The sequence below is a fragment of the Artemia sp. Qi Xiang Cuo genome, chromosome 10 (assembly GCF_049724085.1).
Source record: "Artemia sp. Qi Xiang Cuo chromosome 10, ASM4972408v1, whole genome shotgun sequence".
In the NCBI taxonomy this organism is placed as follows: Eukaryota; Metazoa; Arthropoda; class Branchiopoda; order Anostraca; family Artemiidae; genus Artemia; species Artemia sp. Qi Xiang Cuo.
The window spans coordinates 20,220,982-20,285,309 of NC_142803.1; the positions used below are offsets into that span (position 1 = coordinate 20,220,982).

Sequence of the window (64,328 nt, forward strand, 5' to 3'; positions counted from 1 at the left end):
AATAAAAAAATAGGAAGTTAACCCAATAAGTTTTATCAAACAGTTCATAATGTTAAACTGTAAGTAAGGAGCGACTCAGCTCAATAATAACCGAAACTCAAAATGAAATTTTGATGAAAATTGATAAGAATTGGGTTTTTATGCAGATTCCAAATATACACATTTCATTACGTTTAATATCTACTCAACAAAAGCTACAAGCCCCAGAAGAAAAGGGATTTTCATGGATTAAGGGATTTTGAAAACAGGGAGCCTGATTTTCAAAAAAGGGAGAAACACCCCCCCCCCCAACCGTCAATGAATCTTAATGTAAATCAGACCTTCATCTGAGTAGTCTTTGCTCAAAGTGCGAAAAAGGAAAGAAAAGAGAAAAAACCGTCCGAGTTTTTCTTTTTCTTTTGAGAAAACGGAAAAAAGGGACAGCAATACTCGTCTATATTGAGAGTTGTTCATCCAGTTTTTCCACAAAATGGACTATCTGGATTATTACAGTAAGTTTGGGTACTTGCAACTTTTCTCTGAAAATACCAAAGTTCATATAATTATCCAGTATGATCATTCCCTATCTCACCCATTATAAAAACCCGGACCGGGGTGCGAGTGCTCCGGAGAACGTTTTTGCAGATATAAACATAAGCGAAGTCAGATCTTTTCATGGGTAGACAAGTCAGAATATGATCTAATCGGAAACAAGTGGAAACCCGCTATTACGAATAATGCACTTTGTTGGAAACAATCGGAAACAGACTAACCCGCATTCCCGCTAATGCAGAAATAAGTGGGAGGAGCTTTTTGTTCGCACCGAGAACGAGGACCAGAAATGATCTGCGATAAGCTTACTGGATAATTATATGAACTGTGGAAAATACTGAACAGAATGCCGCGAACATAGATTGCAGCTATTGATAACCCTATGATAAATATTAATTAAAAAAACTTTTTCCACAAAATAAGTTTTTCAAAGAAAAGTAAAGAACTCCATTAAACAAAAATGAGCAAAAATAAAATCAAATAATCTACAAAGTGTAAAACTGGCATAAATCACCGTCTATAAATAAATGAAACACAAAAGGAACAGAAATTACAATAAATAACCGAGTCAAACTCGAAACGAGCAGAAATTAACATAAGTTGGGCTCAAAACCCCTACGCCTTCCCACGGCCAGAATGTAATTTGCACTTTACTGAAAAAAAAATACAAATGAATGTGCATTGTCAGTTTAATAAACATATACTGATATTTAGCAATCACAATCTTAATATTATTTGATTTATTAAAGTTATAAAAGTATAAACCATTTATATTTTTTTCAGTAAAGTGCAAATTATGTTCTGGCCTTGGGAAGGCATAGGGGCTTTGAGCCCAACTTGTGTTAATTTCCGCTCGTTTTGAGTTTGACTCGGTTATTTATTGTAATTTCTGGTCGTTTTGGGTTTCATTTATTTATTGAGGGTCATTTTTGGTAGTTTCACGCTTGGTAGATTATTTGATTTTATTTTTGCTCATTTTTGTTTAATGGAGTTCTTTACTTTTCTTTGTAAAACTTATTTTGTGGAAATAGTTTTTTTAATTGATTTCTGTTTGTTTTACATTGACATAGTCTTTTCAGGGGAAAAAAATAATACTTTAAATCTTTTCTTTTTCTTAAGAATTTATAGTGTGGCCTGGCATTTTTTTGCCGGAGAAAATTTTCTAGCAATTTTTAACAGCATACACTCTCTTAATAATCTGAAAACAAATTGTAGTGTTTATTTTAGGTTCATACCTCCTCTAGTTGATCTGAAATGGAAAATTTGATACCATTCGCAAAAAGATCTGTTTATTTCTTTGATAGCTTGGATACACTTACGCTATTTTGATTTGGTTAAATTTTAAGAGCAGAAGCAGCCCCAAAAGTTTGAACATAATACCCTCAGTCGTTCTTGGGATACTGTTGAGATGATTTATTGGGAATTAGCATTAACACAGTGCATTTTGATTTAATCTTATGGCAACATTTAGTTTTTAAACATAAAGTCAAATGGGACGGTGGGTGTCGGAGGGGGATTAATTTCCCTCCAATCAATTTCGACTATTAAAAAGGGCATCAGCCCTTTCTATTTTCAATCGAATGAGCCCTTTCCGAAGTTTCTACGACAACTCATTTGATATAAATTGCCCTGGTCTAAACAACAGCAACAACAACAAAAAAATATATTATATCCACATCGATCTTTACTATAAAAATGTCAAGCCTTCCAATTACTTTCGACTATTAAAAAGGGCACTAGGCCTTTCAAATTCCAATCGAATGAGCCTTTTTCGAGTTTCTACCACACCACTTCCTATAAAAACCTTATATGGCCATAGGGCATAAATTACAACTCTTACCCTAAGGGCTGTGAGGGTGGTTGTCATCCTCTAAGACCTAGTTCCCAGAACTGTCGACTACGTTACACAAAATGGCTATCTCAAAATTTTGATTGGATGTGTCTGGGAAAATGGTGTGCGTGAGAAGGGCGTTAGTCTTTCTCCAATCACTTTCAACTATTAAAAAAGGCACTAGCCCTTTCAATTTCCAAGAGTCCTTTTGAAGTTTCTACGACAACGCTTTCAATAAAAACATTATATGCCCCCAGGGGATAACTTACAACCCCCGCCCTGAGGGCTGGGGTTCTCATCCTCAAAGCCATAATTTCCAGAACTTTCTACTACGATGAACAAAATGGCTATCTGAAAATTTTGATTCAATGTGTTTGGGGGAATGGTGGGCGTGAGAGAGGGGTTAATTACCGTCCAATCAATTTCAACTATTAAAAAGGGAACTATGTCTCTCAATTTTCAATTCAATAAGCCCCTTTTGAAGTTTTTACGACAACTCTATCATTAGAAACCTTATATGCCCCCTGGGCATAACTTGAAACATTTGAGAATTTTCAACTACGTTGAACAAAATGACTATCTCTAAGCTTTGATTGAATGTGTTTGGGGAAATGGAGGGCGTGAGGGGGGGTTAATTACTCTCCACTCACTTTCGACTATTAAAAAGGGGAATTTCAATTTTCAATAAAATGAGCCCCTTCTGAAATTTCTATAACAACTTTCTACATAAGCCTTATATACCCCCAGGGCACAAATTACAACCCTTGCTCTAAAAGCTCTGATGGGGTTTTTATCCTAAAAGGACTAATTTCCAGAACTTTCGACTACGTTAAACAAAATGGATATCTCAAAATTTTGATTGGATGTGTTTGGGGAAATGATGGGCGTGAGAAGGGGGTTAGTTGCCCATTTCATTAAAAACCTTATATGCCTCCAGGGCATAACTTATAACCCTTGCCCTGAAGACTATGGGGAGATGAGCATGGGCATAATATACAGGAACCCCAACAATAGTCTTATCATGGAAATGGTGTGTTGGAGATAGAATGTCATAATACTATACTGCTGTTGGCAATTCTTTTGCTTGTTGTAGATTATGAATATCAAAAATGGACAAAGGGTTTGGGTTTCCAATTTATTTTAAGGCCTTCTAGGGTGAGGAACAAAGGACTCAAGAATGTTTACTTTCTTTTCCTGGATTATCTATAGGGTCTGTAAGTGAAATCCAGATGTATTTAGATATAGGATAGATTCAGTTGCGGATCCAGGATTTTAGGAAGGGGGGGGCGACTCGTTGCAAAAAATTCCCATTCGAAATTAAGCCTAACGTACCTTACTGATATTGAAAGTTGCATGCCTCTGCTTCTATCCGTCATTTAGCTGTCAGTTCTGTAAAGCTATTCACAAAACTATATTTATAGAAGCAATTTGAAAATTATATAAAAAAATTCTCGCATCCTATTTTCACTATTAAGAAATCTATCAATACGACTTTCTACACTTGTGTCAATATCACGGTAAATAAGAAGAAGGGCAAGTGCGGCGAGTCTTTCCTCCATCATTTTATTTCTTAGCCATGTTTTCAATCTTCTCAAGATAGAACAGCTTCATTCAACGGATGCCACACTGACAGGTAGAGTCATGAGAATCTGCAAGAGCGCTGAAATACTCGAGAAAATATAAGCATCGCAGTTCTGTTTCTGTAAAGTTTCCCCTAGTGTTTCAGGTATTCTACCTGTGCCTACATTGTTTTCTCTCAGACGAAGCCACCGAGTTTTCCATATTGTCGCTTCTCCGGCCAGGGCAGATTCACAAACCTATTGGGAGGGGAAACCCATTACTGACCAGTATCGCTGTAACAAGTCATGAATCGTATTAGCGAATTGTTGTTTGTTCGTTTCCATACAATTTATTGGTAAGAAAATACTGAGCTTAAAAGTGCCCAGCGTTTCAACGAAAAAACGGCTTTCTAAGTCCGAAATGATTGTGTCCAGCAGGGGAATAAAAACTGACCGTCTATAATATTCCTCATGTGAATTGAATGGCACATTAACCCGATTCGTTTACTTTTTCGCTACCCTTGCGACTGTTATTTCTAAACCTATCTTGGTTGATACTTTAGTTGCCTCGTCAAATGTGTTTTAAACTCGCTTTAGCTCTCCCAACTCTTAACTTGCAGCTGGGTAAGAAGGTCCTTAACATGGTTTGCTGCAGACGCGAGGTCTAAGCTCTTCTTCTGAAATAGCCAACTGAGTGGTAAAATTAGTCCAGATATGTTACTAAGAGAGTAAATGGTTACTATCAGCTCGAAGGATGTGACAGCATTAAATATGGGTTTTGCTTTTGCTCCAGTTGTGCATTCTGCCTAGCCGCTAATGATCTCCAAAGTTTCCACGATTTTAGGGAGCTCTACCACCAACTACATTAAGAAATCCTGCCTTTCGATCCAGCGCGTTTCACACATTCCAGTTAGCTGTGCTTTCATTAATCTGGTTAAAACATAACTGCGCTTTGCACAAGCACCAAAAAAGGCAACTATTTCTTTTATTACTCCGATGGAGTTTCTAACACTCTGGATAGAAGAAGTTTTTGACATTGAAAGATTTAGAGCATGGTTGAAACATGGGCAACGCAGGGCATTCTTTGCTACTTTTTGAACTTCTTTTACAGCTCCACAATGTTCTGAAACTATCATAGCACATCCATTAGTGCCTATGCTCACACAATTTTCCAAGTCTAGCCCAAGAGATGGAAGAAAATCCAACACAACATTTCCAAGCGTTTCCCCTTTAATGGTTGGTTCGAAGTTTCCAATGCTGTCCGAGTAACATGTTTCGTGAAGGTCTAAAAAACCAACGAAGTCTTCACGTCTTTTGCCATTGTATTTGTAGCAAAGGGCAATACTTAGTTGTGACTTGTGTGACACATCCGTTGTTTCATTAACAACAACACTGTAGAAATTGGCAGAATGAACTCGTGCAAGAATTTCTTTTATAATCTCTTTGACAAAACATTCAATTAATTCATTCTGTGTTGTTTTGCTTATATAAGTAGCATTTGCACCTGAGCTTTCCAAATTTTGTTTTAAAGTGATATCGCTACTATTTACACGGTACCTTAAAAGTTCTCGAAAGTTCCCTTCATTTGTCAATGAGTCTTTTTCTGCCAATAATTCTTCATCATCTCTCTGGCCATAAACAGCAGTGTTCTGTCGACCCAAGAAAATAACTGATTCTACAGTTGGCTTTAATCTCGCTGTGTTTTTCTGCACTTGTTGACTACGTTGCTTATTTACAAGGTTTTTAATATTGGTTTTAGGGTTGTCATTTTTTAGAAAGAAATGTTTGCCTGCGTCAACTGAATAGCGGTGATACTGATTATTTTCATGAGTCACCAAGTAACCGTCTTTTCCAGTTAGCTTAGCAAAAGTAACGAGGGGCTTCTTTACCAACTTTTGCAATTGATTGGAGCCTCTAACCCCTCGAACATTAAACAAAACATAATATTTTCAGAATAAGCCCCTCATATTATTTGAAAGTACTAGCCAATGAAGTTCTTTCAAGCAAGTATGATTGAAAAATCTTTTTTCATTCCTGCCCTGCTTCTTGTGAACTGAATAGGGGAAGCTGTAGTTAGATGGCGAAATCTAAGGGTTCTGAAGCAATTGGTATTGCATGTAATTATCCAGTTTTTCAATTCTATCAATATGGTTTCCAATATCATTTCCGCAGAAAGTGCTTATATTTTTGATGCTTGTGTTAGGCTCGGGGCTACATTCTTCGATTGATGCTAACGAATCATGCACTATCTCACTATTAGTCAAAGCGATGGAATCACTACTAACACTGTAACTCTCATTATTTCTATCTTCAGTTACGGCGTCCACTCACCTAGCTTTAGCTTCCGAACCAAAAAAGTTGTCGAGAGTTATCTGCATTCGCTTCGACATCATAACTGGTTAATATTATCCAAAAATTTTATACTTTTCAAACCCTTCTAGAATTGCGACTAACCCTAAGACGTATGTGTTATCGGAGTCATTTCAAGATTTTTGCTTAGTTATTGAATAAGAAACAGGTTTTGACACGGACACTTTTGAAGCTACAACGATTTACGAGATGACTAGCTTCAAGATGCCTTGTAAATTCGGGTGACATCCAACACTTTAGACAGGTTCCCATAGGCTTTAGGTAAACAGAACTAATTCTGTCCCATTTTTTTCAAATTTGTGCTGGTCTAAGCGTTTATAATGCAATCGAGATACATAAAATATAATGGTAGAAATTTTTTACCAAACCAGGGGGGCCATCGGCCCCCGCCCCCCCTGGATCCGCTACTGGCCCTAGCCATCTCAACCTTTCTTTTATTATATCCCTAGAGAGCGGTATTGAACCACATTTTTCGTACAACCTATTGTTTGAAATACGGTCAGTCATCCGGGTACCCAGAACAATCCTTAAGCAAAATCTCTGGAATACATCTAGCAAATCTTCATCCGCTTTTCGAACCGCCCATGCTTCAGAGCTATATTTGACTACTGTCATCAGTGTAGCTTCTAATATTCTAATCTTAGTTTGCAGATTTATCTTCCTATTCTTCCAAACTTTTTTTAATTGTGAAAAAACACCCTGAGCCTTGACTATTCTACTTTTAACATCTTCACTGCTCCCACCATCTTTACTAGTAATACTACCAAGATAAGTGAAGCTGCCCCCTTGAACAATCTTTTCATCACCCAACGTCACCTTTTCATATTCCCTTATTCCTCGCCTTAGTGACTTAGTCTTCTTAACATTAATTTTCAAACCTATTCTATCACGCTGAACTCGCAAAACCTCTAAAGTTAATTCATTTTGCTCAAACTTTCCTCTAGGATGCTTAATCATCAGCATAATCTAAGTCCAGGAGACTTTTTCCTCCCCATTTGATTCCGTGGTCTCCCATTGCCATTCCTGTGCCCTCTTAATACAAGATCCATCAAAATAATCCGTATAAAGGGAGATAGAAAACATCCCTGCTCAACTCCTGATTTAATACAAAACTAGCTTCTAGCCTCATTTCCTACCTTAACTACAGCAGTGTTATGCTCATACATAGCACTAATCATTTTAATGTATTTATCTGGTATACCATACAAGGATAAAACCTTTGCTATAGCTATTCTATCAACAGAATTTAACGGTTGCTCATAATCTATAAAACTAAGGACCAAAGGTCTTTGACAACTCAGGCACTTCTCAATTATTAACCTAAGAGTGAAAATTTGGTCGACGCATCCTCTACCTTTTCTAAAATCGCACTGTTCTTCTCTTAAAACTTTGTCTACGGTATCTCTCAGTCTAAAAAGTATAATATTACTAAGTAATTTGTTACTTACAGAGACCAGACTAATGCCTCTATAATTACCACACTCACTTTATCATCTTTCTTATAAAATGGCTTAATTAAGGTTTTCCTAAAATCATTTGGTGCTTCCCCTTTTTCAAAAATCATATTCATAATCTTCAGTAACTTGTTTCTAACCTCAGAGCCACCATATTTTAGAAACTCATTTACTATCTTAACAGCACCTAAGGCTTTATTATTTTTTAACCCTTTTAGTATTGTCGTTATTTCTTCCCCGCAAAACAAATCTTCCCTCACATCCAATCTTCCCATCACAAACTTTTTCATTTTCCTCTATATCTTTACCTGCAACTCTATCTTGGTTTAGGCAGCCCGAAAGTTCCTCCTGCCACTGCTTTCTCAAACTTTTTATAGTTTCTTTTCTAACCACAATTTTGGGCTCTTACGTCATTTCCGCGTCAATTTAACTGCACCACTTGGTTAACCAAATATCCTGAAAAACCCCAAATTTCACTTAAATTGAAATTTGTTTTGTTTTTCACTTCGGTCATTTATTAAAGTTTGCTTATTTTAAATTTAGAAAATTTATTAATTAGTATCCTACTTATTACATGTTAAAAATATAAGGTATTTAAGATTCTAGCCTCTATGAAAAAACCAACAACGAAGGCATATTTGTACTTTTTAGCTGTCATGCTCGGTAAGGTTAATAGCTTGAACGTACAGTTCCAGTCTGAGGACACAATGATCCACACTTTGATAACAAGCTTTAGATCGGCACTGAAAGTGATCATGAGATGCTTCGTGAAACAAGAACTTTTGAACCGAAGTGATGCTTTTGAGGTGCCTTTTGAGCCCCGAAACTACAAAGATGTGAAAGATATTTTGTGTGGTCCCAACACAGAAGCTTACCTGAACAAAGAAAGAGTGTCCGAGAAAGCTGCCGAACAGTTTAAGCTGACCAGCTTGGGATTCTACGTTGAACTGGTGAAGCAATTGAGAAAGCGGGTCAATCATAAAGATAGGACGTTACAAGCGCTCAAGTGCTTAGACCCGAAAGTTGCCGTGAGTGGAACTGTTGAAACGATTACTCCTTTGACCAGCAGATATAGTAAACTTCTGGGGAAAAGTCAGAGCGAGATAGAGTCTGCTAGTCACACTTTTGAAGACCAGGGGTTGGTCTTGCCAGATTACAAAGAAGAAATGATTCTGAAGTCTGGTGGTGAAGAACTAGTGTTTTCCCCATCTTACTTTTGGAAGCTCTTGTTAAATGTGAAAAATCCTGACGGCAGTCCCAAATTCGTTGAACTATCAAACTTTATGTTGAACTTATGCGCGTTACCTCACTCAAGTGCTGGTGCCGAAAGACAATTTTCTCACTTAACAAACATTAAAACTAAGTTGCGAAATCGACTGAAAGTGAAAACTGTGGATTCCGTCATGTAAGTAAAGCAGCTGGTTACTCGTAGCACTGCGTCGGTGGATCGGTGGCAGATTCCGCCTATATTATTGAACAACTTTTCAAGGTGGTACTGCAAGGATGACGACATGGGCAAGAAAATAGAGGATGAATCCGAACCCGATCCATTTGACTGACTAAATCCTAAGCGTCTTATCCTTATGCTAAATCATTAGAGGGAAGCTGAATCTTATGCCTAACTAAATCTTTCATTTCTTGCATAATGTCAGGTCGATCCGTATTACAACGTTTGAATGTCTTCTCAGGAAAGCATTCTTGATATTTACTATGGAGCTTATCTTGTATGACTAAATGTATTAAGGATTACATCAGCCCAAGATTCAGAAGAAATCCAATTGCCAAAATCAAAAATTCCTTTATCTAAACGGGGACGATAATTTACAGTTTCAATAATATAGTTAATCTTAAATGAAGGTAGAGGTGTTAAATGCACCATATAATGGTAGCTACCACCAGGGGAGGGGGTTCTCGGGGTTCATTATAAACATTACTTAAATTATTGCAAATCAGATCCAATAGAATATCACCTTTTGTCGTTGGGAAATAAACAATTTGCTTCAACTCTGCCATTTTATCTATGTTTAAGCTTTCAGCATTTAGTGTTGAAAATGAAGGGAAATGAAAATCAGAATGCTGAACTTCTTTTTCTATTGTTTTAGTAATTTTAATCTTTGACTGTGACTGTGACGGGACACTGGCCAGGGCAATTTTTGGAAATCCGTTCTGCTTTATTTTGGTTGGCGTTGTACGAGCTGGTGATCTCAGATTGGCAGTTAAATGATATTTTTTCAGGTCGTGGATCTTTTTATAATAAACACATTAATCTCATTCTTATGAATACATTATCATTTGGATGAAATAACTTCTTACAAAGGGAAACCCCTGTGTAATTTATACTTTATACTGGAAAAGGAAGAACATAAATCCGGCCCTGGAGTTGCGAGAAAGCCATTTAAAGCCTTTTTTGTCAACAGACCTTTCCAAATCAATCAAGTCCATTTCTGCAGCAATTAATTGTGTCAGATTAGACTACTGGGTCAGAGAGAGAATTATAATTGTCTTCAGCTTGAATAATCAAAATCTCTGCTCTGATGTTACTCTTCTATTTTCTTATTTTTTAATGTTACTCTTTGTTTCTGATCCTCTTTCTATTAAATCTGATCTTACTCTTTTATTTTCTTTCTCTTGTTTGTCTTTGATTCACATCCTGCTTTTTTTTGTATCATATTAGTTCATTTTTTTTCGCAAAGAGAGAACATCCTCATTTCCAACTACGTTTTCCACATCTCAATCCTGAAATGAGATTTTGAATTCAAAGAATTTTCTTCGTGGAACATCTTCTCCAAGGCTCGTTTCGAGGAAATCAAGAAAGAAGTTTCCGCCTACATCAAGAAGATCGGTTACAACCCAGCATCCGTTGCCTTCGTCCCAATTTCTGATTGGCACGGAGACTACATGTTGGAGCCATCTGACAGACTTCGATGGTACAATGGGTTGGCCATTGAACGCAAAGAAGGCAAGGCTGACGGCAAGACCTCCTTGAAGCTCTTGATGCCATCCAGCCACCAAGCCGCCCAACTGAAAACCCCTTCAGGTGAGTTTAAATCGATAATGGCCGTCGCTTGTCTCTTGGAACCGATCTGAGACTTTTCAACCACTTTCAGAGAATGTATTGTTTCCATTTTCAGAGTACTTCCATTTATCCACCGAATAGGAATAGGACCTAAAGTCTTAACCAATGTGGTATGCTAAAACTATCGAATTCATCTTTTTCTTCTATCTTACGGTTGACGTTTGTCATCAAGTCGGTCAACTTCAAGGACCTACCTACTGCTGGTGGCAAACTCACCACGGCCGCTGAGAAGGCTGGTAAGAAGAAGGGAATGACCATTCCCTGCTGACGCGTTCCACGTAAATCCCCGTGGCGTCTAGCCGTGTGCATATGGCTATTATTATACTGCTGTCATAGGAAGAAAGGAGTTTCGCAGAAAAGCTGTGTTGCGGCTTAATTTTATTTATAGCCACTAGCAAATGTTTCTGTTTTATATTTTGTACTTTCAGCTGTGATGTTTTGTCAAACGCTGGTCGCCAGTTTTTATCGAGTATAACTCAGCAAACTCAACCATAACTCAAGCAAATTTATTTCAGTCGACCTTCTCTTCTCACTTTTTTAGTTCTCGAAAACGTAATTTTTGCTCAGAGCTACTTCTAAATGTTCAGAAAACGGCAAGATAGAGGAGTTGTTAAACGACTTTAACCACTTGAACAACCAGTTGACTAAGTGGTTAAGGAGATCGATGTCTTTTGTTTAACTTTAAAACCATGTAGCTCAAAATATACATTTCGTTGCTACAGCCGTTCGTACTTTGTCACACCCAAAGATCCTTAATAGCTACCGAAGATCAACGACTCGCATCTTTTTCGCATAACTTATGAAAATAGGGCTGGTCAACAAAGGGTTGCTGCCCCTCCCCCTGGATATGGGTAGCTGCTGATCCCTGAGTAAATTAAATCTTCATAGAAGAATCCTGATGCAATTTAGATGATTTCAGCTGAGAAATGTACCTTTGCCAAACTTGACCCAAATGCAAAACACCAATGATCAGTATCACTTTGCATACATTTCTTGTGAAACCTGCCTAAAGGGCTTCTTCGAAGTCAATTGGATAAGCTTTATGCAGAAAAAAGCAAATTTATATAAATTATCCTTGTATTTGGTTCCCATGTTTCACCCAGATTTTGAATTTAAAGCATCAAGATAGGTGTGTGATGTCAGGACTGACCAGCCCTATGCTGAAGTGAAAATGAACCTCTATGATTGGTTCTTTACTTTTTGACTAAGATAGGTAGCAGTATCAATAATCGATATAAAATTTTGCTCTGTTGACATTCTCATGACAATTTTTTTATGCCATCTCTTCAAATTGAACTAGCACTAAACTTAATTTATAGGTAATGTTAATGTCAAAGCTGGAAATACCTTCAGAACTCAAGCAGGTAACAGACTGCAAGGTAGCAGAACAAAAAGGATGAATTTCACAGGTTTTTTGACACTTTTTTCACAGGTTTTGAAAATTCATAGTGGCAATCCTGTATACTTGATAATATTCTAGAGGGACACTAAAAGTGTCCATTTTTGTCTGATTTGGACACTTTTGTCCCTAAAACTTTTGGCAAACCTGATCATCATAATTTGTTTAGGGAATTTTGCAAGATAGCATTTCGTGTCCAAAGACTTAAAAGGTTAAAAGATTGAGACATTATTATACTTATTTTTAACTATAATTGTTAAGTTTAGTGGTTGTTTGACTACCAACGATACTTTAAAGCCCAGCTCCCACTAGCGCCCAAGAACCCAAAACATTACTTTAGTGCCCAAGAACCCATAGCGCCCACAGCTCCCAACATGAAAGATAAATACAAGCACACCCAAGCATCAATTCATAGAGCCAAATATTAAGTTATTTTATCTTTGGTACAGCAAATTCTTCTTTCTTCTTTAAATAGCAATTTAAAAAATTATCCTAACTTAAGTTTGTAAATCAAAGATGGTGCTGGCATGCATAAAAGAATTCTACTAGTCACAAAGATTGGAGTCAGCAAACCAATGTGTCGGCAAAGGGTACTTGACAAAGAGAGATCATGTCAAGTTACAATAGGGGAAATTTGGCTTCTGTTGGCAAACACATTTCGCAGAGCCATATCAAGTTACAGGAGAGATCAACTTTGGGTTCTTTCTGGGTGTTCAGAAATATTTCCAATATGTCATTCATTTTTGGGTTCTGATAAATTAAAAATGCTTGTATTACATGCATGCGGGCGTTGGCCTTGTGTGGGCTTATGATGCCCTATACAGTGTTTTTATTAAGTGAAAAATAATTCATACTCATATTTTCGGCCAAATAAGTATTGAAATAATCAATTTATTGTCAGTATAATTTTATTTTTAACTTGGGTGCCAGATTCAAAGGTAATTATAAACCTTTGCTGAAACCGGATCTAGCTTCCAGGATCAAAGCTTTGATACTTTAGCTCCTCAGCATCCAGAGTCCAAGCGCCCAGGATCAAAAAAGAGCTTTAGACTTTGGGCCTGGGAGCTTATCCTCAAAATTTCAGCTCAATCCAATCCAAAAACCAAATATCAAGTTTTGTGTGGATTTGCTTGCGTCAAAAATAGATACTGGACGCTAAAATAATAAGTCCGTTAGTGTCTGTGGTACAATGGTCGCTGTTCCTGACTGTCAGGCGGGAGATCTGGGTTCGATTCCCTGTCAGAGAAAATTTTTTATATACTGAATTTATAGTTTAAAATCGAAACTCAGTTTCTTTTTTAAATCCAATCTATTGCTTGGATTTAAAAAAGATGGAAAGATAGAAAAAAAAATAGTTTTTATTTGATTTCTGATTGTTACAAAATAATGGCGGGAAATCCAGCTCCCCCTCAGTAGAATTCTTTTGTGCATACCCGCAACATCTGCGATTTGCTAACTTTAGATATGATATTTGGCTTCTGTCGGCAAACACATTTCACAGAGACATATCAAGTTACAGGAGAGACCAACTTTGGGTTCTTTCTGGGCGTTCAGAAATATTTCCAATATTTCATTCATTTTTGGGTTCTGATAAATTAAAAATGTTTGTATTACATGCAGGCGGGCATTGGCCTTGCTTGGGCTTATGATGCCCTATACAGTGTTTTTATCAAGTGAAAAATAATTCATACTTATATTTTCGGCCAAATAAGTATTCAAATAATCAATTTATTATCAGTATAATTTTATTTTTAACTTGGGCGCCAGATTCAAAGTTAAATAAACACCAGATCGCCTGGGATTTTACGAGTTCATTGCACTTTTTCTTCTTTGCCTCCAGTAAAAATCGTTATTTAAAGAATAAAGAAGAATTTGATGTACAAAAGGTAAAATAACTTAATATTTGGTTTTATGAATTGATACTTGGGTGTGCTTGTATTTATCTTCCAAGTTGGGAGCTGTGGGCACTATGGGTTCTTGGGCGCTAAAGTTAATGTTGCTTTGATCCTGGAAGCTAGATCCGGTTTCAGCAAAGGTTTATATTTACTTTTGAATCTGGCGCCCAAGTTAAAAATAAAATTATACTGACAATAAATTGATTATTTGAATACTTATTTGGCCGAAAATATAAGTATTAATTATTTTTCACTTGATAAAAACACTGTATAGGGCATCAAAAGCCCAAGCAAGGCCAACGCCCAAAGACCCAAGCAAGCAAAGGTTTATATTTACCTTTGAATCTGGCATCCAAGTTAAAAATAAAATTATACTGACAATAAATTGATTATTTGAATACTTATTTGGCCAAAAATATAAGTATGAATTATTTTTCACTTAACAAAAACACTGTATAGGGCATCGTCAGCCCGAGCAAGGCTAACGCCCTCATGCATGTAATACAAGCATTTTTAATTTATCAGAACCCAAAAATGAATGACATATTTGAAATATTTCTGAACACCCAGAAAGAACCCAAATTTGATCTCTCATGTAACTTGATATGTCTCTGTGAAATGTGTTTGCCGACAGAAGCCAAATATCATATCTTAAGTTAGCAAATCACAGATGGTGCGGGAGCCAACACTGAATGACATATCTCGAATATTTGTAACATTAAAATTGCCTTTTTGTGAAATGTGTTTGCCGACAGAAGTCAAATCTCCCCTCCTGTAATTGATAATGATCTCTCTTTGCCATATTCACCTTGCCGACACAATGCACTTGCTGACATAAATTGAATATATCTTTGTGAGTAGTAGAATTCTTTTGTGCATGCCCGCAACATCTGTGGTTTGCTAACTTTAGATATGATACTTTTTTAAATCGCTATTTAAAGAAGAAATGGACTATAAATTTGCTGTGCTAAAGGTAATGCTAGTATTTATTTTTCAAGTTGGGAGCTGTGGGTTTTGGGCGCTAAAGTATTAATGAATTTGGGTTCTTTGGGCGCTAGCGGGCACTGGGCTTTAAAGTATCGTTGGTTGTTTGACTTGGCTCAATGAAGGCTTTCACTTTTGTTAATTGCAAGATCACAGACCGCCTCTGATTACCTGAAGAAACATAGCTTAGGCCTAGTTAAAGCTATGAAAGAATGTAGGCTATTTGGTGTTAAATGTTTGGAAGGTAAAATTCAACGGTAAATTTTTACCGAATCATATTATTGACTTAAGAATTAAGTGAATATACCACTCGATGCCTTTTTTATGCTCTCCAAATATAATAATCATATTTGTTGGAAATGAATTTTACCCCACCTAGTCTGGGCACCAAGTGAAGCTATCTTGCTTCTTTCCAAAAGTACATGTTGTGTCAGGTACAAATTTCCTGAGTGCATAGGTTTATAGAATCAATATCAGTGATTCTGATTTGCTTGGGTCCAGCTTTCCAGAGGGGTGGCATCATAGAATAAAGATGCTTAGAAATATCTGTTTTTTTCTATGTTTTCCAAGGATAAGAATCAAAAGATAACCAATAACTCTGAGGCCACATAACACTCATGCCTTGTTGTTGACAGGTATTTATTTAGCCTTGTGTCATCTCATAAGGAGACATGTTAAGAAAACAATTCTTACTTTAAAATATGTATAATGATCCTAGTTCTTATATTATCCAACAGGAGCACCTTTATCATCAAGTCTTTCCTCTAAAAATCCTCAAAAGAGAAAATGTTTCCAATAATCACCAGGTTGAAAATTCAATGCTTAAGTCTTTTGAAATTGCCGCTATAAACTGCCACCAAATAAGTTGTTTTATAGATAGTGTTTAGCACGTGTGTCAAAAAACGTGTTTAAAGAAAAAGTAGTGGTAAATAGAAGCACTGGCGTTAGGTTAGGTTAGGCTATTAATATTTTGTATTTGCACCACTGCTATTTGCCCTTCACCACTGCTCTTTAAAAAAAAAAATTAAAAAGACCAGCATGAACGCTATCTATAAAAGAACTTATTAGGTGGCAATTTAAAAAGACTTAAGCATTGAATTCTCAACCTGGTGATTTTTGGGAACTTTTTCTCTTAAGCTGGAAGAAGAAGGATTTTTAGTGGAAAGACTTGATGATAAAGGTTCTACTGTTGGATAATATAAGAGCTAGGATCATTATACATATTTTAAAGTAAGAATTGTTTTCTTAACATGCCTCCTTATGAGATGACACAAGGCTAAACAAATACCTTGACAGAAAAAGGAAAAGAGATCTAAATTTTGACTTTTGGATATTTTCCAAGGTAAAGGTTTGGGTAAAGTTCTACCAAATCATATTATTGAGTTAGGACAAAAGTGAATACACCATTTGATGCCTTTTTTTATGCTGATTACAAATATAATATTTGTTTCTGTTGGAAATGAATTTCAGCCTCCCCCCCATATATATGCTAATTCAGGGTTAGGTTAGGTATATATAGGGGGGGGGGCTAAAATTCATTTCCAATAGAAATGATTATTATATTTGTAATCAGCATAAAAAAGGGCATCAAATGGTGCATTCACTTTATTCGTAACTCAATAATATGATTTGGTAGAACTTCACCCAAAAAACTTTGCTTTAGGCTCTAGGTACTGCAACTGGCCTTGAAGGATTTTTGCCAACCAAAGCAAAATAAAAATCAAAACCCAAGTTTGCCTCCCTTCCTCCATCTGAAATTGATTTTCTGCAAAAATTTTTGTCAAAACTAAGATAAGCCTGCATAATTCAAGTATCTAGAGAAACAGGTCAGTTTTTGGTATTATCTGACTCATTTTTCAGTTTCAACTGTCACTTTCACTTGATTTAAGAAAATTGGCTCTAACTTTCAATCTATCAATTTTTTTAAATAATGCTGGGAAATCTGCACCCTCCCCCCCAATCTGGTCACCCTTCCCCCCAGGGAAACTTCCTCCATGGAAAGATCCTCCCATGTAATAATCATTTTGATGATTATTTTATGAATAAGAAAATAAAGTTGTGCCACAAAGCCTGTTAAAAATTGAGTTAATCCTGTCTTTGTCAGTTTGTATGTCTGAATTTATGTGTTTGTATGTGTGTTTTTCTCTCTCACTCCCTAAGCCTATGTATCTGGGCAGGTGTTTGTTTCTCCCAGGGCCTTTCTTTGCTGGTTTTAAGCTCTAAATTTGTGTGTTTTGGTCTCTGTCACTCTCTTTGTCTGGGTGGGTGTTTGCTTCTCCCAGTGCCTGTCTTTGTTGGTTGGCATTTTGGAATTTATGTGTTTTTGTCTCTCTCACTCTTTGTCTGGGTGGGTGTTTGCTTCTCCCATGGCATTTCTTTGTTGGTTTGCATGTCTGAATTTGTGTGCTTGTATGTGTTTTGTCTCTCTCACTGTCTTTAGCTGTGTGTCTAGATGGGTGGTTGCTTCTCTCAGTGCCTGTCTTTGTCATTTTGTTTCTTTCTCCCAGTGCCTGTCTTTGTTGGTTTGCATGTCTGAATTTATATGTTTTTGTGTGTTTTGTCTCTCACTCTCTAAGCCTATGTGTCTGGGCAGGTGTTTGCTTGTCCTGTTGTGGGTCTTTGTTTGTTTGTATGTCTTAATTGTGTATATCTGTGTTTTGTCTCTCACTCCCTAAGCCCATGTGTCTAGGCAGGTGTTTGCTTCTCCCAGTGCCTGTCTTTGTCAGTTTGAATGTCTTAATTTATGTGCTTGTATGCATTTTTGTCTCTCTCTCTATCTCTTTTTGCTTTTGTGTCGCGTTGGGTGTTTGCTTGTCCCGATGCCTGTCTTTGTTGGTTTGCACGTCTGAATTTATATGTTTGTGTCTCTCTTGCTCTCTAAGCCTGTGTCTGGGCAGGTGTTTGTTGGTTTGCATGTCTGAATTCTTGTGTTTTGTCTCTCTCACTCTCTTTGTCTGTGTGTCTGGGTAGGTGTTTGCTTGTCCTAGTGCCTGTTTTTATTGATTTGTATGTCCAAATCTATGTATTTGTATGTGTTTTTTGTCTCTCTCACTCTCTTTGCCTGTTTGTCTGTTTGGATATTTGCTTGTTTCAGTGTCTGTCTTTGTCTGTTTGTATATCTGAATTGTGTATTTGTATGTGTTATTTCTCTCTCACTCTCTGAGCCTATGTGTCTGGGCAGGTGTTTGCTTGTCCTATTGTTGGTCTTTTTTTGTTTGTATGTCTTAATTGTTTATTTATATCTGTTTTTTGTCTCACACTCTCTAAGCCCATGTGTCTAGGCAGGTGTTTGCTTCTCCCAGTGCCTGTCTTTGTCAGTTTGTATGTCTTAATTTGTGTGCTTGTATGCATTTTTGTCTCTCTCTCTATCTCTTTTTGCTTTTGTGTTTCGTTGGGTGTTTGCTTGTCCTAATGCCTGTCTTTGTTGGTTTGCATGTCTGATTTTATGTGTTTGTATGTGTTTCTGTCTCTCTTGCTCTCTAAGCCTGTGTCTGGGCAGGTGTTTGTTGGTTTGCATGTCTGAATTCTTGTGTTTTGTCTCTCTCACTCTCTTTGTCTGTGTGTCTGGGTGGGTGTTTGCTTGTCCTAGTGCCTGTTTTTATTGATTTGTATGTCCAAATCTATGTATTTGTATGTGTTTTTTGTCTCTCTCACTCTCTTTGCCTGTTTGTCTGTGTGGATATTTGCTTGTTTCAGTGTTTGTCTTTGTCTGTTTGTATATCTGAATTGTTTATATGTATGTGTTATTTCTCTCTCACTCTCTGAGCCTATGTGTCTGGGCAGGTGTTTGCTTGTCCTGTTGTTGGTCTTTTTTTGTTTGTATATCTTAATTGTTTATTTATATCTGTTTTTTGTCTCACACTCTCTAAGCCCATGTGTCTGGGCAGGTGTTTGCTTCTCCCAGTGCCTGTCTTTGTCATTTTGCATGTCTTAATTTATGTGCTTGTATGCATTTTTGTCTCTCTCTCTCTCTATCTCTTTTTACTTTTGTGTCTGGTTGGGTGTTTGCTTGTCCTAATGCCTGTCTTTGTTGGTTTGAATGTCTGATTTTATGTGTTTGTATGCGTTTCTGTCTCTCTTGCTCTCTAAGCTTGTGTGTCTGGGCAGGTGTTTGTTGGTTTGCATGTCTGAATTCATCTGTTTTGTGTGTGTGTCTGGGTGGGTGTTTGCTTGTCCTAGGGCCTGTTTTTATTGGTTTGTATGTCTGAATCTATGTATTTGTATGCGTTTTTTGTCTCTCCACTCTCTTTGCCTGTTTGTCTGTGTGGGCATTTGCTTGTTTCAGTGTCTGTTTGTATATCTGAATTGTGTATTTGTATGTGTTTTTTTTTCTCTCGCTCTATGCCTATGTGTCTTGGCAGGTGTTTGCTTGGCCTAGTGTTGATCTTTGTTTGTTTCTATCTCTGAATTGTGTATTTGTATGTGTTTTTTGTCTCTCACTCTCTAAGCCCATTTGTCTTGGCGGGTGTTTGCTTCTCCCAATGCCTGTCTTTGTCAGTTTGCATGTCTGAATTTATTTGCATGTATGCATTTTTGTCTCTCTCTATCTCTTTTTGCTTTTGTGTCTGGTTGGAAGTTTGCTTGTCCCAATGCCTGTCTTTGCTGGTTTGCATGTCTGATTTTATGTGTTTGTATGCATTTCTGTCTCTCTTGCTCTCTAAGCATGTGTGTCTGGGCAGGTGTTTGCTTTTCCCAATGTCAGTGTTTGTTGGTTTGTATGTCTGAATTATGTATTTGTATGTGTTTTTATCTCTCTTACTTTTCAAAAGGTACTGGTTATGAGTCCAAAGAAAAAAGATTGCCTAAAATTTAGATGTCTCTGCCCCCCTCAGATTTCCCTCCAAAAAAAAGATTGTCTTAAAAGGTGTACAACTTTATTAGTTTCAACTTTATACATACTCCTATTCTATGTAATCCTTTTAAAAAGGTATTGGCTAGGAGTCTGAAATTTAAATAATTATTGTCATGACAACCCTCCAAAAAAATGTATTCCGTAAATGTAGGAGTCTGCACCCCCTCAGATTTCACTCTCTTTGGAAATTAAAATAATTATTGTCAATTCCTAAAAAAAAAAAGATTGTCTAAAATGAATACAACTTTATTAGTTTCAACTTTCAAACACAGTTTTGGGAGTATTCAATGTTTTTCTGGACAAACTTTTTCTGAGGGATTTTAAGACAATAATTTTGAAGCAACAAGTTTTCAAAATAAAGTCACCATCATCATCTATTATGGAAGGTACATAAGGGCAAAGAAAATTATGGAAGGTACATAAATCATTCCACTTATTCTGGACAGCAAAAATGACACCTCAGTAATAATTTCAGTTGGAAATTTACTTAACTTGCATACAGAAAAGTCAAATGAAACAGAAGAAACTGGAAGTGAATTCAGTGTTGTATATATATATATGTATATATATCAATTAGGATTCAGGTCTTTGCATTCAACTCAACAGACAACTGCCACACTTTTACTACATACTTCTCATTCTCTAAATACTGAAGTTCAAGTTTATCCATTTTATGTCATAAAGAAGGGTTAAGTGTTGATATATGATAAGGTTTAAGGCATTTGAAGTATCTTGGGATTATTACAGGTGATATGTTTTTTTGCATGAAATCTTCTAAATATTTGTGTCTCATATTTTTTAATTTATTTCGGCTGCCTTTATAGACTAGATTACATGTTTCCTTTCTTAATTTTTATAATCTTCTAATAATCCCTCATTAATCTATCCTATACTCCAATACATCTGGATTTCACTTACAGACCCTATAGATAATCCAGGAAAAGAAAGTAAACATTCTTGAGTCCTTTGTTCCTCACCCTAGAAGGCCTTAAAATCAATTGGAAACCCAAACCCTTTGTTCATTTTTGATATTCTTAATCTACAACAAGCAAAAGAATTGCCAACAGCAGTATAGTATTATGACATTCTATCTCCAACACACTATTTCCATGATAAGAATATTGTTGGGGTTCCTGTATATTCTGTCCATGCCTGGCTCCCAGAACTCAATCTTCCTCTGCTTATATATAAAGTATTAGATTTTCAACAAGGTGCCAGATCCCCTGTTTTGCAAACAAGCTTAACCTGGATGAAGTATTTCCAAAGAATCGTTTATTAACAATTTTTGAAGATTATTCCGTATCAGGATGTGAGGACTTACAAATGATAAATTTACCTTTAATTCTGTTTGACTATACTCATGAAAATATAGTCTCAGCTCATTCTTTGCCTGCATTTCTATTTTTTTTTTCTGGTCTTTTGCTGTCTGTATTGTTGCTTTGTCGTTTTTTCAAGATATTTGGTTGCTTTTTATTTCTTTTCAGTTAACCATGTATTAAACTGCCACACCGAGTTCCAATCTTTGTTGGCTAGAGGACATCTGACCAAAAATGCTTCCAATAATTTATTTCAGTGTATTAAACAGTTTATTTTTATTATTTTAGTTCAGGTTTAAAATCTTACAAGAATAGCTTTGATTTTTGCTCTTTTATTAATCAAAGGAGTAGTAATTCTTTCTTGTATATATCTATATATATATATATATATATATATATATATATATATATATATATATATATATATATATATATATATATATATATATATATATATATATATATATATATATATATATATATATATATATATATATATATATATATATATATATATATTAATGTATATATCCAATGTACTAATTGTATCTAATGTACAAGGCTATCCATCCAATGTACTAATTCTATCTTTTTTTAGGCTCCTAATGATTTTTTATATTTATATATATATATATATATATATATATATATATATATATATATATATATATATATATATATATATATATATATATATATATATATATATATATATATATATATATATATATATATATATATATATATATATATATATATATATATATATAGAAAAAACTCCACTCTTGATTTAGTATACACTAATTTATCAAGTTTTTACAATAAACCATTAGCTTTGCCTTCTTTCAGTTGAAGTTAGCGTCCTTTCCTTGTCTTATTTCCCTCTTCAAACTTCAATATTTTTTTTCGTTAACCTATGGCTCTTAACAATTGTGGAATTTTGCTTTTTGTACGTGTTTGAATACCAAAGATTGGTTGGATATTTTATTTTAATAAAATCTTGATTCAAAACTTGTAATTTTCATAAAAAGTTAACTTATAAAAATTTAGCTTATTCCTTAGAAAAAAAAAATGTTAAAAAGCACTCTAGTGATAAACTTTTCATCAATCAATCCATATAATGTTTATTAGGAATTCCGATGTCATTATTCCAATGTCATTTTTGGCCTCTTCTGACTTAAATTAATGGAATAAACCTGACAATAAGAAAGTATTACAGCAATTTAAAATCGAAGTATTCCTTTTCCCTTCTTCTCTGAATAAGGGGTTTTCTGCACTGACGATTTCAATCGGTTTTGATATGCTATTAAGCAAATTATGTCTGAACATTTTGGTGTTCATTTGTTACGAATACTGTAGTTAAGAATTAGATTTCTCACCCTCTGACGTCGTTAAGGGTGGAATGGAGTACAAAGTGATGAAATTTTTCAATTACGATGTCACTTTTGGTCTCTCCGGACTTGAATTAATTGGAAACGACCAATTTTTGGCCGATTTGAGATGATAGTTAGTGGCGAAATTTTAGAAGATTTTTGTGGTGAAACATTTCGTTAGTAGTTCCACCAGAATAAAGCTCCACATAAACAAGAGATAACCGAGCTCTAAACTTCTATTGCCCCTCTAAATTACTGCCCGTGGACTTTCTTGCGACTGGAACTCAGTCTGCAGATCACAGTTTGGAGAACCCTGTGTGATTTAAATTGGATGTCTAATGCATTACCTCTCTAAGTCTCTGCTTCAACGAAAATACTGATTTCAATCCCAGTAAAATTTTCTACAGAAAGAGGTAGCAGAATTTTGTCTTGTGCAAGTTGATGTGTTACATAGGTGAGTCTCCTCTTACTATTCCCTTTTCACCTTCTGATGTTTGTAATCTTAATGCTTAAGGAGGTGTCCTTTCCCGAAACCCTGCATCTTATCTTGTAGTTTGATATCTGTCTAAAAGATTGACCAGGATTATACCTCCATCTTCAAATTTTGCTTGGTTTTTCAATTAGTGGTCTAAGGACTGGTCCCAGTTGATATAAAGTCCACAGACAGGTAATCGAAGGGATGAGTGAAGCCCAAGAAGCTTGACTATCTCTTTAATGTTGAACCTTTTTTCTAATTTATTTAATTTTTGTTTCGCTTTTTTTTAAGTAAAGCTTTATTATTTTTTAATTATTAAATTAAATTATTATTAATAAGTGCATTGAGTTTCTGTTCTATTTATTTGTGAGCCATGCAATTGGTCATAGAGCTGCATGACTAAAGATCCAAAGATGATTTCTGCACTGATAAAAATGGGCAAAATTAAACCAAAAGTGGGTTGTCTTTCTTATTGTCAACATTTCTTACATAACTGAGATATATATATTATCTCTTCATTTGAACAAGTCATGGAAATGAATGATGGCTCCTGGGATAGATCTTTCCCGGTCGTTCTTCTCTGAAACGTCATAGGGCTGTTTTTATTAAGCCTTAGTGACTCTGAATGCATTTTGGGTCCCCTGGATATTTGTAATTTAATTATAATGAAGGTTTTTTTATCTCTAGGTTAAGAGAATAAACGGTTTCTCTAAAGAATCCGCTTATTAGCCATATGATGCAAAAGCAGACTGCTAGTGACTCATACAGGAAACAAAAATAGCTTTAAAAGTCAAGGCTAAATTTTGTAGTTACATTTATAGTGCTATTGATACGGCTTAGTGGCAATTGGTCAGGGATCTGCACCTCCGTGCTAAAAATCATCTTTCAAGTGTTCTTTGTTTTGTAATTTATTTCTTATCTTGTACAGCTGTTGAAATGTCAATATTAAGATTTTTGCTATTTCTCATCCATACTATATCTTACCGTTTCTTCATAGGTATAGTCAGGAGTATTATTTTTTTTTTATAGACAATTGACACAGGGAGAGCCTTAAATATATATATATATATATATATATATATATATATATATATATATATATATATATATATATATATATATATATATATATATATATATATATATATATATATAATGTTTTAGAGGTAATTACTTGACTTATAAAAAAAGGAAAGAGAGAGAGAAGGAGAAAAGAACAGTCATCCTAATCCAGTAATTAAGATCACTGAGCATTTGAACAAGGTTTTAACCTTACTCAGTTATCCAATTACCTTGGATAAAACAATATAACCGAACCGTCAAACAAATAGAAATGACCAAATCCATGCAAAATCGTCATTAATAAACGTAAGTCGTTGTAAATTTACTAGCAAAAGCACCATAAATCTAACGAAATATTTCCAAGTAGTGACCTTTCATTAAGGCTCATCAGAAGAATACTACCTGCATCAATGGGTTTCGACGCTTTACTTTCTTTACCCAGCACAATCGTATGGGTTATTGAACGTAAAAACAATTCTGGAACAAATAAAATCTCTATGGGTCGGGCGTGGGTTGTAAAACAGAGTGCTTCATTGGCTTCTGGAACCAATTATAGATTTAAAGTCCTTCAAGCTCATCTGGAAACATTGCATAAATACGAAAATCCCAAAGGAAAAATGAAAGAGAAATTACATTAAAATATTCTTCAGTATTTCTTCAAAAAAAAAATATATTTACCTAAAAGTTCATTATACAGTAAACTAAATTTTTAAAATAAATTTTAAAAATAAATTTTTTTTAAAGATAGGTCAGTGGCCGCAATTCTGGTTGGACACCTCGCTGCCTCAGCAATAAAACGTGGTTTCGGTGGATTTTTATGAAATTTTACCGTCCAATATAAGAAAGGAAACTTTTCATCATGATCATTAATTTAAAATTGAATTTTTTTAGAACTTCTTCTTCTATATTATCAATTAAACTATTATCCTTTAGATGAGCCTTTTTGTATGTATTTGTTGTACATAACTTTTGATCAAATATCACAGTAGAGTTTCTGACAAATTATGACAAAATTATTACTAGCCTTATCAACTGGTACAATCACAAATTCATTCTGTATATTAGCTATTGCTTGTTTCATATTAGTATTATAAAATATTGAATTTTCCTCAGAATTATTTGGATTAATTCTATATATGTTATTTCGTACACTAGTCAAGATCAAATTTTGACTTTAAAAAAAAATTCAAAATAGAAACTGCATTTTGACTTTTGATTTTTGAAAAAAATCAAAATCAAATAAATTTGGATTTAGCTAAAATGCAAACTACATCATAAATTAATTTAGTTTTAGAATTACATCATGTTGTATTATTTTTTACAATCCAGAACACTTTTATTATATTATTCCTCGATAACTTATTTAAAGATTTTATAAACTAGCCATTCCATTAGTCTCAAATATCTGACATAAATCAATTAAAAACACATTTAAATCCAAATAATTCATTCTATTATTTTTCTATATTCCTATATTATTATTTATTTATCGTTATTATCTGCAATTTATCTTGGTTGTTTTGCCTAGAGAGCAACGGAGGAGTCTCAGCATCGCTATTCCACTGATCTAATACTAGCAACATTAGGCCTGTGACAATATGGGCCAAATATTGTTGCACTTATTGGCCACAGATCGTACACTGGCAGTTCTGGTATAAGCTGTGACAGTACCACAGCATAGATTCTAGTAGGAGTTGTACTAGTAGAAGCTGTGGTACCGCAACAGATAAAATACGATTGCCCACGGGTTTGTCGTTCATACGCTCGTCTATATATAAAAAAAATGAGAATCGAATGTCAAATTTTAGTGCATTTCTAGGGACTTATTAGAAAGTGATTGTCATGATATAAAGTAATATAAAATGCAGATTACGCATGGTATAAATAAATAACATAAGAAGACTGAATGAATTCCAGTAGTAGAAGAAGAATCCAAAACAGGGAAGAACTCCTTACTATATTTATACCATAACAAAACGCGCTAAATGAAGGTTTACGTCTTACGTAATTGCCTCGCATCAAGGAACAGTCAATATTAGGTGATATAATGAATATAAAGAGACAGTACCTATTCGTTGTTACAAATTTGCAACAGCGAATGTTACAAATTCATTTGTAACACCCTAGGAAGTAAACTAGCCTACCTACTCTAGTCCTTAAGCAAAATCTTCGAAACTTCAAAATTGAACAGCTTGAATCTAAATTATAGAAATGTTTTACTCAATATTTTACATATCTCTGGTTTTATTATATAAAGAATGCTTAATTTTTTAGAGTTGTTAAAATTTTTTTAAATTATTAAAATAATAAAATAATAAAACAATAATTATTAAAATAATAATTATTAAAATAATAAAATAATAATATAAAAATAATAATTATTAAAATAATAATAAAATAATAAAAAAATTATTAAAATAATAAGGATAAAAACAGGAGTTTGAAACTCAAAAGAGTATTTTAAATCTGTTGGGTTTTTCTCTTTGAGAACCCATATTTTTGCATACTATTTATATGATGAACAAAAATTTTTCAGCAATTTTCAATAATATATGCCCTTTTGATAATCGGGATACTCAAAGTATTTTTTCATTTAGTTGCACAATTCAAATTCCCCCCCCCCCCCCAAAAAAAAAGCAATAGTGAAGCAATAAGAATAAATATAAAAAATAAACAATAACAATAAATGATTATCATACAAAATAATAAAGAGAAAAATAAAAACGACGAGAAATAAACAATGTTGATAAAACTACACAATTTTTCTTTTTATCAATAAATAAGGCATTAAATTTAATAGAAATTCTAACATATTAAACTAGTATGTTGAAAGAAATCATTGGATTGAAATCCTAAATCAGTAACTTGATTAATTGTGAAACTTGAACTTCCACCTATAGTAAATTTGCAGACAAAAAAAATTAAACAACACAATGGTCTTCTCGACCCAAAAAAGTTAGATTCGGACGCATCTGACTGATTCTGTTTTATCATACTCTAACTGTTCTATTAGAAGTTTGTGTGTTTAAATAAAGAAGGAGTTATTGTCAAATATCTTTTTAGGGGAAGACTGGACAAGGCTATGGAATGTTACACAAAAGAGATTCCCATAGCATGCTGTGAAGCTGATCTGATTGATTTATTTAAGGGAAATTGCTAGACACCAAGTTTGCCAAAAATTGAAACTTAAGTTTTCATCTGGATCTGCCTAAGCCTGTTTCACAATTCTGCTGTGTACTTATGTGATATTAAAATCCAAGTTTATATTTTATAAGTTGTAATTTGACATTCCATCCATGTTGCTTTCTTTGAAGTCCACTGCTGTAATATTGAGTCAGGTTTTGGGTTTTTCATGTGTGCAACTCAATTGCTGAAAAACAACCATCGTTTCACAAGTTTAAATCACAACTAGTTTAAAACCTCGGTGAAATTTACTAAGTGAAATCAGGAGTTCCTGTGAGGTCTAAACAGCCTTGTGCAATGACGTCCCAGTAGATATGTGCTGAATATCGTTAATTGTTACTTTGCATTGCTTCTTCAGTACTTACGATACTGAGGTTTCGCATGTGATAAGTGGTTTAGGATAGGCTTAATATGTCGTGTTTTAACAAGAAAAAGGGTGCCTTTAATTTAAAAAAAAATCTCTTTTTTCAACCCAAAAGTTCAAACCGGGATAAGTCTGGTATTTATCTAATCAATGGGGTTTCCAAGAGTTTCATTTGGGAGTGTTTTACACTAAAACTTCAAAAAAACACATAAAAAATTGTTTATAGGCATGTTTGTTAAGTTTCTACTAGCTGGAAAAATTCTTTCGGGGGAGGGGAGGGCTCAAACCAGATAATCGTCCTGCCCCTATGATGCAGCTTTGATAAGGAATATTAAAAAAAAAAATCTTAAGTTAATTTAAAATTTCTATATTTAAAAAAAAATTAAGATTAAAAACAAATTTTAATCGTAAAAAAATATTTAAAATTTAGTCTTCACTCGCTAAATTATAAAGTTAATCTTTTACTGTTTTGTTATAAAGTATCAAAAATATACAAAAAAGCGTTTCCCTAGCACGCTGTGAAGCTGATCTGATTGTTTTATTTAAGGAAATTGCTGGACTGAAAGTTAGCCAAAAATTGAAACTTCGTCTTCATCTTGATCTGCCTAAGCCTCTTTCACAATACCGCTGTGTACTTAGCGATTAGCTTAGCGATGATGATTAGCGTTCAACTCTACTGCCCTGGCGAAGTATTTCCTCGCTTCATCAATTTTTCCATGTTTGAAATTTACCTAATAAAAACATAAAATCATTAGCAGTCTGAAAAACATAGAATTAGTACATTGGATGGATAGCCTATATGGCCAACACTTACTTATATTCCTACTAAAAAAACACTCTTTCAATTATGATCCTCTTCGTGCGTCCAAAAAGCTGATCGTACTTTACCTGTATCCTTGTCCCTTTCCCAACCTCTCAATTCTCAAGATAAATAGGATTCTCAAGGTGAAGCAGAATATAATACAAATATTATATATATATATATATATATATATATATATATATATATATATATATATATATATATATATATATATATATATATATATATATATATATATATATATATATATATATATATATATATACGTATTTAAATACTTGAAATTAATTACTGCCAATATAGATATAGATATAGATATTTCATCAAGAACTTTAGCAATGCAAGAACAATCAGTGCTTAAAAAGCGTCCAAAATTTTGTTTTAAACCAGATAAAGTCCCCGTGGAAGACATTATTTCTTCAATAGAAACATCTTTGCTTAAAAATGCATATTTAATAAAAAGATGTTAGCTTAGTAAGAGCTTCTACTGTAAAAGCCCCTGTCTAATTTTGTATTGAAACCAGAAATTTCCTAGTACGACCATCAAAGACATAAGAATTCTTAAAAACTTGAAAAAGGATGGTTCAATTACCATTACCAAAGCGGATAAGAGTAACACTTTAGTTGTAATGAATTCCGAGGATTACGAATCAAACTTAAGGATTTCACTAAAGGACGAAAAAACAAAAAAGAAGCTATTGTATAATCCAACAGACTCGTTTACAAATAAACTTAAGAAAGAATCGAAGTGCTTAAAGGATGAAGGAAAAATTACACCTCAACTCTATTACAAATGCCTGCCACGCAGTTCCTTGTGCCCTAAACTATATGGACTTCCCAAAATTCATAAGCCTAACCTACCATTACGACCAATTGTGTCAAGTACAAGGTCACCAACAAGTGTTTTGAGCAAGTGGTTAGTGTCAATCTGTAAACCGCTTTTGTCTACACAAATTTCGTACATTAAGAAGTCTTCGAATTTGGTTGAAAAACTGAAAAAAAGTAGAAGTTTCTTCAAGTTCTTTGCTTTCTAGCTTCGACATTGTATCAGTGTACACAAATATTGATGTAGAAGCAGCCAAAACTCTTCTAGAAGGAAATCTCTTGAAAAATTTGGACTTGATTAGTGTCAAAACAGATTTGGAAGTTTCTGTACTTATGTGTTTAGTAAGGCTTTGCAATAAGTTCTCTTATTTTTTTTCAATTCAGAGGGGAGTATTTCGAGCGAATAAGTGTTTTATCTTTGGGGGCCCCTTTATCCCCTTTATTAGCTAATATTTTTGTGGAGAATATTGAAGCAATTGCGTTAGATTCATATTTTTAAAAACATATTTTCTGGGGCCGGTATATGGATGACATTATAAAAGTATGGGATTATGGGGAGGAGGAATTAAAAGGATTTTTGGAACATCTTAATTGTTTGGGAGGGGATTTAAAGTTTACTGTTGAATTGGAAGAGAATGGGAAACTTCCTTTCCTTGATGTTCTTCTTTTGAAAAATAAAAATAGTCTGGATTTTAAAATTTACAGAAAACCGACAAATAACAATAGATTTTTGCCTTATAGTTCCGGTCACGCTCGCCAAGTAAAAATTGGTTCGATCATTTCTTTAACTGATCGGATCCTTAGTATTTGCTCTCCAAAATTTGTTGAGGAGGAGTTGTCTTTTCTAAGGAAAATACTAATAAGTAACATGTATCCAGAATGGTTAATTAACCAGACAGTTTCAAAAAGAAGAAAAAGGTTTCTAGATATATCTAAGGAAGTCTTAGAGACAACTCGGGAGAACGATTTTTTTTGTTCCTTACCATATGTACCCAGGCTAAGTGAAAAACTTTAGAGAATTTTACATAGCAATGGTCTAAGGGTAGCTTTAAAGAGTAATAATACTTTGGGTAGTTTTCTAAATTGTGGGAAGGATCTAACTTCATTGGGGCAACAAAGTGGGGTTTATCAGATCCCATGTACTTGTGGAAGCTCATATGTGGGACGTACTAACCAGAGTTTGGAAATGAGATTATTACAACACAAAGATTCTATTTCTTCGGCTTTAAAGCAAGATTCTAAGTCTGAAGATTTCACTTCAGCCCTTTCAGAACATATTTTTAATTTTCCAGACCATTTTATTTTGTTCGAGAATGTCTCTTTGATTTCTAGGGATCGGGGTTTAAAGCAAATTTTTCGTGAAACACTTGAAATAAAGAAAATCTTATTCAAGAATATTGCTTTGAATCGGGATACAGGTGAATATGGGGTGGACTCTATCTATGAAATAATTTATTAAAATCTGACAGAGTAAAGTTCAATTCACCCAATGTAGTTGACCTTTGTCCAAATGTTATATCATTGAGACGCTAATGAACCGAATCCAAGAAGGTCAAAGAGAACAGCTTCCGCCTTTGCTTTGAAAAGAATTAGAGATTCAAACAATATGTAGTGTTATTTGATTTTGTATATAAACTTTTGGTTTAAATTGTTTTATTTTAGTTTTACCACTGATGACGGTCACTGTATATGTGACCGAAATATCTGGTATTTTTGTGAATTTCTATCATTGTTATACAAAAAAACTGTCTATTAAAAGGATTTTATCCCTATTTGAACTTTTATTTACCAATATAATATAATATATATATATATATATATATATATATATATATATATATATATATATATATATATATATATATATATATATATATATATATATATATATATATATATATATATATATATATATATATATATATATATATATATATAAATATATATATATATATATATAAAAAAAAAAAAAAAAAATATAAAAATATATATATATATATATATATATATATATATATATATATATATATACGTATTTAAATACTTGAAATTAATTACTTCCACAACACTGGAAGTATATTAATACAAGTGAATAGCAGCTATCTCCCAATAGAGTAAAATTGGCGACTGCCAATATAATATATATATATATATATATATATATATATATATATATATATATATATATATATATATATATATATATACGTATTTAAATACTTGAAATTAATTACTTCCACAACACTGATAGTATATTAATACAAATGAATAGCAGCTATCCTCCAATAGAGTAAAATTGGCCACTGCCAATATAATATATATATATATATATATATATATATATATATATATATATATATATATATATATATATATATATATATATATATATATATATATATTTTTTTATATATATATATATATTTATATTTATATTTATATATATATATATATATATATATATATATATATATATATATACATATATATATATATATAAAACTAAAAATAAAAATTAAAGCGAAGTAGAATCTTATATTGCTTGATTTTCCAGCAATTAATATAACAGTTTATTTTAATTGTTTTTTTCCAGTCTTATTGATAATTATAATGATTTAGTTTTTATCTTCAGTGTTTGGGGTGCTAGCATTCAAGACATTATGGTATCAAACATACAGTTTATTTTCATTGATTCTTTCCAGTCAGATTGAATATAATAATGATTTTGTTTCTATTTGCCGTAGATGTTTTGAAAAAGAAAAGTAGTATGCAAGATGCTTATAGTTTCTCATAAGACACAAATGATACAGAAGGCCTTAGACTTTTACGGTAAGAGGAGAGGCCAGTAGCCAAAATCCCGTTTGTATTGATTTTTGTTCGTTTTAAGTTTGACTTTCTGGTATTCAATTTAATTTTTACTCGTTTTAACATCTATTTATTAATTTATATTAGAACATATTATCTCTATGTTTGCTAGGATCTAAGAATTAGATTATTTTGTGAACATGAAAGTAAGACAGAATTTACTTAAATGACTTATTTGGAAATCCATAATCAAAGAATTAAATAATTTATTTCTCTCCAAATTAAATTATTTGTAGCAGTTTGGTTGAGTAGCAGTAGTTTAGTCCTTTATTGTTTTTTTTATGGTCTGTTTTAACAGTTTCAGTTTTTATCTTTTTGTTGGTAAAGGTTTCCAAATTTAAAATCAAAATATCCACGTTTTATAATTTTATTCAATTCACAGTTAATTATAAGTTTTATCATATTGTTACATTTTTCCATACTTTCACGTTTTTAATTGTTTCCTTGACATTTTTCAAATTGTTTTCTTTTTAATAAACAAATATTTTGAGTTTCCCACATAAGGTTTCGAACCTTGATTATATCTGAGTTCTGAATGTTATGACTAGTCGTATATTTCTGCGAAGCTCAACCAATGAAATATAAGCCGTATTCTATGTTTATATGCATTAAAATTTGTTTACCACGAATAAAACACCAAGGAAACGTTTTTAATCAAGGCAGAAGGAACGTGCAAATATCCCCCCCCCCCCGAAAAAAGAAAACATGAATTCATTCAATAAATTACCACTCCTTTCAGGAAATATACGTCAGCGTTTTTTCCGTCAATAGTGAGAGCCAAATCGATTTCTACCGCATCGGTAAATGAGGCGTCGCATGTCCAGTTCAGCAAATACCTCTTCATGATGGCATTCACTTTGGTCTTGAAAAAAAAAAACAATTAGGATTCAGGTCTTTTCATTCAACCGAAAAAACAACTGCTGCGCTTTTACTCCATACTTCTCATTCTCTAAATACTGAAGTTCAAGTTTCTACCCATTTTATGACATTAAATAAAAAATAAAACTTTCCGAAAAATAATTTTTTCAAAGAAAAATAAAGGAAATTTTAAACTTAAGCTAAGCAGATACAAATACTTTTTAAAATTCAAAAACAAAACGACCAGAAATTAATATTAAAGAATAAATGAAACACAAAACGAACAGGAATTAAATGAACGATCATAGCAAAAACATACAACATGTAACAATATAAACGAATAAACAGGTCTTAAAGCAAGTAATGCTTAGATTGAATATGAATATCAAGCTAAAATCGAAAAAAATATTTTACTATTGAAGTATAAATGAAACTTAAAAAGAACAGAAATTAAATAAACAATCAATTGAAAATAAACATTAAAATTATAGCAACATTTTGAACTGATGAGCTTTCAGCAATTAATATCATTATACATTATAATTTTGTGTCCTATTTAGAATAGTTCCCACCCACTCGGAAAAACACCCTCAAAATTATGAAAGTCGGGACGGAAGCGTCTGTGTTTCCATCTCTAGGTAATGCGAGTACATCTCTCAGAATTTTCATTAAAAAAGAAATATTTTTGAGTCATGGATGCTTTTATGCTGTCACTACACACCGCCTCCCGAATTTCTTTTTCAAGAAAGGTCCAAATCTTGCCCACAGAGGAGTGGACTATGTCAACTGGATTTGTATGGATACTACCAATTGTAAGAGAGTTGAAGCGATCCAAACTCAGCTCTAGGGACACAAACATAAAACAGCTAGGCAGAATCAGCTGGGTAAAATTCAAGCAATACTGGGGTGAATCTGCACCACTTTGTCCTGCTTCCCCCTTATCACTGTCACTGTGAGGGGTGGGTATTGGATCTTCTAGTACCCTTTCGAACTCGCTATATGGCACTTACTCTAACAAACAGTCAAAAAATTCCACATCGAAGCCAAGATCCCACACTAAACCATCCAAATCAAAGTTGGGGACAGTTATATTAATGGAATTCACCCCCACCCCGCAAAAATTCCCCTCATGTTTGCTTTCCACGGGACCTTTACAAACTGTAACCGAATCGGGCTGGCAGCGACAGGCTAGCTGTCAATATAGAACCCTGATGTAGCTGGTAATGTTTGTATGTGAATTTAAAAAAATAATAGCAGCTTATTACCCAATTGAAAAACCTTTGATTTCACCCTAAAAAGAATTTAATTTGGCTGAAAAAGAATATATAATTAACCTGAAATTTCACTCACTTTGAAATGTTGCCCTCTCATCGCACACTTGCTCTTTTTGGGAGGGGGGGGAGGAACCTCTGAATTTTCCTGAAATATAAGTCAAATTTTAGTTTTACGAATATCTTGAGCGTTAAAATATTAGTTTCCCGTTAAATTTAATTCAAATAAATCATTCCCTTTGTCCTCATACCCCTCAGGACTGCTTACTTTCCCTCCTTTTCTATATCACTGTCTAGAATTTCAGCTTCGAAGTGCTTCTTGCGGAACAGAGTGGGAGCATTGACTTGACATGATACATTTTCTTTGAGCAAAGCCTAAAAACATCGCGATTTAGATTGCATTGGGTTGGCTCTTTCGTGTAATTTAGTTTTTTTTTTAATTTCCACAAATTAAGTTTTTCAAAGAAAAGTAAAGGACTCTAATGAACCAAAAATTAGCAAAAATAGAATCAAATAATCTGCATAAGTGAAGGTGAGTCATGTTAATAGTAATTGAATATGAAAAAATGGAATATTTGGACAGAAAACTGTTCTAACTGAGTATCATAGACCCTAATTATTTTTCATTCCACGATTAAATTTTTGATTTTATTAACTATACAATAAGCAGTAGTAAAAGAAAACATTATATTATTTAAACCTATTTTGCAGTTGAGCTATAAAAGTTTTATACAATGCCGTTTAAATGTAATAAGCAAAACGTTCTAAAAAACGAAATAAATTCGAACTTGATAAGTCGTACATAAGCAAAAAATATGGTTTAAAAATTGGTGCATAGCCCCTATGCGAGGGGGAAGGAGGGGTCATACACAATTCATTATTATTTCAAAAATGGTCCCTTTTTACCTATTTTTGTTTACTATAAAAAAAAAAGTATTATTCACCCTCTTTATTCAGCGCATAAATATAAGAAGTCTTTAAATAGCTATTGGATGCAAGGATTCAATTTGTTTAGACAGACAATTAAACGTATGCAGATGTTACAAGTTACCCTTATTCGCAATTAACTAGCGCATAATAAGTTATGTTTGCCCCCTCACCAAATTGATGTTGACTGGTTAAAATGGAACTACTCATATTTTCACTATAAAAAAGGCCACCCCTTCTCGCATATCAATGATTTATTGTAGAAAAATAACTCGCCAATTTGATGAGAAAAAAGTATCTTATATTCGCGATCCGCTTGTCCGGGTTAAGCGCTAATAGAGAATTTACTATACCAGACAAAGGGATGGTCACCTATGTAATTGAGTAATCGCTGCCTGATCGATGATTTAACTCAGTGGTTCCCAACCGGTGGTATGCATACCCCAAGGGGTACGCTAAACCCTCGGTACGCGAAGATCCCAAAATTAATTTAGTCTACATCTTTTTTTCTGACTCAGTTCCAACATTTTCCTCAAAATCAGATAGCCCATTATACGTAATTTCATACTCATTTTCAAAACTTTCGCTTTCAGTAGCCCGCTAATTATCTCCATAGCGGTAAGGTCTTGTTCTCTTTCGCTTTCAGTAATCCGCTAATATCTCTCCGTAGCCGTAAGGTATTGATCAGTTCAGTCACAGATAATTTGAACCCAGCGATTTCAGTGTCTTGTCATCTGTTAAACTGTGTTGCCATATGGGCTTGTTTTCCGCCCCGTGGGCTTGTTTTAGCCATCAGGGGCGGGCTGAATTTTGGAGTGGGCGTGAGGGCCGTGGGGCGGGAAAATGGGCTATTCTTGTAAAAAAAAAAATGGGCTTATTTTGACTGAAAGTTTGGAACCAGACAGAAAATTCCAAAGTCACGGTGGCTCAGCCGTGGTTATGCACCAAAAAGACAAGAGCCCTCCTTTAGTGCGTAGAACGCTTTCTATTTTGAAATGCTTCGCCATTAGGAATTTATTTCTGCATGGCTGAGATGGCTCTGCGTTAGGAGTCTTACAAGTTACAAGGAATTTTATTGCTGCTCAGATTAAGAAAAACAATTCATACGCGATAATCAATATACAGAAATAATGGTTGCTGATATCTTGCTTGTAGCCCTGCTATACATTACCCCCAGGCCATCCCCCTTAATTTGCAAATACATGGCTGAAATTCATCCATTGTACCAGTAAATTTAATCGACTATGACAAAGCAAAACCAGTAAAACAAGTTACCAACATAAGGAAGAATGCATTGGAAATGTCTAATTTTGGTTTTATATTTGCACATTTGGGTAAGAAGCTGGGGATAAATTATATCTGGGATACATGCTCCTAATGATATCAATAATTACTCTGCATATTATGAATTTTTTTCTTAACATCTTTTCTTCTTTACATGCCCTTCTCTAGACTGTTGTAATTAACACTTTTTAAGTGCAAGTTTATTATATTTTATCCCCCCCCTAATGTGTAAATATACAAGGGTGCCTATAGGCTGAATTATAGGAGGGGCTTACATGGTCTAATTGGCATTTCCAGTGCTGTATAATTAAAATCTCAAGACAAAATTTCATAGGCAGCACAAATCACTTCCTCATACACATCCAATTAAAATTTTGAGATAGCCATTTTGTTCAGCATAGTTTAAAGGTCCAGAAATTATGACGTTGAGAATGCCACCCCCCCTCCCACAACCCTCAGAGCAATAGTCCAAAGAGAATGTAACAACATCCTCAGTAATCAAATACAAGAAATATTTAGGAAGACATTGAACTCAATCAAAACAAAATATGAGCATTTGGACTTTCAAAAAGGTGATCTAGTCGATCTAGATAATATCCTAGCTTCCCTTGATTCTTAAATCTCTTATTGCCTTGTGGATCTAAGTGCCTTTCTTTTTTGTTTTTGTTTTTTAATCCGTCTGTGTTATTTCATTTTGTGATTTCTAAGGCTTTTGTTGTAACCCCATTCTCACGTTTCTTTTTAAGGCCTTACTTTAATCATAAAATTATCTTAAAATATTGTGTTGCAACTACTTTTCAATATTGATATTTATAGGGCTGGTAAAGTCGAAAACCTGAACAAACAACTGATCTAGTCGATCTAGATAATACCCTAGGCTCCTTTGAGTCTTAAATCCCTTAGTGCCTTATGGAACTAAGTGCCTTTCTTTTTCTTTTTTTTATCTGTCCATATTATTTCATCTAGTGATTACGAAGGCTTTTGTATTAACCCCGTTCTCACGTTTTTTTTCAGGCCTTTCTTTAATCATAAAGTTATCTTTAAATATTGTGTTGCAACTGCTTTTCAATAGTGATATTTGAAGTCGAAGAAACTGACCAAACAACTGATCTAGTCGATCTAGATAATATCCTAGCCTCCTTTGAGTCTTAAATCTCTTAGTACCTTATGGATCTAATTGCCTTTCGTTTTTTTTTTTTTTTTATATCTGTACTTATTATTTCATTTTGGGATTACGAAGGCTTTTGTATTAACCCCGTTCTTACGTTTTGTTTGAGGCCTTACTTTAATCATAAAGTTATCTTTAAATATTGTATTGCAACTTCTTTTCAATAGTGATATTCATAAGGCCTGTGAAGTCGAGTTGCTCGACGTTTGAGCCTACAAAGCGTATGCAGCTTTTTCATAGTTATATTTATAGGGCTGGTGAAGTCGAAGAAACTGACCAAACAACCGATCTAGTCGATCTAGATAATATCCTAGCCTCCTTTGAGTCTTAAATCTCTTAGTGCCTTTTTTTTTTTTATCTGTGCGTATTATTTCATCTTGGGATTACGAAGGTTTTGGTATTAACCCCGTTCTCACGATTTTTCAGGCCTCACTCTAATCATAAAGTTATCTTTAAATATTGTGTTGCAACTGCTTTACAATAGTGATATTTTAAGTTAAAGAATCTGACTAGACAACCGATCTAGTCGATCTAGATAATATCCTAGCCTCCTATGAGTCTTAAATCTTTTAGTGCCTTATGAATCTAAGTGCCTTTTTTTTTTTTTTTTATCTGTGCGTATTATTTCATCTTGGGATTACAAGGCTTTTGTATTGACCCCGTTCTCACGATTTTTTTTTTAGGTCTTACTTTAATCATAAAGTTATTTTTAAATGTTGTGTTGCAATTGTACCAAATAACGTGTACCAAAATTTCTTATGCGATAATAAACCAAAGATATTGTATGTCTTCGGCTTGTGATTTTTACTAGCGTATTCATTGGAATAAATCATATTAAATTCTAAAAGTTAATAAAAAGAGTTCACAGTTGTTTAACCATTATGACGCATAAAACTGCAGCTAAAAATAGATGAATTTTGGCAGATCACTTAAATCGTTGTTCTTCCGTGAAAGTGGAGCAGGATGAACAAAGGGTAATCAAGCAAGGTAAAAGTAAAATTAGATTAGGGGCAAAAATTTTTCTGACTTTAGCACGAAAGAACTATTTTATCATGTGTAGCACTGTAGCACGTGCTTTAATTTGTAGCACTTTTGTAATACAATTTTTTAATTTTGTCATTAACGAAATGATGAGGATTTTGAAAAAGATTAAGGAATTAACAAAACGTTTGGATCGCATTTTCCGTATATGTTTTGAGGGATTTGTGCGAAGCTCGATTTAATCAGGATCACCTTTTTTTGCCATGTTTGTTTCAAAAGATTGATTCTATGTTTTAAACAGCCCGACAAAAAAACTGATCAAAAAAAAATTCGATTGCACTTACCGGGCCTTTTACGTGGTGTGGCAAACCCTGCAACGCGCACCAAATTTCTTTTTATATTTAGGCTCCAATAATTGTTGTGAAGCACGCGAATTTGAACACTTTTGACGCTTTAGGAACCGACCATAATTGCCGTCATAGTTTCCATAAGCTGAGACGTATTTTGGCTTGTTTTTTGTTTGACTTTCTGGCAACCCTGCTGTTGAAACACAAAATTCGTGAATTGTGGTTGCAAACAAACATGGATAGATTCCTGATCAGGAATAACAAGAAGCCGAATGATGGTACCCCAAACTCAGAGCCTACCTACACCTAAGAAGAAGAAATATGACGAATCATGTTCGGTCAACGTGCGTCGATATTTGTCAGAGTACCTAGGGCTCGGATTTAGGTCGACAAAGTCTGATCCAGTGAATGCACAGTGCATTCTATGTGGTCAAGTCTTGGCTAACAGTTCCATGAAACCTGCGCATATGAACCGGCATCTCAGTAATGTGCACCCTTCTCATGTCCGTAAGCCGATAGTTTTACAAGCGTAAACATGAAACATTCGCTAGTAACTGTTTGGAAATTGCAAAAGTGGCATCATTTTCTTCCAAGGCTCTCCGGGCTTCATATCTGTGTCCCATTTAGTTGCGAAACAGAAAAAATCGCACACCATTGCCGAAAGTATGATATTACCAGCACTAGTGATAGTCAGTGAAATAATGTTTGATACGAAAACTGCTACTGCCCTTCAGTCTATACCTGTCTCGAACAATACTGTTTCAAGAAGGATAGAAGACATTGCAAGCGATATTGTCATGCAGGTTATTGATCAAATAAAGGCGACGAAGATGTTTGCGTTACAGCTTGACGAAAGCACGGATGTGCCAGGTGAAGCCCAGGTGATCGTCTTTGTCCGATATCAACTGTTCTGAAATAAGAGAGAATATTCTGTTTTGTCAAAACCTACGGTCAAGAACAATTCAATGTGACTGACAAATTCTTCGCAGAAAGGGGCATCTCGTGGGATTGGTGTCAATCAGTTTGCAGTGATAGGGCTGCAGCCCTAATAGGGAAGAATAATGGGCTCACGGCCTGGATAAGGAAGAAAAATCCAAAAGTGAAGTGGTTGCAATGCATCATCCACAGGCAAGCTCTTGCACCGAAAAGGATGAACGCACGTCTGCACAAAACCCTGGACGAGTCTGTAAGAGTGATCAACTTCATCAAAGCCCGACCACTGAACTCAAGACTGTTCAAGTCGCTCTGTCAAGAGATGGGCTCGGAACATCAACATTAACTTCTGCATACAGAAGTTTGCTGGTTGTCTGGTGGGAAGATATTAAACAGACTTTCCGAGCTTCGACAAGAAGTTCATATGTTTCTTCTGGAGCAAAAATCTGTATTCAGTTCACTTTTGAAAACCAGGACTGTGTCTGCAGGCTGGCCTATCTTGTGGATACTTTCGACAAACTGAATGATTTGAATCTCTCAATGCAAGGTTTCCGGACGGACGAACTCTCCCTGAATTCGAAGATGTGTGCTTTCGTCAAAAAATTGGAGTTCTGGCTTAAAAAGGCTCAAAGAAACAACGTTAGTGTCCTCCCGACCCTTGACAAGTTTGCGGACGATAGTGAAATTGATAACCTCAACACAATCTGTCATTGTATTCGGGAGCATCTGACAAAGTTGCGAGATGAACTTATGGCATATTTCCCATCGATTATGACCCAAGATAGAACCCAGGATTGGATCCAAAATCCATTTGTTGGAGACGTGACCTCAAGCTCCAGTCTTAGTGACAAGCTTACAGAGAATCTGATCGAACTTGTCAGTGATCGCGCCTTAGAACTGAAATTCCAAAATGTAACTGTTTCCCAGTTTTGGTTAGGGGTGAAAGCAGAATACAAGGGACTAAGTGAAATCGCCATGTCTGTTTTGTTGCCATTCAGATCCACTTACCTTTGTGAAGTGTCATTTCGGAAATGTCATTAATCAAAACCAAACACAGAAACAGACTGAGTGTACAAAATGACCTTATAATTGCCGTTAGTGACATCGAGCTAAGATTTGGTAATATTTTAGCTAAAAAGCGGCCTCAAGTTTCTCATTGATTTTGTACGTACTTTTACATATTTGTGCACCGTCATTTATGACAATAAATCTCATGTTTTTGAAAATCTAATTTTAGTTAAGAAATCAGTAAAACAACGATTCTCAAGAAAGGGGCACGCAACCTTTTTGGGCCTTAATTGGGGTACGGGAACGACAAAGTTTGGGAACCATTGATTTAACTCATGCATCTGTTTAAAGAATTTTAACCCACCTGCTCGAATAGTCTTCAATTAGCGGAAAATCACATTAAAATTACAGACGGAGTAAAAAAATATATTTCAATACAGGAAAATAAGATTATTTTATCAGCGATGGAGCTTTTTATGTAGGATGGGTTAGGGTTTTACTTACTAATTCCATATAGAGAATCATACTAGTTCTTACTTGAGTATTATGTCGCTCTTATTTATGGTGGGGGAGGGGTGTATCCTTAATTCAAATAGAGGCTTACCTCTTGGTATCTTTGGGCCATATCCATTTTAGAAAATCGAATTGCACTGTTCTTGTCTAATGTAAGACTGATAGAATTCCCCGTCTGGCACCGGGTTTTACAGCCCCCCCCCCCGGAGAACAAAGGGAATTACCCGGTCCCGTTATGCGAGTAAACAAACTTCAGTATAATGAAAATCAAAAGACGTCTATACTGTATAGCGGCTCGCCTTTGTTCTCGAAAAATCAATATAGGACCACGTAACACTTCGCGTTTGTTCTTGGAAATAATGGGAAATTCCTTTGTCTGCTAGCAACAATGAAAACAAAGGGCATGTTTGTAAAGCAGAAAAAAACTATGTAAATACTGGGCTATGATCAATTTGGACTATGCCCCTACTTGGAGCGCCTGAAGGTTTTTTCCCAGCCCTCGTAGGTTTTTAAGTAATTGAAAACCAAAGAAAAAACTATGATGTAACAGACAAGTCCTATAACATAAAAAACGCCTGCATCTTGAAGAAAACATTTCCTATTACGTAATAAGCACCTGCATCTTGAAGAAAATTAATAACACCTGCTGGTTGCTAGGGACCTGAAACTGGCTGCTATGGCGCTCGGGCCTGGAACCCCTCCACTGCTCGAGCCTTTTACTTTATTTAAATAAAGATAAAAATTTCAAAATCACAAAATGATTAAAAATATTAGATTATTTATTTGAAATGTGCACCACTAAAATTTCTGGCATGGCCAGGTTTGAGACCATTAAATGGATTGTTGGATTATTTTTTTTTTTTTTTTTACAAAACCAGTACCAGTTAGCATAGTATTCACAATATCGGCAAAAATGTCACTTTTAATCCTGAAGAGAAGTTGTTCTCGTCCTTCTTCTGTGTAACTTTATTTCTCGTCTATCTGAAATTGATTTTATTTTTAAAATCATTTTTGTTAATTTTGCCTTTGAATTGTGTGTTCTTCGCTAAAAAAAAAGCGAGAATCTAACAAACTCTGGCCAAAAGATTTAGTCACAACAAAAATTACTAGATATATGAAGTAGTCCCCTTTTACCCGAATTATAGCGCGAGTGTCGTTCGCGCTTCACTAAAAGCAATATATATTTTATGTGATTTTAAAGGCATACAAATGAAATCTTGATTCATTTTGAAGTGATTTTTTTAACAATCCCCCCCCTAAGGAAATCACACCACCTCATGTAATTTAAATCTGTCACAAATTGGGAATGAAAAGTTCATAGGCACAATGACTTGTTGGTCAACAAAACAAGTTTTTCCCTAAATATTTTCCCTTTTTTACAAAGAAATGTTGAATCTTCGTGATGTTTTGGAAATTTCATCGATTACTTATTATTGCTAGTCCTGATATTTTCGTGTATACATGCCATTTCCAGACCATTTAGCCGTCCTTTACAAAGCCTGATTCTCAAGTGGGTATTTAGGGTAAAGGTAGTAACTGTGATCAGGCCATGATTTATGCAAAGGCCACTAGGCCTTGGGCCGCACAATGCCAGGGCACAACGCCGTACCAAGGATTATTTTGAAGGGGGTTTTACTAAAAAAAATTCGGGGGGGGGGGCTTTACACAAAAAAATTCAAAAAAACATACAAAATTTGTTTGTATCCATTTTTGTTACGTTTTTACGAGTCAGACAAACCATTCGCGGAGGGTTCAAACCCCCTCTCTGGGTACGGTCTTGCCAAGGGGTACAAAAAAAAAAAAAACACTGAGCGATTTCTTTTTCTTAGCAAAAACTGGACTGATGTGATTTACCGTCAAAATGCCAGGTGCACTTTGCTGCTAAGCTACCTATTCACAGGAAAGTAATTTTAAAACAATTCCGAATCCTCTTATAAACTGTCGGATGTCTTCCAAGAATGGCAGCTGAGAGATCTGTACCACCTCTCTTTTGCAGTACTTATGGCTCATCACTCATCAGTTACCTTCTGTTCAGGGCTTCCACTATAACCGAATTTTCGAGAATTTCCCTGTAAATATCTGTGTCTCCCCGAAAAGAAATTGCTTAGGCGTATGGGTGCCAGATTTAAAATCTGGCCCTGGCTGTGACTATTGGTAAAAGTAACGTATTTACCACGGGTCAGAGGTCAGCATTGCAATGCTGCACACTCTCAATTGCAATCCTTTTTTCCCATTCACACTTCCTCACCATAGAATAATCTCATCATACAACCCTTAGATTTGAAGGTCGTAGAAATTTGGTAGCGCTTTTCTATTCTCACCTCCTTCATGGCTGGGTTGCAAAAGACACTGGAAAAGTGATAGAATATTCTAATGCAATTGAAATTTGGGGCAAAAGCCTGGATAGTTTCCAAGGTTTTAAATAAATAGTGACCTTCAGGAATATTCCTTCACTGAGACAGCTGGAAAATTGTGTCTCATCGTTTACCTCCCTGTTGCCCTTGATCTCAAATAAAAAATTTCCAAATGTTTACATAGATCGCTAGATGTCTTAAAATTAAGTGAGCTTCATTTGTGCGTAGTCATAAACGTATTTTTAATCGCCTGACCCAAGAGCCAGCTTGTTTATCTCTGGGTGTCCATGCCGTTCATGAACATATAATATGTGACCTTCAGCTGGAACACTGTGTCTCATCGCTTGCCGTTAAAACAAGAAGTTCCAAATTTTTCGGAAGTTTCTAGCTACGAATTGATAGGAAGCCTTTCGTATTTTGTTGACATATATTCGAACCGTAGGACAGCAGAAAAATAATGTGCCGAAACTTTTAAAGGAAACTCAAGTCTCAAAAAAGAATACATTTTCGTTTAAGACATTGGATATGTATTACTATAGTTACAAAAGTAAAAGATATGACTCGAGTCGAAAGCTTAACTTGTCTACTGTCAAAGAAGTCGTGAACACTGGAAGAAGTCAAAGATTAAAGCATAGTTTTCACAAAACCTTGTTAGGAGATTCCAGTTTAAACCACTGACTAACAAATGCTTGTAAAATACATAATTGCAACCTCACACTGCCACTTCAACACTTGAGTTACGGAAGAAACACATGCAATTCAAATTTTATGACAAAACAGTAAATGATTAATTTTACAATTTAACGATTGAGCTAGAGAGTAAATTTACAATATTTTTTTACGATTAAAATTTGTTTAATAGTATTTCTTTTAAATATAGAAATTTTAGATTTAATTAAGAATTTTGTTTAATATATTTGGATCAAGGTCGCATCATAGGAACGGGAGGATTATCTAGTTTGAGCCCTCCCCTAACCTGAAATTCTTTTTCCGGCTAGTAGAAACTTAGCAAACATGTATATAAACAATTTTTGATGCATTTTTTGAAGTTTCTTTTTGTGTAACACACAACTGAATAAAAATCTTGAAATGGACGCCTTTGATTGGAATAAATACCAGACTTGGTCAGATTTGAACTTTTGGGCTGAAAAGTTTTGTTATTTTTTTTTATCAAAGGCGCCGTTTTCTTGTAACCACATGACATATTAAGCTTAAGCTATACCGCTTATCACATGCAAAACCTCAGTATTCTAAGTACTAAAGAGGCAATGCAAAATAACAATTAACGAAATTTAGTACATATCTACTGGGACACCATTGCGCAAGGCTGTTTAAACCCCACAGGCACTTTTGATTTCACTTAATAAATAATTTCGCCAAGGTTTGAAACTAGACGTAATTCAAACTTGTGAAACGATGGTTGCTTTTTCAGCAATTGAGAATATGCAGTCGGGTGTATAGTCCAATGAGTTCGTCTTTTTCAACTGTTTACTGATTCCAGGAATAATCTGATCTTGAAACTTTTTTATGTCCTTTAAAAGGGCTTCGGGATCCTGATTAGCATCTAGCTCAAGCACCTAAAACACAAATCTTATATTTAGAAGAGCAATAAGTATATATATATATATATATATATATATATATATATATATATATATATATATATATATATATATATATATATATATATATATATATATATATATATATATATATATATATATATATATATATATATATATATAAATATATATATATATAAATATATATATATATATATATATATATATATATATATATATATATATATATATATATATATATATATATATATATATATATATATATATATATATATATATATATATATAAATAATCAAAAACTGCACAGTTTTTTCTTCACACTGACATAACAGCATTTCTTGGTTTGAAAAAACGATTTAGATAGGTCACAACTTTGGAAATATTCATTTCCCTCTCCCAGTCGCCTTATATATTTTTCTTAAATCACCTGCTATCTGAACTTAGAGAAGACAAAAACGGGTAAAAACTGCCAAATTAAGTTTGTGAGTTGGACAAAGGACATTGAATATCAAGTCATTCCTATTCTTAAAAATATCGTCCTGGGTTAATTGTGCATTGGCTTTCATCTCCTATTTGTTTAAAATTCGTATACAGCGATTGTTTAATAAATTAACCGCCTGGCAAGACAGTTGGAAATTGCAGGTTTACAAAAGAAATCAACCGAACTTTGAGATCTTAGCAATATTTTTAACTAAAAGAATTGTTATTTTGGCCTGGACTTTTAGGAAAGTAAGTTTATTTTTCCTTTGTATGTTTCAGTGGCACCAATTCACAAAAAAAATACATAATTTCCAGAACTTTCAACTACGTTGAACAAAATGGCTATCTCTAAGCTTTGATTGAATGTGTTTGGGAAAATGGAGGGCGTGAGAAGGGGGTTAGTTACCGTCCAATCACGTTCAACTATTAAAAAGGGCACTAGCCCTCTCAATTTCCAATTTAATGAGCCCCTTTTGAAGTTTTTACGACAATTCTCTCATTAAAGACCTTATATGCCCCCAGGTCATAGCCTACAACGTTTGCCTTGGGGACTCTCGGGGGTTTGTCATCCTTAAATACATAATTTTCAGAACTTTCAACTACGTTGAACAAAATGGTTATCTCTAAACTTTGATTGAATGTGTTTGGGAAAATGGTGGGCGTGAGAGGGGGGTTAATTACTCTCCAATCACTTTCGACTATTAAAAAGGGCAATTTCAATTTCCAATCCAATAAGCCCCTTTTGAAATTTCTACAACAACTTTCTATATAAACCTTATATGCCCACAGGGCACAACTTACAACCCTTGCACTGAAAGCTCTGATGGGGTTTTTATCCTAAAAGACCTAATCTCCAGAACTTTCAACTACGTTGAACAAAATGGATATCTCAAAAATTTGGTTGGATGTGTTTGGGGAAATGGTGGGAGTGAGAGGGGGGTTAGTTGCCCATTTCAATAAAAACCTTATATGCCTCCAGGGCATAACTTATAACCCTTGCCCTGAGGGTTGTGGGGGAGTTTCCTCCTTAAAAACATATTTTCCATCTGGAAATCAACTACACTGAAGAAAATGGCTATCTCAAAATTTTGATTGGATGTGTTTGGGGGAATGATGGGCGTGGGGGGGGGGGGGCTAGTTTCCCCCAATCACTTTCGACTATTAAAAAGGGCACTAGCCACTCCAATTTCATATCGAATAAGGCCTTTTCCTTCAATACAAAGTGCCCGGGTATGGAGAAAAAAAAAACACATTGTGCCCACATCGTTCTTTACTTACATCGTTCTTTATGATGTTGCAACATAATCAAATTAAACCGTCCAATATGAGTGGCTAGCACACTACTCTTGAAATTCTTTGCCAGTTAGGACAGGAATACAACTCTTGGTAAATCTGGTTATTTGGTTTACAACGGGGTTAGTAGCGTGACTCTCTAACCTCAGCCAGAGTCGACCCTGACCTAAATGGGTACCTGGAAAAACTGGGAGGGTGTTCGAAAGCACAAGATGACTGCCCCCCCCCCCCATTACACTTCCTGGCTGAAGGGCCATGAAACAGAGATCAGCATCATCAGTATGGACTGAAAATCCAACGCCATATTCTTTAAATTAATGGTACTGTCAACTAGCAAAAATAGTTAATTTGCTTCACTGGCTTTTCTTTTAGAAATGCCATCAAGACACTAGCCAATTAACACATTCCAGTCAACAGATTCCAATTAAGGCAAAAAAAGACAAAAGTATGCTAACTTTGCTATTACAGACTTTAAATCCATTATCCGTGAGGAAAGGGGTTCGAGTCCTCCTGCCGCTGGTTATTAATTTGCAGGTTCTAACTTTTAAATTAAACTTCCTCCCTTTCCTCTTCCTTTTTTTCTTTAGTTTTTTTACTTATTTTGTGTAGCCCTCATTTAGAAGAAGCAATATTTAATTATTTATCAGTTATATTTACACTTGCATTGGTGTCTTAAAGATTTCAATCAGACTGGGGAATTAGGGACTTGACATTACAAAAAAAACCTTCACCCCAAACCATATTTTGACGCAAATTTTCAACTAAATGCCATTTACCGTGTTTTAAAACATAATTCATTAATATAGTTTCTACGATTGCCGTTTGTCCAAGAAAGAAACGGAAATTCTCTTCCATCAGGATTGGTCAAAATCATTTTTTTTATTCATGTGTTCAAAACCAGAGTTTAGTAATTTAATGGATAATATTAAAGAACTAAAAAAATTCACGAAACAGTCAAATTTTATAAAAAAACAAAAATTATAAAATCGTCATAATTTCGTAATTCCGAGTAGGAGGGGCACCAACTTCTCCAACTTAGCCACTAGTATAGTTAAACTAAGCTCTGACAGAGGACAATAAAGTTTGTTAAGGGAAAGTGACACCGATGTGTAACTTCTTACTAATACGTCTGAATGAAAGCGAGATCTCAGGTCAAAAAAAAAAAAAAAAATGAAATAGTCCTCAATTTTCATTTTTTTTCCCTTTTTTTATAAAGAAAACTAGATTGACATTTTTTTAAAATACACTACTGAGACATATAAGAATTTTTTCAACCCACCAGACTTAATTTATCCCCTTTTTTGTTAATTAAAGATTTTATCTAAACCTACCATACATTTTTTTTTTCACAGTGCCGTTTTTCCTGTCTAAACTATGAAGAAGATTGAACAACGTTCTAAAACAATGTAAAAAAAAAAACAATGTAAAAAAGGCACAAAATACCGTTTACTGTCATATGTGCATACAGATCAGAATTGGGGAGGGTGTATGTGACGATTTTTCCTAATAGGAGGAGGTGGGGCGGGGAGAGAGATAAAAACAAAAAATTTCAAGCCTAGATTTAGTGGGGTGATACATTCATATCAATGCTAGAGTAAACACTACCTCATTCCCGCTATGTGCACGAACGATTTAGCACGATTTAAAATCTAGGTCATAATTTGAAGCTTAAGTATATTGTAAATAATAACTGGATTAATTACTACCATTAAAAGCGCATACAATGATGAGCATTGATAAACATATGTCTGATCCTTAATGAGGAGTAAATCAAATTTCCTTGATAGAGGCCGGGGGCCATTTACGTAAAAAAAAAAAATAATTCCAGAATCATACTTTTTATCACATTCTTGGGGCAGGGTTACCACTCCTAGTGATTTATCTCTCTTTCTAGTGATTTTTTGTTGCCTAGTGATTTTTTTCTAGCTAGTGATTCATAGTGATTTTGTTCTAAAACTATTGATTTTTCACGATATAGCGCGTACATTGATGATTTAATCGAATAAATCATACACGAAGCTAACTAAAAAAAAAAAAAAAAAATAGTGATTCACTACAGTTCCTAATATGTTCCAGATTAGCATTTATGCAAATATACCGCCTTTGAAACTTCCGATTTCCCATCATGTATTCATATCAGATATGACCTCAGAGCGTCATCATCAAGATAATAGGCAAACCTAGTGAATCGTAGAATTTCAAAAATGTTTTATTTTTCCTATTTTGCCACACTTACTCAGGTCGAATTTTTGCTTCATATTTATATATTTTTTTTCTGTACTGTATCAGTTCTAACTTAGATTTTCTTCTGTTAAAACCTTTGAAAGCGGAGTGAATGGTGGATATGAATACACCCTCTACATCTTCAAATAGAACAGAAATGGAGTAACTGAAAAATAAGATGGTACGTAGCCTATACATCAAATATAATTTTCTAAATAAAAAAAGAAATCATTGAAAAAGAAAATAGGACTTAGTGCTTTTTGCAATAGGATTTGTAATATAAACAGATAGATCAAATCGATTGTAGTTTGATGATTGAAGTCAGTTGGGAGTAAGGGGGGGGGGGGTATCTACTCTGGGAATGGTCTAATGATTTTAATTTGTACTTCTAATATCTAATTAAAACTTCAATAATTCTCAAAATTCTCTTATTTGTAATTGAAACACCTAATAAACGTAGATAAAGTCCTATTCTTTAAGTTTTGGATTTATGTGCTAATACATCAAACAGTTTGCGGTAACGAATTGTAAGAACAGAGCTGCAAGGCTCAATAGTAACCGAAATTCTAGAAGCGGAATTTTGACATCATTGTCTTATTAAGTTAATTCCAAATATATAAGATTCATTAAGCTTAGTTTTACCCATAAAAGGCTAAGAAACTGCGAAAATTTGCCGGATTTTTGAAAGAAGGGGCAAGCATCCAATAAAAGTGAAATAATTTTAATTAAAATCAAACCATTAGATTCGGCGTGTCAGATAACCCTGATGTAGAGGTTTCAAGCCCCGATCTGAAAGTGTTGAATTTTGTATCATTTGCCAGAAGAAAAATCACGGATGTGTGTAATTTCCTATTTTTCCCAGTGTGATTGTATCGAACCAATGGTTTTAGAACATCGGGAGAGACCTCATTTGAACGTAAATTAAAATTTCTGGTGTCCCTTTTATTTGACCAAATAGATCGGACGGCTATTAATCCCCCTCATACGTCCTTTTTTCCCCAAAATTTGTTCGATCAAAAGTTTGAGATAGTCATTTGGTTTTGAATAGTTGAAAGGTTCCAAAACTATACTTTCAGAATTAATATGACCCACGCAGGCCCTGTGAATAGGTCTTGGAGTAAAAATATGCTAAGGATAAGAAGGATAATGTACGATCTACGAAAACCAGTTTCATAGCCAAAGACAAATAACTGGTGACAGAATGTATTGGACTTGTATAACTTGGGCTATATATTTGCACATTAAGGGGGTGAGGTAAGATTAGGTTAGGTTACTTTACCCCCACATCCCCCTAATGTGCTAATATATAGCCCAAATTATAGTGTTATATAAACTAAAATATTTTATTTTCATCATATTTTGGCATATTTCATCAGCATTAACATAACTGTTCTTCTTGTGTGCGTTCTGTATAATTAAATAGTGCCTCTTTATTTTTAACAAGCAATAATTATCGAAATTTGTCAAGAGTGGGACATATTTTTTCCATGGAATTATAAAAAGGTCATTTTCAAAATTGTCACTGATGTCCCAGCAATTATACTAGCTCGACTAGAGTACAAAGAAATACAGTTTCTATATTTTTTGGGAAAAAAACTGGAGTTTTGGATCGACAAGGGAAAAAAATTAAAAAGAAAAAGCAAATATTTCGATTAGATCCCCAATAGCTCATTTTCAGTGATCGGAGTATAAGCCAAGGGTACTAATTCGGGAACAGGGAGGAAGCAAGGATTTTGTTTCATTCTCCGCTTAACGATGCAAAAAGGCATTTCTCAAAATTTCAAGGGTATTTTTTGCACGAGAAAAAAACAAAACATCAAACTAAAGGTATTTTTCTGCATCTAGTGGGTAATTTTACCCACTTCTTGTAGGGATACCTGTATAGAACATGGTGAAGAAACAAAACAATTATTAATTACAATGATAAAAAGTATTATAATTCTAGTGATTTGTGGTCAATAATCTAGTGATTTATGGGCTGATTCAGTGATTTTTTTTCAAGAATCTGGTAATTTTTTCTCATCGGGTGGCAACCCTGACTTGCGGTCTTTACAGGAACACAAACAACTGCACTTATGGCAAGGAATTTATAGACAAAGTAAAGCTAAGATGAAAGTGAGAGTGCTAAAAGCGGTTTCCCATAGCCTCCCTCACTTATGTGGCAGATAATTTTGATAAAACGGACCCAGACCCTTATGCACCAATCGTCTGCAGCTTCACAGACTAATTTCCCAAAATATATTCTAATATCTCTTGCATTATCAAATTCTGATCTCTCGAATTTCATATCCAACTGTTCTCAGAAAATTCTTCTCAAATGTAACGACGCTTAGCTTTGATAAAAACAAAACAGTTTTTTTTACTGAAGAAATATTTAGTTCCAAAGGAAAGCACAGAAAAAAATATACATCAGCCCAATAAAAGAATATTCTAGAACTGTTCCATGAATTTCCAGGATTATGGAAATGATAACTGTTTCATATATAACTGTTTCAAATGATAACTGTTTCATGATAACTGAAAATGATAACTGTTTCATGAATGACTGTTTCAAAATGATAACTGTTTCATATGTTCCATGATTAAAGAGAACGAATTGCACACCAGTTACATACTTGTAGGTAAAAATGAATATTTTTGAAAAAAAAAGAAATGAAAGTGATAGACCTAAAAAAATGCCCCCCTCCCCTTATGCTGTAAATGTTTTTTTTTATAAACGAAAACCAGACCCACATCTACCAAATGCTCTTTCTCATCTTCCCGGTACACTTTCATTTTTATTCTCTGAAACCTCGTCTGCAACTTCGCTGACTAATTTCCTAAAATATATTCAAACATCTATAATATCATATTCTAAATTCTCTAGTTTAGAATCAAACTGTTCTTAAAACATTCTTTTCAAATGCAACGACGCAAAGCTTTGACCGAGATAAAAGATAAATTGAGTACCAAAAGAAAGAACAGAGAAGGCACCCAAGAAAAACATATTCTAGAACTTTAAAATTTCTTCGAAAGTTCAATAACTACAGTGAAGGAATTGTACATTAGTTACATGATCGCCGGTAAAAAAAAAATGAATATTTGGGAAAACCAAGAAATAAAAATGACTTATACATACTTTGGCAGGAACAGGGCACTTCTTTTTTATCAGCCATTCTTCATGTAGATTGTGAACACCCTGTAAATACTCTAGAGGAATCTTGTTTTCTTCATTGCGAGATCTTTTTGGATTCTTGCACTTGCGATTACCGGACTTGTACGTAAATATACTGAAATAAAAATTAAGTATAAGACCCTGATTCCCCAACAAAGATTTACCATGATTTCCTAAAACCTTTCTAGGGAAGGGCGATGTAGGGCTTTCAGATCGTTCACAGTAAAGGACTTGTCCCCCTTCCTAAGTAGCTATACTATATTTCACACCACACCTGGAGAGAGGGACCTAAGTTGCCCCCACCTCGAGACTTAAATGGTAGCCTAAATACATGTTTTTACTACCCCCGTCCCCCGCTTAAGGATCCCAAGTTACACTGTTTTACACTGTTTCGGAGCTATCATGTACTGTGAAAATTCGTTTTTCTTTGATAAGTAAAATCGTTTTACTTACAGGAAAAAAACACACAAAAAAGCTTTATTTAAGCGACATCTTGTTCTCAAACAATTTACTTCACTGTCATCTACAAAAAATTCCATGTGTCAAGTTGTTCAGCTGTCGACAAGAGAGATATGTATGCTTTCCAAAAACGTAAAAAACAGCTGTTTTTGCATACAATCTAAAATAAGCCAAAATCTTAAAGGAGGATTAAAGCCGCACAGGAGAGACACTATATGATGGAAGGTAAGATATATTTTAATATTTAAGCAATGGCTACAACAGCCAGTAAATTTTTTTAAAGCAGTATTTTCCATGCAATCCATTAAGCCTAATTTTTTTTTTTTTTTTTGAGGTGAAATTTGCCAAGTGAAAAAGCTTTCGTCAACCAGATTAGACTTTTCCTAAAGTAAGCCACTACAAATGATGCCAAATGTCGCCATTTAAGGCCACAAATTGTGGCAAAATGTTCCTGATGTGTCTTTTAAGCCTTATAAAACACCAACTGAGACTGGAGTTTTTGGAAAAATTCCAAAAGCAAGGGCGGCTTCGCCTGAAAACTCATAACAGACACACCTTTAACTTATGATATGCAGTTAGTCTTAATAGTTAGATTATTAACTTGATAAATGTCTTGATAATGAACTTACTATTTGGGATAATTAAATCACAATAATTTAACTAATTAAATGTTAATTTTATTAAGTATTATCATTTATTAATTGATTTATTGTTTATCATTTTTTATTATTTATTTTATTATTGTTACATTATGCATTATTTATTCATTAGCTTATTAATTAAATACATTTTTTAAATTAATGTAACTATAAATTTAACTAATTAAATTTATCTAGCTACCTTTATTAAAATTATTTATTTAATATGAATTTTATTTAATTCAATTGATTCATTATCATTATTTGTTAATCTTATTTGTTAAAATTATTTGTTAATTTTTTATTTCTTTATTTTTTATCATATTATTTGATTAATTATTAAATTCATTAAGTTTATTTTCATTTAATTACAAATTTAATTAGAAAAATGAGACTAAATAATTAACTTGGAAACTTGATAATTAACAGTTGAATGAGTAGTTAGCTTATATAAAAAAAACGAAGGTTTTCCCGAGACAGCATTCAAACGAAGGAAGACACAACTTTACTTCACAAGAGAAGAAATATCTTATGGCTTTATTGTCATCATAAACAAAGATGACGGTAGTCAGAGCCGTTCCTAGGGTTGGTAGTGCCCGACGAAAAATTACTAACAGCACACCCTCCCAAATCAAATATAAACAAGAAAAAGCCAAATCACAGTGAAAAATTGGATCAAAGTGGACAAATCCCCAGCCGTGGCGCCCGGGGCAACTCCCCGGTTACCTCCTCCCCCAAGAACAACTCTGACGGTAATCCTCAATGTCATGAACTTTCATGTCACGGACCTTGAAGATCAAGGTCGCATACCCCATGCTATCTTCTCTGTCTAAATGTAACCTTATTGATTTCTATCGGATGGGATAGCACATTATTTGAAAGTTGCTGAATCTTTGGCTATACTTCCAGTCGCTGTTAGAAAAAGCACTCCGATAAAAGGCTGATTTAAACTTAATGAACTAAAAGATACGAAGTCCCGATACCCTTTATGTATCATCAATGGTTGGAGCGTGATAAGCCTCGTTCAAGGGTAGTATTTAGACTTATAAAATTGTGTTCTTTCCAAGGGGTTGTTGGATAATGGAAAAAAACAATAAGTTTATGAAACATCTTGTTCTGTCCGGAATCAATCTCAACTTCAGTGGAAACGAGTTTCTAAACTATTTCTTCGTGTTGCCTTGAACCTAAGCAGGTAAGAATTTCTGTGGTAGGCTCATTTTTCTTCGATTTTGTTTAGCTGATTTGAAAACCTTGTCAGATACACCTCTTGAGTCTTCTTTTCTTGACAATTGTTTATAGTTATCTATCAGACGTTCACCATGATAAGAACCAAACAAATAATTCACCTTCTTCTGACAAAATTACTGGCCCACAACCCTCCATTGCAATCCCTGGATGAAAGACCATGGAACTGAGATGAGCATTATCGGTTTAAAGTATAGAGCCTAATCTCGCATCCTTTACCTTTTCTACCACCTTCTTCTGTAGCTGCGCAAAGCTGATTCCGGCTAAAGACCCATTCACAATGAAATTTTACTAATTTTGAGATTTAGCAAGCGCTACTTCATGTCAATCGGTATTTTTCATATAATTTCCTGATTGGCTGAAAAGTTCTATTACAATTCTGATTGGCTCAAATGAACGCTAGTTAAATATTGGTATTAGTAAATTCTCATTGTCAATGGGCCTTAACAGGAAAAGCTCCGGGCCAGGGCAGAGTAAAGACTGAACATCTGAAAGACAAAACGACTGCTCTATCACATTTCCTTTCTTTTCGTTCCAAACGGATGTGTCTCAACAGTATATGCCCAAAGCCCTTTGCTTTAGGTATTATGACTTGCGCAAGAGCAAATAATAAATACCACCTGATTTGTGATTCTTATAGGCCAATCACTTTTGACTTAATAATCATCAAATACTTCGAAAACGTACTCTTCCCGCTTTCAGCAGTCGATGGAATTTCGGCGACAATCATTCAGTTTTGAAGAGAATTGAAGTTCAAAAGCACAAGCTGCTTTTCCTGATGGTGTTGAGCGGCACAATTTGCTAAAAACATTCTTTACATGTGTGCGTCTCATATTTTCAGGGCTTTTCCTTCATTTGCACGTTGTGCTTGCACTTCTTCCTATTGAAATAAACCCTTTCATCTTCTCTTACTTATGGCCTTGGTAATATAATTGTACTTTCTGGCTACGTGGTTGGTGCGCTGGATTGGGAATCCTTAGCCCGAAGGGCGCGGGTTCGATTCCTGGCGTGGCCGATTATTCGGTTTAGGACGTTGATCAGTGGCGTGACTCTGTGACTCTGTAAGCTTAGCCAGATTTGACCCAGCTCTAAATAGGTACGTTGATAAATCTGGGGAAGGTAAGCAGGAAAGGTGATAGGATGGCTGGCTCCCAAACCTCCATTGCACTTCCTGGCTGAAGGGCTACGAAACCGAGATCAGCACCACCGGTTTTGACCTTGAAGGTCTACTGCAGTTGCTTACTTACTTTAATTCTACGGCTAAGGTACGTTTTTTTACACATCTTACCATACGTACTCAATTAAAGAGAAGGGATGAACAATGATCGGGATATTAGTCCATCTTTATTCAGGAATGCTATTTGAATAGCCATTAGAAGTAAACCCTTCATCCTCGTTGATTGATGCATTGATATAAGCCATCTTTCTTATGCTGATGATACACTCTAGTTGGCTGAAGATCTTGAATCATTTCAAATGGCCGGTAAAGTCGTTATATCTAGTTTCTCCCCCTTCCTTCAAGGTTTCTAAACCAATTTTGTGGTAATTAATCAAAATTCTGGAGCAAGAGTCTCTTCTAATTGGAAGTACTGACGCGTTGAATTATCTGGGCCTACCCTTTGGTGTGTCTATGAAAGACACGTGACACGTTTATTATTAATTGGGCCCAAAAAAACACAACGGTTGAATTTCAATACAATACTAAGAAAACAAAAATAAATATTACCACTTACATTCAAAGCAAGTCCCGATGCAAATTAAGGTGTTTGGGACGGCCCAAAAACACATATAAACGATTAATGTACTTCCCCAGAGAAAAACAAACAAGTTATGGCAAGACCTCCCAATCAAAAACTAAAAACTTTTATAATGGACGAGACAGGATGATCCTTAAGGTACCGTGTCACCTCAAAACTGCTACAGACAGTCACAATTTCCAAAGACCGTTTACTAAGGCTTTAATCCAAGAGTACCGCCATGAAATTTGTAAGGGCGGGGGGGGGGGGCAAATACTAACACGAGTTCTATTTTAGCTAGGCCTTAACGTAAATACTCCTCATTTGCTTCTTTTGATGCATTAAAGAAAAATTCTTATTTTCAAAGGGGGGGGGGGGCTTGCCCCTACCTTTCTATTGATGATTATATTTCTAGCAGAACCTAAACTATGTGTCCAACATAGTTTGACGATATTTCTAGAAAATCTAGCTTGTTTTGAATTATATTGTATTTTTTTCATAGGCTACCTTGAGTTGCTGTTAGTCTATATTATAGTGGGCGACCACCCTTTCCATTGCCCGTCATTCTGGTTTTATTTGCTCTCGTACTTCCAGTCAAAAATTCTTTTACTTATAAATCTCTCACGCCAAAAAAGTAATCAGAAAAGATTCATGTATGTCCTACTGACTGTCTCCTTCCAAAGATTAAAGATCTGTCAAAGCTGTGAATTTGACCTCATCTTAATTATTCCTGAATGACTCAGATTGGAAAATAGTTGAAGATGTGGAAAATAGTTGATCAGTTTGAATAATTTAAATCAGATACCTACATCAATTCGGCTCTACATTTCTCTGCAAATCGGTCAAATATGATTTCATCAATGAAATATTTAAACTTAACCCCCTTTTGGCACTGTAAAATTGCATAATTCGCTTATAATTCGTAGACGATTCTTTAGATACTGGAAGTTTTCTCTTGGTCTTCCCCTATGAATAATGAATACTTACATCGCTAACAGATACAGAAAACGCAATATAACACGGAAAATGAATGAACTATAGACAATTTTGCCAATGTGCAGAGAACATATCGTTCATTTTCCTCTGAAATACGTTTGTATTTAAATAGTGTTGTTTTGTTCAGAGGTGTTTTTATTTCTTTATCTCCATATTCCATTTTATTTGCACAGTTGAAGTCTTTTTTCGTTTAACTAAAGTTTCTGTAGTATTTATGTATTTGACAACATTATTTATTTATTTGTAATGTCGTATTTTTGTTTATGTGTGTATTTTCTTTTTCTTTATTTACTCCTCTATCAGCATTTCCAATGCTTCATAAAGAAGGTAGAAATGGATTATTATCATCATTAATAAAAAAGACTAGTTTATTAAAAAGCTCTTAAATATCAATAAAAATAAAATGATAATAGAAAAAATAATAAAAAAAATTAATATAAATAAAAAAGCTATTCTAGGGTTTACACAATATTCTTATGCATTTTTCAATTTCTGTAAATCTCCGCCTTTCGGAAGTGCAGAAACGACGATTATATAGTGTTGGGCTATATTGGACATCGATACATCGACCGAAATATCGATACTGAAATGTATATATCGATATCGGAACAAATTATAAATTTTCCCCTAATCTACCAGTGAACGTACAGTAGTGAAGATTCAATATAGAAAGTTTTCGCAGATGGCCGAGAATAACGTATTAGATCCAAGGAATCATCCCTTAAGATGTGCCACATTTCATAGTGAATAAGCAGAAAATACGTACAAGGACAAACATTCTACATACATCTTGCGGTTACTCTGTTTTGTTAATACCATTTTTTTTATCTTATCCTACACACAAGATAATAGGTAATAAAATAGTGCACCGAAAAAAAATATTATCTGCCATGTAGCATCTTTCTAAATTGACATGATAGCAAAGTAAGTATTATAGCAGACAAATTGAGTAAGTTACGTCGAAACACCAGTAAATGACTGTGATGTACTAATTTTTATTTCAACTTAATCAAATAAGACGTTTTCCAGATATTTGTAATTAATTTAGGAATTCATGTACATCTTAGATGTCACTGCTGCGACTGACCAGCTCAAACAACTTGACACCGATTTCCGACATCGTCATACTTTCTGATAAATAAATTCAGTCTTTAGGCTTTAAGTTTTTTTCAGACTTATCATATCAATTTTGAGACTTTTTTGCACATTTTTCATAGTAGTCTTTGAAGTTTGCGAAATATCTTGAGATGATAACATTGACGAAACTGCTCTGAAAACTACCATGTGTTGACTAGTACTTTTTTACATTGTCCTAGACATTTGATCTCAGGATAAATATTTTTCTAAAATCTTTCAAATCATCTCTCACATTATCAAATTCCACACTCTCCTATTAAATATCCAACTGTCCTTAGTAAATTCCAATCAAATTCCCATGCTAAGGCCTACCAACGCTATAACTAATTGTTAAGTAGTTGCTTACTGACTTAACTAACTACTTTTCCCTTGTTTCTAAATACACCAATGCAAGAGATAACAATTATGCCCTCTAGCTGCACGCTCCAAATCATAACAAATTGTATCAATAGCCTCCATTTTACTATCTCCTAAATATTTCCAAGCCTTCTTCAATCCCATTACTTTTCACTTCTTCTTGTAAGATCTAACACTAAGAAAACTTTTCTGAAAAAAAATCTTTTCTTTTCTATAAAATTTTAAACTTTTCCGCTAAAATTCTTAGCTTTTTTCCAAATTTCAGTCTGAAAACATCGTCACCAATTTCACCGACTATCTTCCAAACATCATTTTAAATCATTTTTACATTATCTAATCCTGAACTATCGCATTTCATATCCAACTGGCGTTTGGAACAGTCCTGTCAAGTTTGCACCCTGAAATTTAAGGACACCACAACTCCCAGGCAAACAGTTACCATTCCCAATCTTCAACTTCAATTTCCCAGGGGATACTACAGAAGGGCAATCATTACTTTCAATATTAATAACAGTACTCATATATACCCTAGTGTCCTGCATCAACCCTGCCAGCCTTTTAGTTACAATAAAATAAAACTACTGCTAATACCTCACTGCAGCATCAAACCAAATGTGGCCAACACAGCTGCGGACGCTGCTTCTTGAAACCAGACTATTTAGAGCTTGCTCTCCGCCCCCTCCCATGAAGTTGCTATTTTCTTCTAATCCTTTCTTATGACCTTTTCCCGTCCCTTTCGGAGACAACCCGATTTTCTTTTGGCTCCTGATGGATGACCAAAAAGCAAAATCCTTGGCAAAATGCCGTCCTTCATCTGCAAAAGGTGTCCTACCCATCTCAGCCTTCCTTTCACTATAGCCCTAGAAAGTGGGATCGAGCCCCGTTTTTGTACAGCTTGTTGTTTTTCATTACCTTAGAGACCCTACCGTGCCTCCAGAGGGGCTTAGGGCATCGAAGAAGTGTCACCAGTCATCTCTCATCGCTGCGGCCGTCCGGACATCTTCCCATTCGGGTTGGATTGAGGCATTGAGATTTGTGAGGTCAGCGATTTGTGAGGTTAGTAGAAAATAGTACAAGAGGGAGCCTGAATGCCCACCAATCATTTTTGGCCTTTAAAACGTGCACTACAACTTTGAATTTCCCATCGAAGGAGCTCTTTCGGTTGCTGCGTCGTAGGGTGTTTTTGGGTACCTAAAACTATCCTTAGACAGTTCCTCTGGAAAATATTTAACAAATCTTCCTCTGCTTTTTGGAGTCATGTATCTCCCAATATTCTAATCTGGGTTGGCAAACTTATCTTGCATTCTTCCAAACCTTTTTGAAGTGAGTACAAACACCCAGGATCTTGGCTATTTTAAATCAATAAGGTTAGTTGTCTTACCGTCATGCCAGCAATATATTAACTTATGGGCAATTTTACAACCAAATACTGCATTCATAGTTGTACATAGTTCCGAGTATTGGGAAGACTGCAAATAGAACTCACAGGAGTCACCTCTGTCTCCACCGGCCCATTCTACAGGGACCAATACTCTTATAACAGATATCTTACCCTTTCTTCAGTCACAAAATATGTAACTAAATTTCAATTTTTAATTCTTTCTCGACCTGAGCAAGACTAATATACTTCATAGTTCATCACAAATCATATTCCTTGTCAAAATACACCACCCCTAATACCTAAATAAATAAATACTACAACACCCAATTAATTTCATGATTTTTAACTCTAAAAGATACATTTCTAAAAAAAATGAGAAAAAAAAGCAATTACAACTCAAAATGTCTGTATTCGTTTTTAAAAATGATAATATTTAGGAAGCCCCAACAAAAAGTAAGAAACAGATGAAGACAATTTCCCCTTCTCAAGTCTGAAAAAGCACTTAACCCAGTCTACAAGTGAGCAGTAAGAAATTCCAAGGACCTTGGGTTGAGTTCCTTCCACAAGCCAGGGTCCATCGTCTCTGGATGGTTTTCAGCAAATGGCGATGGACATCTATCTACACGAAATGACTTCCTATATTTTGGGGAGGGGAAGCTTACTGCCCTCAACTCATTATATATTGAAGCCAAGAAATATTATGACACAGAGGAGAGGCAAAACCATATTCAAATAAAATTTCGCAAGGGAGGTTGAACATGAAAAAAGAACCTATTGATTACTCAAAATCCATCGAAACGACGGTTCCACAAACTGAAAATTATGACTAGTATGTAATAAAAAAAATAGAGTAGCATTAATTCAAATCGACGATTACTTACTAATGAGATCAACAGTGAGATCAAGTTTGTCAAAGATCCAATCATACCACTCGGATATAACAGCATGCTCGGCACCATCCATATAACCCTTCTGTCGAAGATTTTCAACAAAACAATATCTAGTAATAAAAAAAGCTATCAAAAATAGAATAAATCATTAACATTCTAATAAAGGCCATAACCTGCGCAGGGAGGGGGAGATGTCACGGATTTTCCATAGTTCCACCCTTCTTTAGAAAAAAAATTTGTGAAAATAGACAGAAATGTGCAGACGCATAGGTAGTAAAGATGCGTTATTGTAAATATTAGACCCAGGATTACAACCTGGAGTTCCAGACAAAAAAAAAAAAAAAAAACGACCCCACGCATTCACTGTATTATAACTGTATTATAAGTTCCCACGCAAATTGCCCCTAGCCTTTGCAAAAGAGAAGACTCACTGGCCTTCTATCCTCCCCCAAAACATATATTACAATATATTACATATATTGCTTTTCGATAGCTCCAAGCCAATTAGTTATCATATAATTTTTAGATTGCATTTTGGCCCTATCCTGGCCAAACTTTCTGTTTGATGGCACAAAATGTCGCTTTCTTGCGGCGTGATCAGGGTTGCCAATTTACGAAAAGGTAGGAGGGGTAGCAAGCATTTTTTCCAATTCTTAACAATGAAGATACTAAAAGACGCATTTTTAAAAATCTAGGGTTAGAGACAATTTTTTCGCTTATTCAATGAAAAAAAAGAAGACATTTTTAATATCTACGGGGGGAATAAAAGGGCAAGGGTCTCCCTGCCCCCAATTAGCAAGTCCGGGCATGATCTCTTTTGTCCTATTTTTACAATACCACTTAATTTACATGGGCTGTGTATATGTTATTGATTTAGGGATAAATGTGGTCGCGTATTGAATTATTGCCACTGAAACTGAGAAGATTATTATATGGCTGTTTGATGTTACCAAGCTGAATAGCTGTCTCAGAATTTTTGTTGCGTTGTATTTGACTCAAATTTTCTGTTTCGTGACACAAAATGGCAGAAATTAGCACTTTCCTGCAGAAATATCTGGAACTTCTATAATATATAGAAGTATATATACATATATATATATGTATATATATATATATATATATATATATATATATATATATATATATATATATATATATATATATATATATATATATATATTTTTGTATATATATATATATATATTTATATATATATATATATATATATATATGTATATTATATATATATATATATATATATATATATATATATATATATATATATATATATATGGATTCTAGTTGTTGCTTGTCTTCTAAACGCAGACAATGTAAGCCTCTTCTTGATGTCATGGCGCCACCATAGGTTCGATACAACCACCCTGGGAAAAATACGAAATCTTCCTTAAAGTTGTGACCTATTTAGATCATTTTTGTGGCCAGAAATGTCAATTTCCCAATTTTAAGATAAAAAAAAAAAACTATGTAGCCGATTTTGAGGCCGGGGCCCGGCACATCTACGGGGCAGGCTTGTTAATATTGATTCTTATTGTCGCTTTTATTCTAACCGCAGAAAATGTGAGCCTCTTCTTGATGTCATGGAGTAACCATGGGTTTGATACAACCACCCGTGGAAAAATACAAATTCTTTCTTAAATTGTGACCTTTTTAGATCGTTATTGTGGCTAGAAATGTCAATATGCCAGTTTTAAGAAAAAAAAACTAACAACTATGTAGCCAATTTCGAGGCGAGGCCCCGGCATTCGGCAAGTGGCAGGCTTTTATATATTGATTTTCGTTGTAAGTCCCAACCTCCAAATGAAACACCTGTGTTTGCTACTCTTTCCTCGGGAAAATGAAGGGTTCCAACGTTGAAGGGTCCCAGTGACTTGTAATAAACGTTGCGTAGTTTATGGCATCTTTGTAGGTTTGCACTGGGTTTTGCGCCACACTTTGTTGGCGTCAAAGTTTGTGATGGGGGTGTTCATCTAACGTTAAATTCCTTTCTTTTTCACTTTCATTTTTGACTCGTTCTGATTTTCTCTGTCGCTTGTCTACTAACAGCACAATTCTTTGTTCTTCGCTTTGTGATTCAGGGTTGCCACCGTCAGTGGGATTTTACTAGATCTAGTAAAAAAAAAAATCTAGTAAATTTCCCGAAATCTAGTAAAAAGTCATGATTTGTAGTAAACAAAACTTTTGTTATTTTCCATGAATTCAGGGAAAAAAATTAGGGCCCATTCATTACAAAATCTGATTTCGATTACGTTAGATATTATGGCTATAATATCTAACCCATATAGATATTATGGCTGTTAAATATCTCACATTTTTGAGATATCGCGTCAACCATATTACTTAAGAATCTTTTTTTTTCTCGTAGGTTCTAATTCACAATTCCTTCTGAAGGCCAACTTTTTGAAATCAAGATTTGTATGCTTCATTAATTTGCTTTCTGAAAAAATTCCCACACTCTCATAACAACAACTGGGTGTATCAGCTGACCTTGTTCCATTTCAAATACGCTGCTGGAAACGAACTTTTTCCTTACTTGCCCAAGTTCTTTCTGACTCTCTGCAGCTTGCCCCATTCAAGTGCTGGAGCAGAGAGACAATTCTTTATTTTGTTGGTCATCAAAACTAAAAACCGGAATAGGCTAAATGTCTCGAGTGTTTTGTCCCTGATGAAAATGAAGCAGCTTGTTCTTAGGTCGTCAAGTTGAGTACGTGACTGGGTGATCCCCAGTTATTTGACTCGGGCTATCAAGAAATGGAAACAAGTAGATCCCTTCTGTCAGAATTCGACACTAGTGGATACTTTAAATTAGGATGAGGCCGATCAAAGCCTTTCAAAGTGCGACTTTTTTTTAATTGT

The 64,328-nt window shown here is 34.4% G+C and overlaps 2 protein-coding genes and 1 long non-coding RNA gene across 3 annotated transcripts in view; all 3 read right to left on the reverse strand.

Annotated features, from left to right (window-relative positions):
* Positions 1–4,781: 4,781 nt before the first annotated feature.
* LOC148947561 (52 kDa repressor of the inhibitor of the protein kinase-like) lies at positions 4,782–6,311 on the reverse strand. Its single transcript, XM_089095935.1, has 2 exons — positions 6,253–6,311; positions 4,782–5,835 (listed from the first exon to the last, which is right to left on the reverse strand). Exons 1-2 carry the CDS (start codon positions 6,309–6,311, stop codon positions 4,782–4,784), a joined length of 1,113 nt encoding a protein of 370 aa, XP_088952061.1.
* A 22,049-nt stretch (positions 6,312–28,360) lies between these two features.
* Positions 28,361–33,147, reverse strand: LOC148947562 (uncharacterized). Its single transcript, XR_016142381.1, has 2 exons — positions 32,965–33,147; positions 28,361–28,455 (listed from the first exon to the last, which is right to left on the reverse strand). It is a non-coding gene; the product is annotated as an uncharacterized LOC148947562 (long non-coding RNA).
* An 11,226-nt stretch (positions 33,148–44,373) lies between these two features.
* LOC148947563 (deoxynucleoside kinase-like) overlaps positions 44,374–64,328 on the reverse strand; it is a 26,033-nt gene continuing 6,078 nt past the window's right edge. Inside the window, exons 3-6 of the mRNA XM_089095936.1 lie at positions 61,446–61,580; positions 60,150–60,267; positions 52,580–52,730; positions 44,374–45,458 (exon numbers count right to left, since the gene is read on the reverse strand). Of these exons, the coding sequence (XP_088952062.1) occupies positions 45,282–45,458; positions 52,580–52,730; positions 60,150–60,267; positions 61,446–61,580 (581 nt within the window). The 3' untranslated portion in view covers positions 44,374–45,281. The remainder of the gene's footprint in view (positions 45,459–52,579; positions 52,731–60,149; positions 60,268–61,445; positions 61,581–64,328) is intronic.

Excerpts from the sequence above, each read along its gene's own strand:
- LOC148947561 (XM_089095935.1), bottom strand. The coding sequence starts at position 6,311 with ATGTCGAAGCGAATGCAGATAACTCTCGACAACTTTTTTGGTTCGGAA. Across the intron at positions 5,836-6,252 it reads GGTTCGGAAGCTAAAGCTAG|AGGCTCCAATCAATTGCAAA; the intron begins GTGAGTGGACGC and ends TCGAGGGGTTAG.